Here is a 72,089-nt window from a genome sequence, read left to right as displayed (position 1 = left end):
TCTGGGAAGACAACACAAGTATTTCTTAAGAGTTGATGGAATGGGGGCGCCTGGGTGGCTCAGTCGGTTAAACATCTGCCTTCGGCTCAGGTCATGATCCCAGAGTCCTGGGATTGAGTCCCGCATCAGGTTCTCCGCTCAGCAGCAAGTCTGCTTCTCCCTCTCCCTCTGCGATCTCTCTCGCTTTCACTCTCTCTCAAATAAATAAATAAAATCTTAAAAAAAAAAAAAAAAAGAGTGGATGGAATGAAAAAAGAGTGGGGCAAGGAGACCTCATTAGCAATGACAGGTATTAATGGAGCTGATTCTTTGACAGAGCGAAGAACTTGATGACTATTTAAGCCAACAGTCTTTACTGGGATCAAGAGACACTTTCAGGAAGGAGAGGAATCACATGCATTTGGCTGATGACAGCCTAGGGAAGGAAGAGCTGACTGGTTGATCTGAGACAGATGCTGCCCCTTCCCTTTTTATTGTCATGACCCCAGGAGAAGCTCAATGGAAAAAGAGCTCAGGGATTGGGTCCTCAGGCTTGGAGGCAACTAAGGGGTAATGATATTCCAGGACCACTTTTTCCTTAATAAGGAAAAGTTTACACTGGAAGACTAAACGGCCTGAGAAAGTAGATACACAGCTTCTGAAATTGGATAGGACTTGTATCAACCCAATTAAGAAATGACACAAAGGACTTGAGTGAAGGGATGCCACATATAAAGGTGTATATTGTGCCTGCATAGGGCCAGAGAGAGACATTCATACCATAGACTATGTGAACAGTGATCTTTGATGTTGTGCAGTTTACAAGCTACACAGCTGTACATGGTCACCCATGTACTTGTAAATTACTAAGCTAATGTGGAAATTATCAGACATCCTTTGTTCTTAGTCTTTGTCTTTGAAATATTGGCAACTTTCTCTTGACTATGCTTAACACAAACTTGATGCAACATTTGGGATAGTTTTTCGATCAAACTAATTTTTCCTCCTGAGAATTAGGGCCAATCTGAGTCTCTGTATGATTTACCATGCTCTTTGAGAGTATTTCCATCCATGTTTGATTTCCCATCACAGTGGAATGAAATGACACCCTGCACCTTCCAAGTTGGATCACAGGATTCCACGCTTCTGTGGATATTAATGCCATACTCTAAACTTCTTGCATCTTGAGTTCAAGTCAATCAAATATGCTCCTTCTTATTCTTCACTTGAACTTGCTGAAGTCTGTATATGACCTGTAGATGAAGGTGAGGAGTTCTTCTGATTTAATCAACAAGGGATCTGTCCTAGGAAGTCCTTATGTGACTTGCCTAAGGCTTTACGGACATTCAGGAACACAACTGGGTCTAGAAGCTCTATCCCTGGGCTTCTTCTCAGGGTTCTTTCCCCTGAAACTTAAAATTATTAATACATCATCTAGCCAGTGGTGACTACACTAAGCTTTATACATACACTTACTGTTTAAATGAATGGTAAATAGAGTAGACATTCAACATTTGGGCAAGCTATGTCCCAAGGCCCTTCATGAATCTACCAATTTTCAAATGCTATTAAAGCTATAATTCTCAAACTGGCTAAGGAGGATGTGAGTTCAATGCCCTTTAAAAATTTTTGTTGGAATCATGAAGGATTGTGTTTAGTTTAAGAAAAGCATATTCAACATACCAATAGTATTTTTAACATAAGCCATAGAACACAAAGGTCAATAAAACTGTGGCAGAAATTGAAAATAAACTGAGAGAGCATTTCAAAAGACATAATTTTAAAAAAAGAAAAAAACAGCCCAAGTAACTGTCTACTAAAACATGTAATTTTTTCCATAAGAGACAGTAAATTATAACTGAAAATTTTAAGTGACCCATTCAGACTCCTGAATATTCCATAAATATAGGATTAAAGTTACAGATGTGAACTTCTGTTGAGTAAGATATTTTACTCTTTAATTTATAGTTAACTTTGACTTTCTGACTAAGAACTGTCTCCTACATATCTATGCATTCTTTTCATAGAAGCACTAGCAGCTGAATTTTGGGGAGGAGGTACAATTTTAAAGGAGAAGCAAAGTATTGTCCTGTTGAATTGCAGTTGAATTTCCCCAAAGAGAAAATTCCAATCACACAGGCTGGAATGACATCAGCATTTACTGGCTTATGCCTCTCTAAAGTCCAGGGGTGGTGGCTTGATCCAGGTGTCCACAGGATCATGAGACCTGTGACACATCTCTTCTGCAATTCTTTTGGTTCTGTCTTCCCTTGTATGCTGTCTTTGTCCTTGTGGTGGCTTCCCTCATGAGAGCAAGAAGGCTGCAAGCAGCTCTAGGGGCTTCCATCCACTTCCTTGTTCATATCCAGAAGTGGACAAAGAGAGTCTTGGTCTTGACATTTCACTCTGACCCTGGTAGATGGATGGTAAAAATGGCCCCAGTTCTCCACCTCCACCTCCTCCCAGAAACCATGCCTTTGGCAACTGTGAGCTTGTAAGTTCCCCTCATCATGAAGTGGAATCTATGTCTCCACCCCCTGAATGTGGGCTGGCCTCATGGCTCTTTTGCCAATAGAATAAGGTGGAAGTAACAAGGTGCCAGTTCAGGGCCTGGGCCTCAAAAGAATAGCACATTTTCACTCTCACTTGGAATCCTGCCTCCACTCTAAAAACAAACTTTGGATACCCTGATGGGCAATGAAAGACCAAATGAGGCAGAAACAAGCTATCTTGGTTGAGCCCAACCTAGACTAATCTCCAGTCGAACTAACTCCATATACATGAGAGAGCCCAACCTGGAGCAGCCGAGGCACGTGCTGACCGGAAGCTGACTACAGACACATAGATAAGCCCAACTGAGATCAGAAAAACCACACAGCTGACTTGTAGAGCTATGGCAAATGCTTATTGTTTAAAGCATCTCTGAGTTTGGTGGGGGGGCAGGTGTTACATAGCAATGGCTAAATGGTACCCAGATTTTCTAAGGTTGCCTTGATTACATATTTTAAGCCACATGGTCACTCCTAAACCAATGACAATGGTTGGATAATCCAATCCAGGCCCACACTGAGCTGTAATGGAGAAGGAGAAGGGGAAACTTGAAAGAACATACGAATTATTAGGAAGTAGAGAGGAGAAAGGTGGGGATGAATGCATTATGAGCAAACAACGTATCTGCTACCATCAGTACAAAAGAATTCCCAGGTGGGTGATGATGGAATAAGATGAGCATGATGAGGTGGCCCCACTGGGTTGAGCCTCTTACCCTTCACAGGCAGATTAAATGTCCTGCCTCAGCAAAATTACAAATTACTAACTTCCTTGAAATTTCCTTAAAATTCTTAAAACCACAATGTCAAATCCACAAAAGTCAATGTTTTAAGTACTAATGGTCTCTTGCACTCCATATAAAATATATTAATAGATCAAATCCCATGCTTTTAAGCTCAGAAAGCCTTCAAAGAAGATTGCTGACAGCACTAAGTAGGGCACATATTCCCACGAGTCTCCACTGTAGGCCTATAACTCATCCAGCTTTTTCTCCAGGTGCGTTCTGCCACAAGGGATTCCTCCTGCAATACATATAGTGTAATGAAATCACTTTGTAACTCTGTTTGGAGGTAAGTTAGTACACCAAGTTTTGCTTAAAAATGTTTTTAAAATTTCATGTTCTAAAGTCTTTTTGAAATGCAACTGGAAAGGGATGAAAACCATCCTTTAAAAAAAAAAGGAATAAGAAAAACCATATGCAATAGAAGCATACTAACCAACAGGTAGAAATATTGCAAAAGAACCATCAAATATAAAATCAGTAATGGCAGTTAGACTTCAAAGAGCAAAGAGCTACTACTAAGGGAAAGGGAGTAGTGTTTCCTTTCAATCAGGTAAAGATAATCATGGGTTTCTGCTAACAAACATCCCACGCTCTGCATTTTCTTTCTTTTTTTTAAGATTTTATTTATTTATTTGAGAGAACACGAGCAGGGGGGTGTGGAGCAGAGGGAGAGGGAGAAGCAGGCTCTCGTTGAGCAGAGAGCCAGATGGGGAGCTCAATCCCAGGGTCCTGGGATCATGACCTGAGCGCTGAAGGCAGACACTTAACCCACTAAGCCATCCAGGTGCCCCCCATGCTCTGCCTTTTTTTTAATTATTATTTATTTGAGAGAGAGAAAGAGAGAGCACAAGCGGGGGTGGGGGAAGGGAGAGGGAGAAGCAGACTCCCCGCCGAGCAGGGAGCCCGACTTGGGGCTCGATCCCAGGACCCTGGGGTCATGACCAGAGCTGAAGGCAGACACTTAACCAACTGAGCCACCCAGGTGTCCCTGCATTTTTTTTTTTTAATCTCCCTTCTGCTTTTGTAAGAAAAAGAGCCAAGGAATGTATGTGCCAGGCGAAGTGATCTACAGTTCTTAAAAACTCCAATTTTAACGACACTTAAAAAATAGTATCTATAAGCAGTCAGGTTTTTATTACTAGATAGCATATCAAAGCTTAGGGGAAGCCTCTGGCAACCCATGAAAAAAGGTAACTCCAAGAGATTTTGTTGTGAAAACTGGCCGGATACACTGGGGAGGCTTTAACACTGAAAATTTTGGGCACATTTAAGAAACCATTCGTTAAAACTTAAGGAAAATTGGGTTAGATTAAAGAGCTGTGGAAAACAGGGACATGTGAATAAGGGGGTTGTCATCTTGAAAGTATTCCTATAGCTTGACATATTTAAAGCAACCTTAGCGGATTGTTGTGGTACATTAACTGTATTAATAGCCCCAGTTAATCACAACTGCCTCATCCATGCCCTTGAGTATCAGCCTCCCAGGTGACTCTGTGCTTAGACATGTGATTCTCTTTGGCCAACAGGACCGTAGCAAATTTGACTCAAGTCCAGGCTTGAAAAATGCTTGTGTGTTTTCTCTTTCTCTCTTGGATTCCTGTCACCCTCCTGTTTACAAGCCCAGGCCAGCCTGCTACAGCCATGTGAAGTTGGCTGAGTCAATGCAGTCTAGAGGGGTTTGAACGCATGAGAATACTATATCCATAGAAACTATAAGAAGACACATTCTTAAAATCTTTAAGGGATCTGTTGTCTGACTTCGTTTCTGGTGCCAAATCTGTATTAGCTATCTCTTGGGGCATAAAAAATTACCCTAAAATGTAAAGGCTTAAGGAACAATAAGCATTTATTATCCTGTGCAGTTTTTGTGAGTCAGAAATCTCAGTGCAGCTTAACAGGGTAGCTCTGGTTTGGGGTCTCTAAATTGGTTGAAGTCAAGATGTGGACTGAGGCTGCGGTCAGCTAAAAGTTTGATTGAGGCTGGAGGATCTGCTTCCAACATGGCACACTCACAAGGCTATTGTCAAGACACGTCAATTCCACACCACTTGGAACTCTCCACAGGATGGCTTGAGTGTCCCTACCACATGACCACTGGCTGCGCATAGCGTGAATGATCCAAAAAAGTATCCCAGAAGCTATGATGTATTTTATGACCCAGCAGTTAAGATCACACACCATTATTTGTGTGACAGTCTATTGGTTTCACAGGCAGCCTAGTCAATGTGTGCAGAACCCCACAGTTGTACGAATACCAGGACATGGGGATCAATCCAATCCATCAATCCATCTTGGAGGCTGACTGCCACAAATAATTTTGCAGATTTAGATCTACAAGTTAGTGCTCAGAGAACTGTATATTTTTTTCCAGATCCTTCTCTTATTAACTGAATTTCCTCTTGCCCCCCAGCTTGCCATTCCCAGGGAATGCTACTTCAATTATTTCTCCTAACGTCCATAGCTTCATTGACTACCACAGCCAAATGGCAGGATCTCAGCCCACCCCCTTCCTTGTATCTCTCTAGCAGTCACCAGAGTTGGCAGAGGCTGGTTTTATTTGTCTCATGTTTAACTCGTTGTAACATCCACTTCCATTACCTATAATTTTGCCTCTCCTACTTCGCTAGTCCACAAAGCTATTTCTGCAGGAACCTCTCCTGGGCACTTTTCTCTCTCATACTACTGCTGTTGCTGTCACCGCATCTGAAACTCTTCCCCCAGATGCCCTGGTGTTGAAGAGCCTTCCAGAGGGTCATATTCACAGAGGCACCAGGCACTCCATGAACTTGGGTGTTCACCTCTCCGGCTGATTGGAAGTAACTCTCCTTCTGTTCACACGTGTGCACGCATGCATGTGTGAGTCTGTGCTTGCGTGTGGAAGATGTTCAGTCCCTCAGTGAAATGTATTTTCCCATTTTAGGCTACATCTCCCTCCCTACCATGGTGTAGAGGAGCCCTCACCAGTTGGAGCTTTCCTACTAACCTAACACTTCTGGTCCCCTGTCCCAACCTATTCCCATTACTGAGCATGAACAGCAACCTTCCTTACTTACGGTGATTTTGTTTTCCCTCTTGACCCCAATGCCACTTCCTGCAATCTGACTTCAAGTGGTCCATCCTTCAGGCCTATCAAATGTATCTCTATATGTTTGAAACTTGATTGTGGTTCATAAACTCTTATTCTCTTTCTAGTGCAAGTAGATCTGTCTATTTGATAGATAGATCTTGATACTGAAAGTTTTTGTTGGAATATTTTATAAAATTGTTTAAAGCAACTGAGTTTTGGGGTGATTTTTTTACATAGCAATAACTAAACTGACACACAGATCTCTTAAGAGAGAATTTATATTCCAATGTCTTATTTTATTGTCCTTCTTAGCGCTGGATTATTTCATGTATATGGGACTTTTAGTTTACAGGCTTATTTCAAATGGGAGATCCTCCCTCAATACACACCTCTATCCTTTTGTGTGTATCTCTCACTGTCTAATACTGTTACAGTTGCCTCCATCTGGACCTCCACTCCCACGGGTCAGAACTAGATTGCAGATGGTGGTGCAGAGCCAGTGGTAGCTTAGCTCAGCTCTTGATCTCAGGGATGTGTCTGTGTCATCCACTTCCCCATGCTTTACTTGCCAGGAGCTATAATCAGAGGCAGTAGTGGGGTGGTCTTTTTCCACCTCATTTTAGGACTTTGGAAGACCACGCCCAGCCTATACTTCAAGCAGGGGTCTCCTCAGAAGAAATATCTCATGGAGCACATGTGTCTTTCCAGGACCTCCTGCTTGCTTTGAGACCTGAAGACTACAAGGCTGGAGCTGCCATCCCATTCAATGTGTGTGTGTGTGCACGTGTGCATGTGGGTGAGTGTGTGTGTCATTCCATTTCCTTTTCCTGGACTTGTTTATTCTGTGTTTAATCCCAGTTTTGTTGTTTCCATTTTTCACTTGTAATATATAACGTCATTATTATCTGTTTAGAGAATTGGGTGGTGGGGATGAGGGGCGGTGGTTAGGAAGCCCTGAAGTCTTCACTCACTGCACCATCCTGGCCTGGAAATCCTGATTTATGTTTTTGAAAGATCCCCCTGGCCGCTGTTTGGAATACAGACTAGAGTGGCTAGGTTTGGACGCTGGGAATGTGGTAGGAGGCTGTTTCCGGTGAGAGACAATGGTGATTATGGCTAGCGTATAGGCAGGAGTTGAGGGGAAATAGACAGATGAGAGATCTATTTTCAATGTCAAAGCAGCAGGATTTGCTAACGGATTAGAATTGGGAAATGATGGGAAAAGAATCCAGGATGACTGTATCTTAAGCATTTGGATTGGAGGTCGTGACTTTTACTAAGATTGGGAAGATTAATGAGTTGTTTTTGTTTGTTTGCTGTTGGGAGGCGGTGGTGGTAATCAAGACTTTCATTTTGGAAGTGGACATTTTTCAGATGCCCACTTAGAAACCCAAGTGGAGTTGTGAGAAGGCAGCTGAACATACAAACCTGGAACTCAGGTCTGGGCTGGAGACATACATTTAGAAGTCACTGTGCATCTTGACCCAAAGCTTAGTGGAGTGAACAATAACCACTTTATTCTGTTCACAGATATCGTGGATCAGTATTGGAAAATGCACAGTGAGGACAGAACCTTCCTGTTCTCTAACGTCTGGGGCCTCAGTTGGGAGTGACGTAAATGGCTGAGACTGGAACAGCTGGGCCAGGAGGATTCACTTCCAAGTGCTTCCCACTCCCATCTCATGCCTGGGCTGAAGGACTGACTCAGCTGGGAATGTCAACCAGAATACCAACATGTGTCCTCTCCAGCATGGTGGTCTCAGGGTGTTTTTCCTTATGTGACCATGCAGAGCTCCAGAAGTGAGCATTTCCAGGGACCAAGGTCATGGCCTTTGATGACCTAGCCTTAGAAGTCACACAGCATCACTTTCACCAGGCTCTATGGACCACCCAAGTTCAAGAGAGTAGACTTTGACTCCACCTTGCATTAGCTGGAATACCAAGGAATTTAGGATCACGATTAAAACTGCCCTATTTTCCTTATGGAAGGAAGGGCTCTGTGACACAGATTTTTTGTCTTCTGTTTTGTATACTACTGTATCACTAGTACCTAGAAATATGCATATTTCTTGGATGAATGAATGAGGGATATAAAGCCATGGAACCAATGAGATCACTCAGGAAGAAAGTATGAGAGGAGATTACTGAGCCCTGGGTGTAAGAGGAAAGATTACCGAGCCAACATTTAGGGCCTGATGGAGGAGAAACAAAGTTCTTTCCCATGGATTTCATTAACCTTTGCAAATCAGGCAAGGGGACATGCTTATCTAGAACCAATGCCTCAATCTCTGCATCATGCAGTATCTGGGATCCTGGAATTCTCTGTCCTCATGGCAGACATACCACCAGTGTGTGTACCTGTAGGCCCCAAGGGTGGCCAAGGTGTAGCTCTTTGCTGTTGGACTGGGATGAACAAAGTTGAATGTATGGGCTGAGGAGACATTAAGTCAAGGAAAGGGTATGAACTATAGGTAGGGGCCCACAAGCTAGAGTCCTCTCAATCACCAACATTCCCCAGTACAGAACTCTGAGGAGCCAAGAGTTTGAAACCTGAATCTGGCCTTCCAGGTCTCTATGGAGTCATATTTGTCAAGATACAATGCTAGAGGGGCGCCTGGGTGGCTCAGTTGTTTAAATGTCTGACTCTTGATTTCAGCTCAGGTCACAATCTTAGGGTTCTGAGACTGACCCTATGTCAGGCTTCATGCTGGGCGTTGAGCCTACTTAAGATTCTCTCTCTCCTTCTCCCTCTACCCCACCACCCCCACTCTCTCTCTCTTAAAAAAAAAAAGAATGCTAGAACACATTTTATTTAGCATTTGTTAGCTTGATACATAACTTCTAAAATTTAGGCATATAATATATAGGTCACCATTTGTACCATTGCCCTGGGCCCTAAACTGTTAGGGTGAGGCATGGCTAAATGGAGGGTCTGAGGTGGAGGGGATGGTGTTGCTACTTCCAGAAGCTAGAATATCTCAGACTCAGCTCCAATCCACATAAACCCTTTTTGCACTTGCAATTAAAATTTGCTAAAATTAGATTATGTTGCCACCAGGGGAACTATAAGAATGCCCTAATTAAATCATGATCTAAACTTCCAAGTTCTCCCAGATATGATTAACAAAGATCAAAAATTTAGAATGCCTTTCCCATTTAATTAGGAATCTTATGAAGTAGGAGTCTTCGTTTAAGCAACTAAGCATACCTGTCAATCCCTGCATTTAAGAAGACGCATAATTTAAGCTCTAAAATTCAGACGTCCAGCATGTGTGAAAACCTTAGTTTTCTATGTTCATATGTTCTTAGTTTTCTGTGTTCATACAAATCCAGAGGTGGGTCGATCACAGAGAACCTTTGTCCATGTGTATGTCTAATACAAAGTCTACTTTCAAACATGCTTTCAGCTATAAGTTATTGGAATGGGCCCCACTAGCTTTGCAAATGTAAAGATAGGGCGGAAATGGCCTCTGCCTAGGACCTGCCTGACATGTATGAGCTCATTTATCCAATTCCTACCACAATTAAAATAATTTTTTATTGTGGGAATTTTCAAACATACACAAACATAGATTGTACAATGAAAGCCATGTATTCCTCACCCAGCTCAATGATTATCAACATTCTCTTCAATTTTTTGTTTGGTGGTAATTCTACAAGAGCCTCAAATCGAATCCTTTTCTTGAGTGAAGGCAATGGGTTTCTTCTGGGTTTGGACTTGCTTTTATTTTACTTCTTTATTTTTCTTTACTTATCTTACTACCTGAATGAGAGTCATCCTTCTTTCTGTCATCCAGAACGATGGGATGCGCAGATAAATAAATGCATTCATCCCATTTAGGAGTTTTCACAGCATTCGTGTTTGGCCACTTTTCTCCCTTGATTATTGCGCAAATGTTTCCATTGTTAACCAGAAAGGAAAATGCTTCTGGGAAGAAATTGGAAAGATGACATCAATTTAACACTGCCTTTTGGGGTTAGCACAAAATGACAGGACAGCAGGAAGCAGTTAAAAAGCTTCCCCTGACAAGAGAAACTAAATGATTCTGAGAGCTGCTCCCAATCAGGCATGGTATTGACAAGAGACCCACTCTGATAATGACCTATGAAAGACTGCATTCTGGACGCATGCAGTAATTTGTTTTTCTAACCAGGACGTCTTAGTGGGAGTTTGGGAAGACTGCACAGCCCTTGTGTAAATGGCAGTCACATGGCAAAGCCCGACAACTGGCACATTTTATTTAGGCTGTAAGAAGCCACTTGTCTTGTCCATGCATCGGGGGTCAGGTGTCTGGTGACGTTCACTTCTTTGTTCCCACCCATCATCATTACTGACAACATGGCGCCTCTGGGCTCTTCCACCTGCTTTGTCCCTACTTATTCTCCCACCTCTTGTGAAGTGGTCTTTTAGCTGTGAAAGGTGAACACAGTTCTGGAAGAGAAAAGCTCCCCTACCTTTTAACATCTTCACCAATGAATGTGGGGATGGTGGGCAGGAAATGGGATGGATTGTTCACGTTCAAAAGCTATAGCTAGAATCCAGTGAGCAGCAGAGGAATGAGGCCATTGAGGCAAGAAGGGTAGAAAAGGAAGGAGGAATGCATGCAAGCCAAGAGAACCTCTGCCTCCCCACATGGGGCTGACTTCACCCAACCTGTGGGGTGGGCATAGCAGAGCAGTAAGGAAATTTCAATGCAATCCTCTGGACTCCAGATACGTCTGAAGCTGCCATGAGCCAAACTTGGTTCTTCCTGGTGAAGGAAAAAGTTTGTACATCTTTGCAGCTGTGGCACGGCCCAAGGGTAGTACTTGATGGAGAGGAGTTAGGGATGGCCTGGTTTCTGGCCTTACTCCTCAACTCTGAATGGCTGGTGGGTCTGGCCTGCACTCTAGGCTCTATTTGGAGGCCTAGAAGCTAAAAAGCCCCTAAGAAAGTCATTCATGGGTCTCCCACAGAAAGCTTGGCAAACCTACAAAGGCTCCTTACAGAGTGTGGGTAGCAGACCAGGGAGGTCTAACAGAGCTATGTCCTCTTCCCCTGGCCACCTGTCACTACTGGACATCACTCACTCACTCCACCCAAAGGACTCCTTTCCTACTTCATCTAAAGACTTTGCATCTCAGAGGAAATGGGGAGGCACCAGGCTCCTTTCTCTTACCCTCACCCCCTACTCCAGCCCCTGCACTATCCTGTTTCTAGTCACATCCATGCTCATTTCTGAAGCTTTCTTGGAGGCCAAGGTGACTTAATATACAGAGGATTTGGTGTTATCAATCCAATAGCTGTTTACCTGAAAAGGTAGGTAGGTATTTCTTTGCAGTTACAGGGAAGAGCTTAGCTCATTTCCCACTTGTCTTCTGAACTCTGAATAAATGAAACATTAAAGAACTGCAATAATACCCACCACGAACATCCACAAAACACCCCTAAACAGAGTGTTCTTGCACATCAATTCAGTCTGAACACTGGAATCTTACTAGAAATGGATGTCGTTCACTCTGCTGGATTGTACTCTCTTGGGAGGTACATTCCTCCTGAATGTAGTCGAGGAGGGAGGAAAGGGAGTTGAGAAGTTTTAACATGAAGAGGTTTGTCCCAAGAGGTGGTCAAATTCAGCCACAGTTCTGTGATTGGGGTGGATGACAGAGTTAATCTCTGGGAAGCCACCATGTGACGTGACTCCCATTCATACTGAATGTTACCTCTAGCCCAAATTATGCCTACAGTCATGGAATTTTTATTAGGGGTAACAACACCCTTTATGGATGAATATGAAAATATTTAAAGTCTATCACAATTGTTCTATTTCAGCAATTCTTTATTTAAGGTAAGTAAATGTTGGAAGCCTAAACAAATGGAATTTGTTTGGAATTCTGATAAACCTATTTGGCAAGTAAATCTGAAATTTGGGGAAGGAGTGGGCAGATTTAGCAAATCTTTCAGCAATCAAGATTCTGACTGGTTACTAGTAACCAAGTACGCTGCCTCAGTATGGAAGGATCTGGGACACTCCAGTAGTTAAAACTTTTTGTACTGTGGAACAGAAACAGAGACAAAGTGTCCAAGGCTTTCCTCCAGGAGCACTAGTGAGGGAGGGGTTCTTCAGAGAAGAAAGGAACAGAAGCAGGATCAGGGCATTGGTCATATTCCAAGGCCAGTAGCAACAAACAGCTGACTTACAAATGTGCATGTGAGGTGACAAAGCATTGCTGGAAAGGTCATATAAGCAACCTGTTCCATTGATGAGGTCTTGGTGATACGGTCACAATGTGCACAGCAGATTAAGCAAGCCCTTGGCAAACAGACCTTAGAGGAGTATAAGTGATATACCCAACCTTCTGGCTGGTGGACTCGCCCTAAACTGTCCTACCTGCTGAACTTCCCCAGATCAAACACTGTGGGTAGGTCCCAGGTCAGGAATTCCCAAAGTAATGAGAAATGGGAGAGAGGCTCGAGGTAGAAAAGCTGTGTGAGACTTCTTGCTTACCTGGGACCTCATCCTTTCTCCCTGTTCCAGCCAACCTTCTTTCTTCAGTCCCTCCTGGCCCCAAGGGATGGCTGAGCTGTTCTATCAACCTACAACTTCCTCTTTCCTTCCTGACCTTCCGAGGGCCGACAGTCTCTCCCCATCTTCCTGTACTTGGAAGAAGCCCATGGACCAGGTAAAATTTCCTAGGGGTGTTGCTGTTAATAATGAAGAAACACACAAGGGAAATGCTCCTTCCTATCCACCTCCACCATCTTTTCTTGCTTTACTAGGGGCCTGGTTTTCTGAGTTAAGTTGTACAGCAATGCTAATGGGGAAGTGTATGAGAATGGAAGTGATTTAAGTGACAATATCACATCTAACGAGGTGTCTACTACTCCAAGTGAAGGCTCCAGTTTGAGGAGCTAAAGCTAGGGGGTGAGATGTGATCTGATGAGAAGATATAGTTGTGCCTGGGGGATTGGGACCAAGAAGCGACTCGTTAGCAGAACCAACTACGTGGTGAGGACATTTGCCAAATGGATATTTGGGAAGTTTATGTGTGAGTAAGAGAAAGATTCCTCCTCCTCTCCCCTATAAAACCTTCATGTTAACTAATGCTTTTGGGGCTTGTGGATTCTCTGTGGGCAACTTCGAGTGGCATTGACTCTGGGGTCCAGGTTAGAAAGGAGCACGGGGTCTACACGTAGGCACCTTCAACACTGATGGCATAAATGGCCCAATACGATATTTTTCTTTTTATCCACAGCCCTTCCTACATGACTTTGTAGTTCTTCTCAGTAAAGAGGTAGAATCTAATTCACCACCCCTTGCTTCTGGGTGGCCTTGGGACTGCTTCTGGCCAACAGAATGCAGAAGTGATGGTGCACAGGTTCTGAACCCAAGCCTCAAGAGGCCAGGCATGGTTCTTCCCATTGTGGGTGATTTTCCTGTACCCTGGCCACTGCCACAAAACCATGCCCAGACTAGCTTGCTGGAGGATGAGAGACCATCAGAGCCAAGTTGCCATAGTCAAAGGCCAACACCCACACGTGAGTGAGCCCAATCAAGTATGTAGAACTGCCAAGACAACCCACGGCTGTTCTTAGGCACCACAGCATAAATGTATTGCTGTGTGCTCCTGAGTTTTTGTGTTTGTTAGGCATTACCTGAGCAATGGGAAGCTACCACAAATGTTAAGAAAAGAACGGAGAGTGGGGGCAATCGGAGAGGCTGGGCAGGGGGGCTCTGTCAGGACCAGTGGCCAGGAGTATCTGCCTGGGAGAGGAGACCCTGCAGGTTGAATGCATAGGCCAGCACATGTCTGAAGGAAGTGGAATAGTTACCAAGATGGGGCTCAGAACTGGGGTCCCAAACATGGGCAGGCACCAAGACCAGTTAATAATGGTGATCAGAACTTCGGCAGGTGACATAGTCAACTAGATTAGAGCTGGGACCAGGGCACCACTGAACACACTGGATCTCTGGGCTTTTGAGGTTCAGATGGAGGACTGGGGGGTACAGGAAGACTGGCCAGAGCAAGAATAACAAGCAGAGGTCAGGGTCAAGAAGTTAAAGTCAGAAGCTAGGTCTTCTGATTCCCTTGGTTTATTTCATCCACTAATGCTGACTGTGGTTTTGCTTGGGGCCAGTTCCAAGCTTCATGGGTTCAGGGCATAAGCACAAGACTGATTTCTGAGAGTGTATGTTGCCAGGATCGCCGGCAAGGAGCAAGGTGCTAAAGCTAGATGTCCATGCGGATGTGAGGAAAGGTTCCAGGAGGCTTGTCTATACCAGGGGTTCCCAACCTTTCATGTGCATCAGGATCCCTACACACCTGCCCTGAGCTTCAGATAAAAGTGACTGGCCCCAGAATGAGAATCTCTGGGGAGTGAGGCTCCTAAAGGCTTATTGTGCAAAACAGAGAATCCAGGCCTGAACAAGGGACCAGAAATTAGCTGACGTCAGGGCCCTTGTCACATAAAGCCCTAGCACTGGCTCAGGAGGTGAGTCTGCAGATGGGGGGACGTCCGCGGGGAAGGCAGTAGAAGGGAGACGAAAAGCCCGCAAGAGCAGGCAAACTCAGAGTTGCCAGTACTTGGGGCACACCTTTGTTTACTTGAATAGACAATTAGCCATTCAATTGCCCCCTGTGATGTTCACATCACTCAAAATAAAGGTCAAACCTGCTTTCAACATACAACAAATGATTTCAATACTAAAACGGATTTTAATCCCCAAATATCTGGAGAAGGGGTGATATCCAAAATTGTCTAAGATTGTAAGCCAAGAATAAAGAGCTTATTTTTGATTCTAACAGAACCTGTACAGGATTTTTTTTTTTTTTCCTGCAAATAGACTCCTCTTGGAAAATGTCTTCAAAGGGTCTCTCATACACTTGTTATGTACCCATAGTCAGCTTTTACAGAGTAGTTTTCTGAAGAATCCTACCTAAGGTGCTAGAATCCACCCACATCATTTATCTCTCGTTAACATGACCAAATTGAAATACTTATAAGAAATTTGGTTAAACTAGGAGAGAATTCCTCAACAGTAGAGAACAATACAACTCTGTAAGCTCTATATACTCCTTAGCTATTGACCCGTGCCTTAAAAGAACAGCAACAAAATGATGCTTTTGGCTTTTGAATTGTCTGCACTGACAACTTGTTAAGTGTGTGTAAACTCTAAGTAAACTGGTTCTCATAAGGGCATATATGAGGAAGATGCATACGTTTAATTTGTGGCCTTTCGCATTTTGTTTTACTTAACACTTATATGGCACTTCCTGTTTGCCAGGTACTGTTGTAAGTGCTTTCGAAATTTTAATTTCTCTCATCATCGTAATAACCCTCTGAGGAAGGCCCTATTATTATTGCCATCTTTCTTGAGCAAACTGAGGTTCAGAGAGGTTAAGTGACTTGCCTGGAGTCACGTGCAGCCAGAGCCCTGTAGCCTAGCTCTGGAGTGTTATTAACCAGTACACTATGTTGACTGTTTTTCCCTTCTTCCTAAAAGAATCTTAGAATCAAGGGTGGGTATCTATAGACCGATTCTCTACAGAGGATGGTAGAGCAAAACAAAGCAAACTTTTCTCCTTTAGGATAAATGTAAGGCAAGGCATTCCTTCTTCACCAAGCCCTCTTTTAACTGGATGCTACAACCACTGCACGCTGGGGATCACCCTTCCATGTTTCTAGAATCTTCATCATTCTCTCCAGTCCCTGGCGCCCTTCGGTCTTCATTTGCATTACTCCCAGCCCAGCCCTAAGTACTTCTGTCTTTGATCTGACCCAGTTCATTATTCCCAAAGTTCAGAAAGATGTTTCTAAAACGCAAAGCTGTTTTCTGGTCTATCTCTAATGTCTTCAATGCCACTGTTTCATTCTGTGATAAAAGCCAGGTAATTTAGCCTAGCAGATGATGTGCTTCGTGTTCAGGTCCAGTTCGTTAGCTGGCTCCACACCTGGCACACAGTAGGTGGCCTTGTTCCTCCACATGTCCCTTTGCTTAAGCCACGCTGAGCTGTTGCCTTTCTGCTCTCTCCTAGAATTCCCTTAACTCCTCCCTGCCCCCTCCAACTGGCATCACCAGCCTTCACTAGGTAATTCTAATGCATCCTTCAAAACCCAGCTCAAGCATTCTCTTCTCCCACTGACCTGGATGCCCTTTGCAGTGCTCCAGGAGGAGCCAAGGTACTTCTCTCCTACCCTGTAGGGGTCCCTCAAAATGTGAATGACAGACAGCAGCGGCAGCATATGGAAGCTTGCTGATGTGGTTTCTCAGGCCTCAACTTAGACCTACCCAATCAGAATTTCTGGGGATAGAACCTGGCAATTCATGATTCTTCTGCATGCTGAGGGCGAAGCAGCCCTGCCCTGGACCTTTTGAGAGCACATACCACATCTTATTGGGTCTCTGACTCCCCAGGATCTCTCTTACTGACTGGGATAAAGCAAAGGATCAATAAATGGTCAGGTCAATGGGTGAACGAACATTGGGTTAATCCTTTGATTCATTAAACCTTATGTCTTTTACCTAGGAAACATGGAGTATTCATCAATGCCTCCAAACATTCTTAGAATTGGAATTTGTCTTTAATTTTGAATTGGCTAGGGTGTTTTGGCACTATTCTTAGGGGCACTGAAATAATTTAAAGTTTAGGGCTGATCAAGAAAAGCACAAAAATGCACAGAGTTGTCTCTCAAAAGTACGTTTTTATGTATTCTACTGTACAGAAGGTGGTACCCTCTGCTTCAAGCTCTGAAAGATTATTTGCAGCTTTCCTTAAATTGTCCTCTTTCTTTTGACTATTTTTTGAATATAGTTTAGGAAGGAAAATGCAAATTGTACAGCCACAGTAAAGACTGCTCCATATCAAAATATCTCAGATTCTCTGGTTTCTCACAACAATCTTTATGCTATCTGCTGCTTGGAAAGCTTTCTTGCAGCACTTTACGCTAAAATTAAGAAAGCTACTAGTAGGACTTGTTTTTCAACTTTTTTCAGGTATAATTTCACTCCTCTCAAACAAACTGATAAAGACATAGTCTGTTAAATATAAACTGCTCACCAACATTGTAAACAACAACAACAACAAATAAAGTGCCTGAATTTTGAAATAATTTTTGGTACTGTTGTTCCACAAAGGGAAAAAGGACACCATTCTTGAGGTCTGACACAAAGCCCCTCCTGCCTTCGTAGCAGTTAGACTGGTTACTACCAAAACCAGCTTAAAGAGAAATCAGTTGGGGCAAACTAACACCAAAGTGCTGATAGTTGAATAGATCACTTGAATCACATCCAGTACACAGAATTAAAGTACACGTTAGACAAAGTAAAGAGCAGGTGTTTTGGTTATTTATCTTGAGGTTAAGGACTTTATAGATGGCAGAGTATAAAATTGCATCTGCTAGTAAAACTGCTGTCCAATGGACACCAATATGAACGGGCAAATAGAAAACAAGGGTCATAAGGATAGTTAGGGTTGGCATTGATGGGAATTACTGCCCCTGCCACGCTCCCTCTAAAAAGGCTTAAAAGAGGCAGCAGAGAGGGGAGATGCCCAAGTGAGAAACGCACCCAAAGGTTCTTCAGCAACTGATCTATGCTGCTAGTGGCCTATGCTGCTTGGTGTGGGACCGGGTCAACCACGTCTTCAACTCTGCCTCACCAATACTTCCATCTCACCCACAGGGCAGTATCCTGATTGAGGTCTTTTCACCAGTGCTTAGGGTGGTTATATTATGAAATAACTGAGGGAATTCTATTTTTGAAAAATTTCCCCAGTTTTTTGTTTTGCTAGATGATGTATTTTAAAAAGTGGAGGATAACATGAAATGTTGAGCAAAGGGAGTAGTTGGTCAATAAATGTAAATGGCTCAGAAAAAGATGTTGAAATGTACTAATTTGAAATCGAAAGTGTAGTCAACTTCCATCGACACATCTCAAAGGCACCCAGAGTCCTACTCTAATGAACACTTAGGGTAACCACAGGTTTTCAGGCCACTTGCTTGTTTCGGCCTCTACGTTTCATATGATTTAGTTCCTCAAGAGTACTTTCCTCCTTTCTATTTTCTCCCAAGTTTAAGTTCATGGCTTTTGTAGGCAAGCCATCGGGTCCACAGGGAGAAGAGATAATTTCCGTGACATGTTGATCCTGGGTGCCAACAAAGAAGGATCATTTCCAATTGTTTTGGGATATTGAAAACAACCATATGTGGACTAAGTTTAAACAGCAACTGAGAAAACAGCTGACTTTCCTGAATTAAAGACCTTTGCAATTTAGGTTGTATCTGTAATTAAGCTGATTAGAATGAATATTTCCAGTTTCTTTATTCTCTGGAATAATTCCAAAATTCTTCTGAGCAGGTACGCTACAGAGGCTGAGCAGATGAAGTGATTAAACAAATACATGCCCGTGTATATGTAATTATGTATGAATGTGTGTGCGTGTGTGTATATGTATTACTTGATATGGGCAAATATAATGGAAAACTAGCTGAGCACATAAAAATTATATTCAAAATTCTCATATGACATTTATTTTTTTCATTCAGAGACTTAAGCTATTATAACAAAGCAGGAACAAGCAGCACTGGTTACATCTAAAGCTAGATGTGATTCAGTATCCAAACCCCCTTAGTACAGCCAGATCCACAGATATGTGAGCGACTATAGCATCAGAATAACAGCAAAGCATGAGTTCCATATAGGGAATATAAATGCACCCATTCACTTCCTCTCATTAACTTCACAGTCAGGCTTTAAACAATGCGATTGATTAACATATTCATTGTTCTCGATGCTTTTGCCTCAAATTTTTACATCTTTAGGGATCAAAGATATCTGAATAACTTAAGCAAACAAATGCTCCTGCAAAACCATCTCTGTAAAATGCAGTGGCACCAAAAGTGCCAGAATGGATTTTTTATTGTTTCAAGGGACCTACAAAAATGCTAAGGAAAACAAATCTATGAACCAATTTTACTTTTATTTGCATTTAACATGATTATACACATTCATGTGTCTAACAAGATCTGCACTGTTACATTAAAAATACAGTACAATAACATTCAACATGAGGTACTTCATATTTATATATTTTTCCTTCATAAATAATGCTGTAAGCTACTAAATTCAAGCACTCTGATGCACAAGTGCTAGTGTCTTGAATTAGCTGAGCTTATTTAAACACCTTAAAAAATAAAAAGACAGTTCAGTGCAATAATTATGTAGAAATTAGACCATTTACTTAAATACTATATTAAGATATGCTTAAAGAATGTTACATTAGAACCGCTAGCCTAGTTCCCCTTTATCCCCAGTATGAACAACGACAAAGACTGCCAGATATATTGGGAAAAGCATCTACAGAGTATTGTTTAATAAAGTTGTGTTTATACACTAGAGTTGCCTGCCTTGAGAACAATGGTTTCTAGTTTTAAAAGCTACAAAATTCGAGATTACCAAAGAAAATAAAGCAAGCACGTTAGCTTTCATTCCATGTTGTTGAAAATGCAAAAGGGAGAATAGGATTTAAAATACAAAATTTCTTATTCTAAATACAATTTTCAAATTTAACCCACGGCTCTCGACACCAGCCAATCGGGTGGTGGACGTGTCTTCTCTTTTTTAGCTAACGGTGATTGGCATAAAACCAAGCTCTCATACCCCCAGTGTACAGGATCTCCCTCGGCTTTCCCCCAGCAGTTCCCTACCCATGTGGAGGGCATCCTGCTAACAGGAGCACTGACAGTGAGCGTTACTGAATGAACAATCTTCACTCTAAGGTTATCACACCCACCTCAACAATCTGAGATGATGACATTAGTGCTAAATCGAGTTTCTTCTCCTCTGGCTTAAAACTGAGTGCCTTCTAATCAGGTATACAGCCTACCAATTTGCATGGTAGCTATGAGTTACCGAAATGTTTCATCATAATTTAAAAGCAAAATCCTTTATAGAAGTATTTTTTAAGTTGAAAACATACCTTTATTTCATAGATACTTTGCCAAAACTACTGTCATCTTCCTAATAAGAAATAATTGTTAGATAATTTTGGAAAGTTGTCCTGGGAGTACTCATCTATAATCACCAGTAACAGCTTTTGATTATCTATGCTAACAGACATAGGTAATGGCAAACATGATTAAAACATTTCCCATAATCCAGTGTTCTCCTCCACCAGGGAAGCCGGCCAAAAGCAACAAGCCCACATCTACGGGGGGAAAAGGTGGCCCAGAAGCACAGTGAATAAGGTAAGGGTAGTCACTTCCTGGGGCCTTGCTGGGGCCAGCAGGGGGACCATTTCTGTCCCACCTCTTACTGGCCAGGCAGGGAGGAGACGATTCCTGAGTCGGCAAACACACTTGCATGCACATGGACGTGCACGGACGCCCACAACGCGCACGCACCCGCCCACCCCAGGACTAACCCCTGGCTCCAAACAAGCCAGCTTGGGACTCGCAGAGCAGGAGAAGGAGGCGGCCAGGGACCACACTCTGGGTGGTGGGGGAAGCCATCTCAGGATCATGCTGAGCAGAAAAGCTGCCCAGAAACACATGGATACTTCAAATGGAAGTGAACACACTGGACACTACCAGGGTCACAGGCACAAAACCATCACAAGCCATCACTGAAGGAGAATTTTGGGATGAGCTTTTCCCTCCTTTGTTTACATTAACCATGTACAAATAAGAGGGCTGGATGTGATGCTGATGCAGTGAATATTAGGTACAATCAAGTGTATCGCTCCAGACCTTTTTTTTTTTAAAACCCTGCAGGCGTTTATTGGCACTTTAAGGATGGCCAAAGGCCAAATTCTAGCAGTCTAGGAACAGGACATAATTATAATTAACAAAGAAGATAGTATGTGGTCAAAGTAGATCAGGTAAAGTGTATTTTGGATTAAAAAAAAAGAAAAATCAATGAATAAAAGTATCTTATTACATTAACATGTAGTGCTACAAAACTAATTGTTACTCCATATATCTGAAGAACTGTTTGGTCCTCTTTTCATGGGAAAAAGGGAGTAAGAATTCTATACAGTATAACTTACAAACACAAGCAAACAGTGGGGATCAGAAGCAAGTGAGGAGAAGACTGGCTTTTTCAAATGGTATATTCTATTATGCCATGAAATAAACTATTTGTAGAATGGGACTTTTTAAGGTCTCCTTTATAAGCTGTTTTAAATTAATAGGCCTGTGATTTTTCCCTATTGACAATAAAAATGTGTAATTTAGTTAGTTCTAAAAGAAGCATCTGTACTGCAATAGTTTGTCTTCTAAACTAAAAGAATAAAAACCTGCTTGTAGTAGGTCATGGCCTAAGCAAACATCCCATTTCCTGTTTTCCTATTTTACACGGACACTTTGCAGTGTTTAACATTTAACAATCTTATGAATTTAGGATTTAAGAAAAAATAATGCCCAGAGTAAAATATTTAAAATGAAATAGGAGCTAAACATAACTACTGCCTACTTTCTAAATTATTACTTATGAAGCAAAACTTCTTTCAAAATTGTACACTGAGGTTTACCTGTAATTTGGGGTGGGGTTCTCTTTAAAAATAACTCTTATCATTATTATTTTAGAGTATTTATTTCTATTTGTCAAAATAAAGCCCTAAAGGAAATTCAGGGTGATCCTGAAAATTTTAAGAGGGACAAAACTGGGAGGTCAGTGGGGCAGTTGGAAAAGAGCACAAATTCTCCCCAGGTGTATAGACGCAACTCTAAAAACCACAAAGCCTTAATAAGAACTTGGCTCTTTTAAGCATATAGTTAAAAGCTGAATGCTGCATTTTTGCCTGTACATAATTAAAAGGTTGAAAGAAATCAGAAACTGCCTACAGCTTCGTTCATTACAAATTACCTGCGCTGATCATGTATCTGCAGATGAGCTAAGCATCAAGCGAGTGGGAACCACATGTGCACCTCAGAGCTCACACCGCTTTGGGAGGGGTTTTCAAGCATAGAATATGAGTTCCGGGATCTGCCCACCCTGCACCCCAGTGCCATTGGTGCTATCCGAGGAGCACTGGAACTGCACAGTCACCTTGCCACACTGAACTTCCGTCATGCCTTCCTGTCCGAAGTAGCTGAGTTCATTGCCATCCAGTACCACGCTGGCTGTGTAGAAGGTGTCTGGCTCAATCTGCACCGGGTACTCAAACCACACGGGGAAGGTATTGCTGGAGCCGTCTGAGAAGTACTTGCTCAAGTTCTGCCCTAGGACAACGCCCTGCCGCTTGAGTTCGATCTTGGCGCTGTACTCTGCAGAGCCACAGCTGGAGCCGTACAGCCCAAAGCCAGCGATGAACACTCTCTTGTCAACCGCAAACTGGATGCTGTCACAGCGGCCCCGGTAGCGCCACTGGTTGCTCCGGTAGGCACATGACTGGAAGCGGTGACAGCGCTGGGGGACGAGGCCCTTGCGGGCTTTACTCACAAACTGCAACTCGGGTTTCTTGGCTGCCGTGTACCAGAGGAAAATGTCATTGGTCTCATTGAGAGTTAAAACTCCAGACTGGGCAGCACCGTTTGCAAAATCATCCAGGGCCATCGTGGGGATGCGGATCAGGTAAAGTGCCTTTCCGAGGACCTTGCGTTTATTTTCAATGCTCAAAGCTAGATCCTGCCGCTGGCATTCCACTTCGGCCCAGTTGAGAGCTGCCTCAAAAACCACAATTTCTTTGGCATTCAGAGTTTCCCTGCGGAGGATACTTTCTAGAGTCTGGAAGTCGATATCGCAGAATCCCTCAGACTTGAGAGCTAACTCAGCCTGGGCATCGATCACCTCCCAGCAACGCTGGGTCAGGTCCGGCTCCTCAAACAGGCAGCTCTGGGAGAGAAGCACACAGGCATTCTTGGCGCTCAGGCTGGTCTCCAGGAAATTAACGCAGGCGCGGGCGAGGTGAGGGACGATGTACTTTTTGGCAGCATAAAGAGTGGCCAGCACTGTGTCAGCAGCCAAGTCAATTTCATCACAATAGATATATCTGAAAGACAGCACACAGCATATAAATGGAATTTTCACAAAACGAGCGTGTCCAGCAAGAAAAGATGCAACTACTTTCAAGTTAGTTCCAAGAAAATCATCTTATGTGACAGTTATTACAAAAATGATTAGGGAGTAAAGAAACATCTGAAATATGTTCATAAATTATTAATATTTCAACTCAGCAGTAAGTCTGTATTAATTAAAGACATTAACTTTGTGTTACCATTCTAGCCTCTATTTTATAACCTGCATTCAATGTCTTCTCAAAAAAACAGAAGATACTAGAACTGTTTGAAAAAAAAACTGTATATCATAGTATTAACCAAAAAAAAAGGGGAAAAATTGCTGTTAAATACACCATATTATATTTAATCAAATAATCATCTCTGGAGTGCCTGCGTGGCTCAGTCGGTTAACATCTGCCTTTGGCTCAGGTCATGATCCAGGGGTTCTGGAATCGAGTCCAGAGAGCCCCGTGTCCTGTTGGGCTCCCTGCTCTGTGGGGATCCTGTCCCTCTCCACATCCCTTGTGTGCTCTCTCTCTCATTCAAATAAATAAATAAATTCTTAAAAAAAAGGAATAATCTCCTTATGTTTCAGAAGTGCTCTCTCTCTATATATATATACATAGTTTTATTTTAAAATTTTCTGTACATTCAGATAGAAACAAATGCCTTTAATACTATGTTGGCAATGATTACACCTTAATTCTTTTAACTAAGTATGACTTGAATTTTCCCTAAACACAAAATAAAACCTGAGATTAAGAAAGACATTTTTCAAGTAGTTCTAAATTCAATAGATTATAATCTATGGATTTCAAAATTATCTTCCAGTTGCCTTTACATAGAATCCAACACAGGCTTTGTAACTGGCTTTTTTTTCTTTTTAAACTCTAAATTCGTTCTTCTCTCCTCCCCACATTTCTTCTACCTTCAGAATTAAAGAATGTATTATTTCTGGATGTATTTAATTAAAAGACAAAAGCAAGAAAGCCAAAATATGCACCATTTTTATGATTCTATAAAGTATCCCTATGTCAGGAGATAAAACACTTCTTGGTGATTTGGGGGGATGGTGGCAGTCTCCCAATACAGTATGTAAAAGCAAAAATCATCTGCTTCTTTTAGATTGCCATGGATGAGTACAAGAAAGAGTCAGTGAGAACTACATATGGGTGAAAAGTACATTCTGATAACACTTAACTTTTAATTTTTTCCAGTTAAAGCTAAGGTGTTTAGCTACTTGCTGTGAAGTTTTCCTTTAGTTACTGTATTTTAACTCAGTGAAACACATATAAGAAAAGATCAGTAATGGCTTCTGCAAAAAAGGAAAAAACCCCACAGTGATGATGATAAGAAAAATGTCTACAATCACAAATGAACCTCCATTTTTACTCCCAGGAAGCTTTCTCTTCTGATAGGCTAAGCCATATACCACTGGCCAAGACTGACTCACATAATACCAGCAGCTCGGTGATGCTCTGACCTGAGAACCAGGACGATGGCGAAGAATCTGGAACAAGGTCAGCACTTTGTGGCTCTTACCCTGGAACTGTCAAGTGAGCAGTCTTCCCTTTTTCTTGATGGTTCCCTTTCTAGGAATACTGGCTACTCAGCCATACAACGAAGTTGTCTGGAAAAACTGGCCTCCACTATCTGTGGCGACAGTGCAGTCCTGATCAACTATGGCCCAACAGCAAACAGCACCTTACTACATTTCTGATTCTTACCACTTTTGGTGGACTGCATGTATAATTTTAAAAAGCTGTATTGAGATATATTCTAGGTAATACATTTGTAAGAAAAGATGCAAATGGAATGACTTGGGTGAAATGTAGTTCTGTAATTCTTACTCGTGTTCCCTAATTATGTCTCTCTCTGGCTGAAACAACACAACACTATGCTGGACTGCAGTGCAGTCAAAATGCTGAACCAGTGTTAGCGTTCTCCTCTGCGAAAGACAATGTCAAACATACAAAGCTCACTTGACTGGAAAACAAAACAAAACAAAAACCTTCCCAGGTAAAACTGGTTTCTGTACATGTATCTCTAAAAGATTAGAAAGGTCACTAAGTGTTGGTTGTTTCAAAGTGGTGAATTAGTTTACCTTTTGGTACTTCACATGCTCACTTATCTTTAATTTCCCTATTTCCCACTGTGAAAGTTTCAGTCAGATGCAATTAGATTACAAAACTACAACATAAATAAAGAATACTTTTAAGTTCTACAATTAACTGCAGTACTTATTTTTCAGTAGGAGCAGTCAATAAATATCTCGCAACCTTTTAACCATTTGTGGGATTATCATCCAACTTGTTGACACACAGTAATTTTTTTAACAAACATATTTATTCTAGGGAACCAAAATCCCTACAGCAGTAGATAACCTTGGACACTGGATATACTTGGTGTGCTAGAAGAAGGATTGAACAAAAACCATAAAACATTATTTGAAATAATCACTGCATGTTAATCACAGGGTAGACTATGACACTGTCCGGCAGCAGTGCACATCAGAGAAGCGGATTCTATTTAGCTGGTCAACACATACTGGATTCTGAAAAAGACCTATGAGACAAAAAACTATTTTTTAAATAAGTATATGTCTTACAGCTTTGCATTTTTATACTGCCAATTAAAGTTTTCCTATAAAAATACATATAAAACTATAGAAAACTATTCATCCCTCTCAAAAATGTCTCCTCTACTATCAAATGCAAATGCTTCTTTATCTTTGAGAAATGGTATCTGATTTTATGTAAGAGTATGCACATGTACTTATGGGCAAAGATCAGATTATTTTAACACAGCAAGTTTTATATTTGCTGACAGGAAACAGTAACTCCTAGAAAACTGAGAAATCTCTTAACTAGTGGTACTTAAACAAGGTATATTATTTCTGGAATTGTGAAACAAAAATATAATTTATGTCTTTAGAGACTTCTTCATACACAATGCTGTCAGAGAGAACATGCGCTATTAAATAATCCTGCACGAGAAAGTTGTTTTTCTTTGATTGTGAGTCGTTAAAAATCAAATCACTATCCATGCCACTTGCTCCCAAATCCCATGCCAAGGTGTATGATAAATGCCTGCCCCATTCCACATGCTTTCCCCCGAAAGATGCACAGTAGTTTTCTCCAAAAACCATTTACAAGGTAAGCAGCACCCTCTTTCTTCATCAGTCTCCCTTTCTTATATTTAACTGAGAAACCAGCAGAGTACAAACACAGCATAAACAAACTCTTTCTAAACAAACGAACGATGCTTACTTCAGCATAGCGAGAAAAGCAGCAGGTTCGACATCTGGTATACGGATTTCATCTTTGTCCTCAGCAAGTTCTCCGTAAAACATTGCATGGAACACAGAGCTCCCAACAGCTAAAACATACTGTGGAGAAAGGGAAATCTTATTTCATGCACTAAACTGAAAGCATTTTCAGTAAATCAGTCCAGAAAAACAACTCTAAGCAATCAGGGTTTAGTGGACAGGGAGCACCTACACCTGCGCTTTCTTCAAAGTCAAGGGACAGTGTTTATCTTGCCGTGAAAGCAGAAGATAGATGTTCATGCAAGCCAGTCTTTATGCTGCTAACTACCTCAAGGCTTTAAGAGATTAATGTCTTAAGTTCTCTCATTACAAAATAAATAAATAAAATAAAAGCTTATCTAACCAATTTCTAGGGGAAGGGTAAACATGACTTTCCTAACCTGTCACAACAACTTCCCATGACTGGAGAGTTAGGAGGGCATGTTTTTGTGTGGGATGTAAAGCAGGATAGAAAGAAACAAAGGAAAAAAAAATAAGCGTGGCCAAGACTCTTTGGAGAGGCTGTGCCTTCTCTGTGATGGGTGAAATGCGCACTGCCTGCCATCGGCAAGCTGCCCACCCCAACCAACTTTCAGGCTTATGGAGAGGGTCCTTCTTTGTAAATCTCAGCACTAAACCGGTAATGCAGCTGTTGCTTACTTTGTGTCCTGGCAACCGCTGAGTCCCACCTGGTGGCCCAACCACAAAATGTACATCTGCCATCAAATCATTATTGAACATCACTGCATTTCTATAAACAGAGGCAATTCATTAATGCACAGCAGCCAGCAGTTTTAACACCCCCTCCCCAACATACAAAACCCACAAAAGATTCACAAGCTAAGCAACAGTTTAGTAACTTCAGGGTAAAACTACAAATCAAGATTCCAACTAAACAACTGTTTGTGATCATTGCAAACACATGGGAAGTAACTAAGTCAAAAAAAAACCAACCAAAAATTATCCAAACTTTTCACTAGATTAAAGGACAAATAGAAAGTTTCTATCTCCAAACCTTCCATGGTCAGTAGACACAAGCCTGCCACTTAAATGTCACAGCTTGCAAAAACATTTTTATCTAAGAGGAAAACAGCTGTACTATTTTGGAAAAGATACAAGGCAGTTTTCCATTACCGATAAAGCTTCTGGGAAAAGAGGAAACACAGACTTATGTTAAAATACATTATAGGTTGTGCAAAAGCAGAAACTTCAACCCAGGAAAACTTTTAAAGTAAATATGCCGGCCAGGCACTTACCTTTCTCGAATGGTGGGGTAGAGACCCTGCCAGTTTGGGGCCGGAATAAGGTTGTTGTTACTGAGATTCTGCTGGTGGTACTGCTGGACAGTGGTGCTGCTGGAGTTGGCTGGTTTTTTACGCGGGAATATATCAGCAGCCATCTTCTTCTTCTTTTTAGTCTTCAAGGTGATTATTTCATAACAAACTGGGGGCAACTTGCTGCCGCCGCTGCTGCTGCTGGTATTTGTCTTCTTCGAGCTTTTCTTGGACCTATTCTTTACCGTCTCTGGAAGCATCAAGAAGAAGGTGAGACATTTCATGTTCTTTTCCTTGTCATCTACCATGAGTACAGTATGTCTCTCTTTATAGCTAGATAGCCCAAATTGGTGCAAACATCAAGGAAAAGAGGCTGGCACGAGCCAAGATGTTAACAGAAACCAACAAGCTGCTATTTTGCTTCTTTTCTCGGCCGGACAAGGTGACCTTTTCACTATGTTGAATAGAAACTGGCTTTAAGTTTTATCCAGTACTGGGTCTGCTAAATACATCTCCATCATGATTCCTATTTCTCTTATTTGCTCATAAAAATAACCCAGTTTCCTAGATCACCTGAAAATGCTACACTGAGCGAAGATGACAGGCAGCGAGCTGTAGCACTTGTTTTCAGAATTAGGTTAGCAAGATGTGCTGGAGCCGTGCGAGTCTGTTCAGCCGGCTGAAGTTGTGTGGTGAATGGATGGGAGGAGAGTAGGTATTACAGCCCTGCAGATGGAGTCAGACAGCCAGTGCTCGGAGCCAATAGCTGAAGTCACCAATCATGATTGGACCAAGCAAAACAGTGACACCTATTGTAACATGCAGAGCTCTGATATTAAAGGAACAGCAGTGGCATTCTGTTGTCTCCTGTATTACTGCATATTAAAATAAGATAAACAACCTATGAAATAGATCTGCAAACAGGAAAGGAACAGTTTGTGCTCACAAATTTCTCTTCAGTAGATGTACATTTTTATTTCCCCAGTTAAACAAGCAGGATCAATTAACAAAGGGTAGGGACTGATATCTACTCTGTATTTCTAGTAAAATCTTTATCCCGGCAGCATTTAGTTTCAAATACTTCAAACAAAATCCTCCTTTCTTCCCGCTAAAAGGGATTATTAATAGCAAAACCATACTAAACAACACACTTATTACAGCTTAATGGAAAGGAATGCTGTTTTTCTTTTTCCAGTCTCTTTGAATGCACGTTATAGTCTAGTGCAAAAGAAGAGAGATGAGGTCATGTGTTCATTTTACCTCCCAACATTTTCTAGTTCCTATGATCATCTTTGACAGGAGTCCCAGATCAGAAAATACTTTCAATCAGACTAAGATTATACCAGTAGGTTTAGCTGCACTGAAGCAAATTTTAGATATAAAAAGTAAGACTCAAATTAGACAAATCTGTATTTAAAAGTTATAATTCACTAAAAATATGTCAGATGGGCCCTGCTCAGGATCTCAAAATCCAGCCTAAATGTTATGGCTACATTTAACTTGTCATAATTTTAAAGAATATAATCCACAACTTCTAACACAAAACCAGTAATAAGGCTATTCAAAATGATAAACGTTCTGATGCTGCTTAGTTAAAATGCAAACAGGTTCTCTCTGCTTTGAATCAGAAGACTATCCACTACTATGTATGTGGTTTTCATGGATGTGAATCTCCCAACAATTTCTAGCTTTGTTGAGCAAGAAAAAACAAAACACCTGCTACAGGCTCCACACATGCTTGCTTATTTCTAAAGAGGGACTAATGAGATTTAATCTTACCCCTATCTGTCTATCTGGATTCCTCTCATTGGTTCCAAGTGCAGCAGCCATTTGCTCCCCCCCGTCCCCCAGACCTAACGCAGCCTTCACGGCCACAGCCTGCTTGTGGCACAGCATTCATCTGAATAATGAGCGCCCGACAGAGCGAGGACTCAACAAATGCACTATGCTGGTTATTGTAAACTGATAATCTGCTGAGGAGAACACACTGAAATCAAACTTTGAATCCCTGGGACCCTAAATCACAAGACAGCCAAGGAATATCCTCTTTATTGTCATCATTATTACTCTTAAAACTGCAAAGCCAGTACAAGACAGGCTATATACATAGAAGAGAACCAACGGTCTTTACCACAAGGCTATTCATGCCCGTTTTAGATGGACCCTGAAGTGCTGCTTATTGGTTACAATTATTGTGTGTTCCCAATCACAGGGCTACCACACACACACACACACACACACACCCTTTCGAATCACACGTTAGAGAGAGAGAGATCTAGAATAGTTTTTAAGAGTATGTGGTGAAAACTATGAAGGAGGAACACATGTGTGCTACTGAACTTCCTGACACCAACCTCCTAGGAAAACCCCCATGACAGGGAGGTCCTTCTGACCAGGATTAGTCCCATACATTTCAGGTCAGACAGCGATCAATTACACTGGAAAGGGAAATGACTGCTTTGAGACAGACATACTAATAATTGTCAACCGGACAGACAAAATACTAAAAGCACAAAAGTAGATACAAGAACTTAGAAGGCTTTGTGGCTTTTATTCATTTCACATGCAGTTCAACACCTTTTACCAAGAAAGCCTCGAACAAACACTACTCCTATACCACTAAAATAACAAATGCACGCAACAGCTTAAGAAAGAAAATTATATAATGTTTTAGAACATGTTCTTTCTGAAATTAAAGGTTTTAGGTATTTGGAAAATTAAGTTCTGTGGAAAAGCTTGAATATACTAGTTACACGAAGCACTGCTCATTCTGAATCCCCTAGAACAACGCTGCAAAGAGGGGCACTGTCACTCAGGAAATGTGGGGACTGAGGAGTATGGCTGTTTTAAAGATACGTTCTAAAATACAAAAAGTAATCCAATTAAAAAAATTTAAATGACATTTGAATTTCAATTTTTGTAGCCAATCTGAAAAGCATGAAAATGTTAATAAAACTAAGACATGGAAAACTTCCCAGCTTCGTTTTCCTACCATGGTTTAAAAGACAGGTAACATAAAGCCCCTGCAGCTGAGAGTGTGGCCCATGGCCCAGCAGCAGCAGCGGCGGCACCGCCCGGGAGCCTGCTAGAAGTCCAGAAATTCACCCAGAGTCTGGATCAGAAGTGCATCTTAACAAGACCCTCTAGGCAATCTGTATGACATTCAAGTTTGAGAAAGCCTCATGTAAGATTAAAATAAAGAAGGTTACCCGGTCTCCCAGTTATCCAGTATCAACATCTGGAGCCACGTTTTGCATTCAGTTATCAAGTGAGTGAAGAAATAATTCAAAATGATTAATTTGGTTTGGTCATAAAACTTAACCTTGATGTGTTACTCTGAAATTCTTCTGATTAGGCCCTAAATGTCAAAATTCTAGGATTCAGGTGTATGGACAGCCAACCAAGAGGCCTCAAAATATTTTTTGAAAAAGCTCAAGCTCAGATTTTTTTTTTTTTTTTAAAGATTTTTTTATTTATTCATTCGAGACACAGAGATACAGAGAGAGAGAGAATATGAGCAGGGGGAGAAGCAGAGGGAGAGGGAGAAGCAGGCTTCCCCCAGAGCAGGGAGCCCGACACGGGGCTCAATCCCAGGACCCTGGGATCATGACCTGAGCAGAAGGCAGAGGCTTAATGACTGAGCCACCCAGGCACCCCAAGCTCAGATTACTTCATAGGAAAACAACAGAGATCATTTTAGTGGGAAAAATAAAGGATTAAAGAATGCCAAGTGTGAAACAGATGAACCACTTAATATTTTGAAATAATCTACTTCACAATTCTATTTAAAAAAAATTATTGTGGCACAGCAAAACTAGCAATCAAGTAATGTGGTTCAGTCCTGGCTCAGCCACAAAAAATTGATTGTGTGTGTGTGTGTGTTGAAGGGGAGGGGAGTCTGACAAATCATTTAGCCTTTAAGGGCATCAAGTTCCTCAGCTACAATATGAAGAGGTTCTCTAGAATAGAGGAGTGTTTCTCAGTCTTTACCTTCAATCCTCAGTAAGAAATGCATTTTGTATTCGGACTCAGTACTAGCACGCACGCACACACGCACCCACAAATACAAAGATGGTTCACAAAACAAAAACTCTTAGCATGTTATGACAGTACAGATATTTTCTATCTTATTTTTCTCTTTTCTTTTTAATGTTGGTCTTGATCAATTCCGCTGATTTCATAAGCACAGTTTAAGTAATACTGGTTAGATGGTTTCTAATAGCTTCCACGGTTTAACGTCCAGGGTAGTTTTCTATCAAGAACTTGGACTAAGGGCAGGAAGGCAACGGCCGCACCAACAAAGGGCTTACACAACCGGAGTGTGCATTTACTTCCCTGGGAAGAGGGGCCACAGTTATCATCTGTCTTTCAGGGTAATCCATGACCCAGAGCACAATAAATATTATGAAAATTTAAGATTGATTTGAATATACAAAATATTTCTATCACTTTTCCCCTCTGCTTTCTTATCTATAGTCTATTTCATTCCCCCCCTGAAATTAAACATAAAGAGTTGAAACTCCATCTATTGAATCTGCAACCCCAAAACATTCCCCACTAGGCTGAAGGGTGGATAAATAAAGGATACCAGCCCAAAATGTATTTTCACATTTCCCTCTAAAACTTCTTTTCAACTGGCACTGTATCATTTGTTCTTACACCTCCTGAACTTTAAAGCTGTTATGAGACATGTTAATCTGCCCTAATAAAGTAAATCGGTCAAGAAGCCCATTAATCTTTTATGAAAGCACATATGTATCCCTCACTTTTTGAAAGTTCATGTTATGCACTTTGCTTTTATGAAAGACCTACATTAATACTGTTTTCACCAGCTAAAGGAAATCCAAAGAATTTTTGCTTTTTTCAAAGGAAAAGCAAAAACAGCATTCAGCCTATTTTGCAGTGAGTAGTTAGAGGCCACACACATCCCGAGAAAAGTGGCGCCACCGAGCTCCTTCCCCAGGAACTACACTCAGCATCAGGCTGCCATAGCTTTGCCACAGCATCTATGCTTTATCTTGATTTATTTTGTGCATCCATTAGCAAGATGTGTCCTAGAATATCAGAAAAGCCAAAAAGAGGTTATTTTTTGGGTCTGGGAACACTCAAAACTTTTTCTGAATAAAGTAATGGTAATTGCTTCTTTATGCCATTTTGGCTTACAAAAGATTTCACAGGTACACTATACTTTTGGATAGTAGGGGAAACCTGTACTTAAAATTCAACATGCTGATCTTGCAGCGTGTTAGGTGATTGGCATACAATAGTGAGCAAGATTAGGAACCAACCTTAAGAGGTTAGCTAGTCACAGTGGGTTTCAGATGATTTTTACAATTGTCAGAAATTTCAACCATCTTTATCTCTTTTCATTCAATTTCCAATAATAACAAGATTATCAGCAGAATTTAAGCTCACTTCAATCATCTTCTTCACCACTGGAAGGTCTGCCAGACATCCCTATTTAGCAGAATCCTGTACATTCAGTGTGGGGACCTGAATGAGGTTTGGAACTGAAAGGGACTCTAGAAATTATTTAATACAACTCTGTCCACAGATAAGGTGACTAGGTGTCCAGAAAGGCTTTGTGAATGGTTAAGCAGTGGGGCAGTGTCTGGACTAGAATGCAGATTTCCAGACTGGTTGCCTAATTTTGGCTGTTCCACTCATTCTAATTTCCATCCACAGTTAATTACCCCACATTTTTACACAATGCTTTATCTTCATACTTCTGATCTACTTTAAAAGAAAAAAAGATATATGCAAAACTTACAGATATGAAAACCATGAACATATATGCTCCTCACCCTGCAGGAAGAACTCTAGGACACTTTCTGGAGAGACATGGAGAGGAACTGTAACAGGAAGGAACATAGATGCCTAGCAGCCATGAGGAAGCTGCTCAAAAACAGAAGAGGCTTGCCAGGTAAAATGAAAGTTGGAAAAACCAGGCACTCATGATTTATACCAACAAATCCTATGTCTAACGATGCTGGCAAGTCTTGTTTAACTTGCTCTAATTCTGAACTTCTTGTCTGGACTTGTATATGGTTTACCACAAGATACCTAAACAGTTGCAGAGCGAGGTTAACTGAGGTTTAAACAAGGTAGGGTAGACTGTGGAAATGAGTATCACTTCCAAAAATTACTGACAGACCATCACAGAGGAGAGCATTTTAATTTAACCTGATAAGTCACGATGGAATAGTGTTTTGTTTTTGCTTACTTTTCAGTATTGAACAAAAGTTACACTTGTGATTTAGGAGGTAAAAAAGATAAGCAACAAAATGTTGGCAGTCCTTAAGATAGCAAGAGCTGCTGGAAAACAGGCTATATGCTTTCTAAATTTAGAAATAAACATGGAGTCAAGCATTGACAGCACGGTATAGTGAAAAAAAGCAAGAGCCAACAAAAAGTGACCTTAAGGTTATTTAATATCCATGAGCCTTGTTTTTTTCATCTGCCAAATGGGATAATTATACCCATTCAACCCTCTCAGGTTCACTGTGAAGGCAAGATAACATGTTTGTGAAAGCATTTTGATAAAAGTTGAAAACACTTTGCAAAGATAAGCTTTCACTATTAGTAACAATTGTACCCAAAGCAGGAAACATTTGTGATGTAATCTTCCAAAACAACAAAAACCCAAAGATTAATCTGGCACTCCCTGCCTTTATAATCTTCCAGGCTTCACAACTACTGACATTTCACCCCATCTGCAGGCTTGCTCTGGCCTCACTCACGGGCCAAGAAGGGCCTAGGTTGCTGAGGATCTTGCTGGTATTTTGCAGGTGAGGTTCAGTCATTAAGATGTGTGTTATACACTGTGATCAGGTCCCCACCTGATGGACAAATCTGCACCTGAAACCCCTACTCTAGGCTGGCTGTCCGCTTGACTTCGAACCTGTGAGAGCACCTCCCGGCAGATGCTCTGCTGTACCCACTTTCGGAGAGCCCAAAGCTGCAAGCCGTCCATCTGTGGAGCACATAGTAATGTCTAGACTAGCAACTCAAATTGGCTTCTCTCAACAATGACCTAGTTTTAACTGTGGCACCAAGGGTGATAACTAAGACAAGTATTTGGGCCTGGCATACCTAACTGCTGGCTGGAAGGATGAGGCTCATGGACAGTTTCACTAAGTCATTTCCTTTTCATCACACAGAGCTCCCGTTAACCTTAAATTGTACTTTAAAATGGGAAAATATGCCCAAAGGTAGAATGTGACTATTCCTTGAAGGCAGGAGCAAGGAGTCTTTTAAATATTCTGTATGGTATTTAACATGATATTTGATGCTTATAAGCTGTGTCGGAGGCACTTGTTTGGGATACTAAACACCTCATCTAAATCCCAAGTCATTCTCTATCATATGTTAAATGAGGTGATCTTGAGAAGGAACAGTATATAAAATTTACCATGAGATACTCTAAAGATAGCTATTTAAAGGACTACTATGAATTCTTTTGTAAAGTTTAAGATACTTTGGTAAACAAGGTAATCAATTGCTAATTTTTGTATACTCTAGATGATCTCCCTAGTAAATTTCCTCTTGTGTAAAAGTGATTACATAATCTCTTATTTTTTTCCAATTCTATAGTTTTCTAGGATTAAGAAATCTGTATGTTTGACAGGAATACTGACTTATTTAATATGGTTTTCTTTATATTTTAATATTAGGATTATAACCAATACCCAACAAAAACTATGTACATACATATGTGCCATATTTTATTTATTACTAACCTCTCCCCCATTTTAACATCTCTGAAATTAGGTTTATCTTATAATTGATGGCATCTCATGAGTACAAGTACTAGGACTTTTTCTTCCCTTTCTTCTTGGTACATAAAATAATAGCATATCTTACAACTGATGGCACCTTACAGTCAGTGAAATAAGGTAAAAGATATATAATTCAACAGAAAGGTCTCTCTTCTTTAGGTTAATTATTCCCCTAACCAGGCAAGATGGCAGCTCAGAATTCTGGCTCAACTACATCAGAATAACTGAGTTTTCATTAAATACTCATTTGATAAAGTATATAATCACAATTCTCAACTGAGACTGCTACTACGACAACCGATGATATGGCAGAAAGTCTAGATGGAAATTCCAAAATGAGAATCTCCATTGGTAAGTGTCCAGCATTAATACAATGCATTTCTTCTTTTTTTTTTTTAATACAACGCATTTCTAACATTTTCTCATGATGCACAACTAACAGAAGCCTATTAATTCTCTGGGTACTATTTTATACTGATATTTTATCAGTCAATCAAAGATTAACTAATAACAACACTATATACAGATTAAACCTGGAGCTAAAGGATTCCTTAGAAATTATTTTCAAACAAATAGAATCTATATTAAAATGTTAGTTTAAAAGGTAGAAATATCATTACCATAATACAATGATCCCATTTATATGTATGACTTTCACCTAGGTACTTAAAAACAATTTATCCAAAGAAAAGTAAAATCAGGCTTCAGAAAGTCTCTTCTGAGCAGGCCAGAAGGCAGACTGTACTGATCCAACAGGGGACATTAATCCTACTGGAAATGCCAGAACGGAATTAACTTTGCTGTTGCCTTCTCCAGGTTGGTTGTTGGCTTCAGCTGACAGAAGAAAACTATGTGCTAGTCAAAGAAAAACATTTTTTCACAGATTTTTTTTTTTTTACTTTAGCGGGTGCTATTTTTTCCCAATATTAGGAATAACCAAAAACATTTCCACAATCAGATCATTAAGAAAAAACCCAAAGCTCTTCTTCATTAAGGGTTAACTAAACTTAACTAAAGAATTCCTTGCTCTATTGGGAAAGTCATACTTTTCCAATAAGCACATGGAATGGGACAATGCTCAAACCACGAGATACTGTATATCAATACTGGTCATTAGCGACATAAATGTCACAGACCAATTTTCCCAACATCCACAACTCTTAGTCAAAAAAGCTCTACAAGATTAAAAAAATAATAAGATAACCAAATACAAGTCATCTAAATATGTGTTGTGCCCTTCGTCACTATAGAGTGCTTAGAAATGAATACTGCTTTCCTATCAATGCACCAACTACCTCCTGAAACACTTGAAGTAATGATATGCATTATCTTAGATTTAAAATTTTTATCACTGTAAAGTGAACAGGATAGGTTTGGTAAAGGCAAGGCTGGGGAAGGTGGGAGGGGCTTTTATTTATTTTAACAAAATCACATAGAAAAAAAACCAGTTACCAATTGTACGATTTGGTCATCATAATAAACACATCCACAAGGGCTCAAATAATGAAATGCCTTCTTTCACTTTTACAATGTATGTGACTAGAATAAAATAGTTGTATTAAGCAAACAGTACAAGATCTAAAAATAAGAAATCTGCTCCACTGAGAGAAACTGTGCTACGGGAAAATACAAATTCATGTGAAATTATATAAGGCATCTGCACACCCAATTTCTAACCTATCTTTTCTGGAGTAGAGACCACCAAATGAAAATGAAAAAGGCACCTGTATTTCTAAACTAAGTCACAAAATGTTTCCTAACAAAAAAATGCAAGTAGAATTAGAAGCCTGTGTGACAGAGGATTATTACAGAAACCAACTTCTGGCAAAAACTCAAAGTAAAATCTGTTCTAAATCCAAATTTAAAAAATTAGGTTTTATGCTACTTTTAACTAACTTTAAAGTATACAATTCCCCATGACTGTTGTGAAGGACACAATATAAAGGCACATTGTCTTATAAAGGTTGGCAAAACCTTAACTATATCAACACCAAGTAACATTCAAAGACAGCTTCCATTTGCTGCAGAAAATAATTATTTGGCACTGATGAAGTACTCCCTTGTTGTTTCCATCCCTCATGCTGTTGTCATTGGAATAAAAGTTGAGAAGGTTCTGTTACTTAGTTTCACTGCATGTGCCAGAACTAAGAAAATAAGGTATTTCAAACAAAAATTCATTTCTAATATATATTCAGCAAGCATTTCTCTTTTTAATTAAGAGCTACTATATAAGTAGGTCAGTACTTGAACTGCCCAGAGGTATAGAATAAAATAATTTAATTGCTCATAAAATAATGCTCAAATGAGTCTCACTTATAAAGTCAAAAGTATTCATAAAGTTTTTAAATTCGGGTTTCCCTACTCTGCATCACAAAACAACATGCAGACAGTATTTACATGTGTATCTTAACTATAAAGAGCAGATTAAAGATTAATGAACATTCAAATCCAAATACATCCTCAACGTGTGGCAATTCAACTGTTACTTTTTTTTTTTTTTTTTTTAAATAACAGAACAGCATTTCACCACAGTTCAGAGCTACATGGACCCATACAAGGTCTATGGTAATGATGATGACGAACCAGACAAAGGAAAAGCAGACAGTCTCTGAAGATGGTGATCAAAATTTACAGGAGTTAGATCTCTGCATAAGCATTTTACTAGACAGCTATAGGGATGCCATGATCCACTAAGAGTTCAGTAAAGGAGACTTGATGTCAGTATTTAAGGTAACACTCTCTCATAAAATTTAAAATAAAGCACCGATAAGGAAACAAACAGGAATATTTATTAGGTGGTGTGTGGCCAAGTTTTAACCAACTACTCTGTGCTGCTCTTCCTAATGAGGTACCATATGAAACAAGGATGGGTCAGTCTCTCCTGCTCCACCAGTATTTCAGGACTGCAAACCAAGGGTCTATCCAGGGAGAAATGAAGAAATTCTGTCTCACCTTTCTCAGAGAGAGGAGTCACATGGTTTGCAATGCATTTTGAATTGCCATGACCTGGCTGTGAGCTCTCTATCTTGGCCTCTTCATGTGCTCACCTAGCAAACAAGACTCTTCCCATACTGCAAATGAGCCTGTTGCCCCTTGCCATCCTCACTGCTCTTTATTCCCTACAAATCTACCTACCAGAAGCCTATCCATCCTTCATAATGCAGACCAAAGACACCTCTCAACAAGGGAAGATGTCCTGTGCTTAGAAGACTCTCCATGCAGCACCTTCTCACATTTCCTCCTGCCTTACATGGTCTGATGAGACTGAGTTCTCTGAGGGCTGCATCTTCACATCTCCCAGTAAGAGCTAACAGCACCACACCCACACCTGGCTTTCAATCCTTGTGTAACAGGAAGGATCGAGTCCAACACGTCCAAGTCCATCTAGAACCCTAGAGTGCATTTATGGAGTGCAACTGTTCCTGGGTTTAAAATGGTCTGAAACTGAGGTCTATGATGTTTCTAGCTGCCTGAGCTGCAGGTTTATGTGAGGTACAGTGGTAAAGAACCTACACATCTATTAAATGTGTCCCGAGGCTCTCCTGAACATGTCTAAGCACAAATGTGGTTTTGTAATATTGCATTCATCTTGCAGCTAGGCCAACTGACAATGCTAAAGCTCCACTTAAAACAAGTCCCCACATGTGTTTAAAGCAAGGCTTTGCTTCACCAGAAGTCTAAAACTTACTGTAGTACAGACATTCACATATTCGAAGTGTGGGTTAACCACAAGCAAGACCCAGTTACTAGGACAAAGCTGCCTTTATCAACTAGTCTCAATTCATGGTCTGGCATATTATAGCACCAGCAGAGAATTTTAGTGATTTAATGAACTGGAAAGGATAATAAATTCTCAGCAATTCACATGAAAGTAAGAAAGCAGTCATATGAATAATCTAAAAAAATAGATAATTAAAGAGACTTTTGCTTTGAAATGCGTTTTGTCTGTACTTAACACTGAAAGGATAAATTTCCACTACATTAGACACACCCAATCTTCAAACAAAGTAATAAAACAGGCTTGTGTGTACAGGGCACAGTATATGAACAGTCTGGAAACTCACGCCTACATGGCAAACAAACCACAGTGCCAGGGATGGGCAATGTCACTACAGAGCATGAGCACAAGTGGAAAAGTGCACTTTTTACATGTGTCCATTTCCATGTTATCCCTTACTAAGAACCAAAAACGTGTTTGATTTTTTCCCAAAAATAAAGAATTCTCAACTTCTGTCTATATATTCTCTTGCAACATTGGAGTAAGAATAAATGAAGATGGTAATATCAATAGTGCAATAGCTGAATATCTTCTCCAAGGCTTGCAAAGTCTCTTGCATGTTAATAAAGGAAACTTTTACCACCAGCAATGATTTTAAAAATCATTAGTAGGGTTGATAATGTTAACAAACTTATAAAGCAATGGTTTGAATTGTGTGTTGGCAAAAAAATAATAACTTGGATTTCCAAATAAAATGTATTTTATTTGGAATGCATGACTTTAAGGTATGAAGCATTTAAGCAGTTTTAAAATGCACCAGTTAAAAAGTATCTGAAGTAGGTAGAAGTAACTGCAGCCTTCAGAAACCTCCTAGTAATATCTGGTAGTGGTGATGCATAACCAAAGCCCTCATGAGAGGAGCCATCTCCTCAAATAGAAAAGGGAGGGTTCGCTCCAGAAGCTCCAAAAGAACTGGTCCATAGCCTGGCTCTGTGACTCTTTTCACTATTGATGCTGCTGGTTCCCAAGCCACCTGAAGTGAAGATCACTCCACTGGACCCTCAACAGCCGAAGGGAACACGCACTGAAAGACCAGTCAAATCGCCTTTCTTTCCCCATTCCTCCCCGCCCACACCTGGGGAATGGGAGGATTTAGGAACAGTGGTAAAACAGCTTCCATGAATGTAGATTAGCTACTGTGCCTTCCTTTGCCATAATCAATGTACTGTTTCATGGGGGAATCTCTGGGAGATGCAGCAGTAAAAACTGTTGATTTCATTAAACCCTGACCCTTGACCACATATCTTTTTAATACTCTGTGATGAAATGGGAAGTACCCCTAACAGAATGGTTGCCTTGAAAAAAAAATCCTCATGCAATTGTGTTAGAGCTGAACGAGCCACTTTTTTCACGGAATACCACTGTACTTGACAAAATTTGCCAAATATGCTTTATAACACTTAAATAGCTGACATATCTTCTCCAAATGAATGAAGTGAGAGTGTCACTTCAAACAAAACAAAAAACAAAAGTATTACCAATGATAAAATTCAAACGTTCAAGCAAAAATTAAAATTTCAGAAATCTTGATTTATACCACCATGAGTTTGAGTTTGATAGCTCCCAACACTTTACTTAAAGACTGTTTCTGATGAGATTGGTGATGATATTAAATGAATGTAATTTTAAAATACTGTATAATGAAACATAACATTTGAAAGATTTGCGTAACTCAACTAATGTTTTCTAATAACAATGCAATTACATTACAAAATCACGCACAGGGGAAAAAATAGTCCATTTGAAGTACAAGACAGACCAATGGAGTTCAGTGTAACAGGAGTACAACAAGTTCACTGATGGTTTTAGATTTCACATGGCAATTAACCTTTAAAAAAACTACCATTCAAATTTTGACAAGGTATCAAAGAATATTCACAATAATCTGAAAAGGCTATTAAAATCTCCTTCCTTTCCCAGCTACCTATCTGGGAGAAGAGATTTTTGTCATATGATTCAACCCAAAACATACATACATACATACATATACTCATTCATTTATTTATTTTTTAAAGATTTAATTTATTTGTCAGAGAGAGAGAGAGCACAAGCCAGGGTAAAAACAGGCTCCCCGCTGAGCAAAGAGCCCAATGTGGGACTCGATCCCAGGACCCTAGGATCATGACCTGAGCTGAAGGCAGATGCTTAATTGATTGAGCCACCCAGGTGCCCCACATTTATTTATTTTTAAACACGTAAGTAAATACATAACATTTTTCTTTGCTTCCATTTCTACTCCAATAAATAACACGAGATATAACCCCTATAAACAAAATTTCTCTGGGTTTCTCTAAATAAGAGTATAAAAATCCTGAGACCAAAGAGTATGAGAACCACTGGCACCCGCCTAGCATCATAAGGAGTTTGGATTTTATTGTAAGCATGACTGGTGGTCAGCCCTTAGAAGTTTTTAACAAAGGTTCTTTTAACATAGCAGCCTTTTGGTTTTATTCTTCTAGAAAACAATAATTCTCAGAGCATAATTCTCAACTACTCATTCCAAAAATTTCTTTTTGCACATTAGGTAGATAGAATAGAGAACACAAGAGAAACAAAGCAGTATCTGCCACAAAAATTAACAGCAAAAAACTAATATTCTATTTGTTCTATGACCCTGTTTGGCATCCTATTAGCTTTGCCCCAACCTCACAAAATTCACAGAGCATGAGGTAAAGATTTATCAATCGATACCTTCTTGGAAGACTTTATTTATTTATTTTTAAGATTTTTATTTATTTATTTGACAGAGAGAGACACAGCGAGAGAGGGAACACAAGCAGGGGGAGTGGGAGAGGGAGAAGCAGGCTTCCCGCGGAGCAGGGAGCCCGATGTGGGGCTCGATCCCAGGACCCTGGGATCATGACCTGAGCTGAAGGCAGACGCCCAACGACTGAGCCACCCAGGCGCCCCTGGAAGACTTCAAATAAGAGAAAAATTTAAATGGATTTTGAGTAGACAACTGTCCTTAGAAGCTTCACATAAATTTTAGCAGTAAAAAAGATGCAGATGTGTCTCCCTGATCATCTTTCTCCTATACCACATTTCCTTAGGAGAATTAGAAGTAGCAACCTCTGCTGTCCTCTGCAAGGTAAGCATGGCTGCCAACGTGAAGAGAATTTCTCTGTTCACGTTCTCCCTTCATTTAAAGACAGACACATTTGGTTAAAACCTGCCTCTCTCACACTAATTTAATACCCATGTATTATGTATATATAGTACAGTATTTGGTTTTATAGAATACCAAAATCTTTGTAACACATTAAGTAGTAAGAAATAGTTTGTTGGAAATAAAGTTCAGGTTAGGACTTTGCTCAAGTCCAAAGGAAATACTCATCTACCAGCAGTAATTTTTCATTTAAAAATAGCCTTTACTGGGGCACCTGGCTGGCTCAGTTGGTGGAGCATGCAACTCCTAATGTCAGGGTTGTGAGTTTGAGCCCTTACGTTGGGTGTGGAGATTACTTAAAAATAAAATCTTAAAAAAAAAAAAAAAAAAAAGCCTTTTACTAAAGACCTGGTGTTCAAACACTTTCTTAGCTTCACTCATAAAAGGATTTTAGGAGTCGTGTTATGTTGGTAGAACTGTAATCCTCATAACTACTTTATACCCAATAATGATATATTACAGAAAGACAGTAAAATCAAAATACAGGTTGTCCCAAACCTGAGCATCTGATTTTCCTCTAACTCCAGCCAGACACCATTATATACTGACATCCCCAACCAACACCCACTTCGTAGAGTGTATCACTGCCTCGTGATGATTTTGATTACTTGTCAGCAGCTGTATGCTAGCAAGAGTTCAGGATCAAATTTGGCAATTTTAAGGAGACTTTCATGACACTGACAGAGAAAGTAGATAATAAAGTAACGCAGAATTTCAGGTAAGCATGGGCTGACCCTGGAGGTCCCACAGAAATACTGTTGAGTAGTATTAAATTAACTAGAAAATCCACTAATTCACAAAAGAAAATTCTACAACATTTACTGAAAGGTGTGCTGAAACCATCTTGGGGAGGGGTGGGAGTCTGCTGAGAGAATGACCAGCAGGGACCAGAAGTGACTGCACCGCACACTTACCTACACTGACCACCCACTCTCCAAGAAACGGTGCCAGCTTCTAGCACTTACTTATCGTATCTCCAAAGGCCCCAGAAAAGGGAGAGACAAGAAACCATGGGAAGGGAGGGGGCGCTCTGGGATGCACCCTTGCCAGAATGGGTGTCCGACATGGGGGGAGAGGGGACGGGGCCTGAGGGACGGGCTATACAAGAGAAAGCAACAGCTAGCAACAGCTGTTTGGAGCCTGAACTTACATCTTGAGCAGGAAATGCTTCTGGGTAGCTTCCCACCATTTTTAATGGTGACAATGATATTACTTTAGGAAGAGAAGCCTGCTGTAACACTAATTAAAAATTTTGCCATTTTCTCAACTTTCTAGGAATGTAGATCATTCTCCAATAAGCCCCCTAGTAACACATCTAAATGTAGTTTGACTACTACACTTGACTTTTTACTACATTTTTCATGAACAGAGATATGAAAATAGGTGGGACCTTGGTAATCCCTTGTCTGTCCAGAGACCTAAAGTATAATAATGCCTGAAGGCCAAAATTAGTGCCTCACTATAGTGTAGGTATGTTTGCTGGTGCTGGGTAGGCAAGATCACCACTTCCAAAAACACTGGATGAATATAAAATGAGGTGGCAATAAAAAAAAAAAAAAAATCTTTACAAAGAAAAATACTACATATGTCCCTAAACCAAGTATAGAACTATAGAAACAAGGTATATTTTCCAACTGGGCTATCAATTAATAAATAGCCTAAACTAGCCTTATTTTGTGATTTAGCAGCAGAAAGACAGGTCAATGCTTTCCATTCAGACTTGGCCAATTAGACTGTGTGGGGTTCAAAATAAAATAAATTATAACAGTGGTATTTGCAAAAGAATGAATCTTCGTAATAACAAAACCCAGATATAATGCTAACCTGAGTTTCAAAGGCAAAGCAACTTTATCAGGCAGGTGCATTCAGAACAGTGGTGCTTCAGAAATTCTACTTCTGATGTGTACGGTAATCACATCTAAAATATTAACACCCTCTAACTATATGGGGATCACTCTTGCTCATATACTACTACAGAAAAATTCAGGAGGTAAAAAATAAGGAACTAGACATGCTTAGAGGAAAGGAAAGTAGAAACTGAAGAAAAATTTCACAGATTTTGTGTTTAGGTAACAGCTATTGGGTTTATGCATTTCTAGAATTACATACATTTTGGTTTATTGTCTATTCTGTTGCTTGTATGATCTCTAACAAATCATCTTTTTCTTGCACATGGCATCACTTACTTGCACAGCAACTACAACAGGACAAACCATACAAATAGCTCTTACTCTACCAAAAGAGAAGGGAAGGGAGTCTGATGTTTTTGAGATACTCTGGATTTGAAGGACACAAGAGGAGACTCTAGAAACACTGTAAGCAAAACTCTAAAATGACTGCTGTAATGATTGCTGTAGGAATGACTGCAGCAGACTGCAGTCTGGGAAGCTGAAGGTAAAGGACTGAGATGCTTGGATTTTGTGGATTTTGTACCATGTTCAATTATGTGCTTCTCTGTGGCTCTGAGTGGTTTCTAAATCACTTTATAAAAGAACTTATTTCAACCTCAGAGGAAAAAAGTTTAAAGGGGACATAAGAGATGGAGAGATATCCTTAACAGCAAGAAAGCACAAAAGGAGAAAACAAATGGTTACATTCCACTTTAAGGGAGTGGTTAAAAAACAAATATAGTAACAGTGTGTCACTGATATTTACCAGGGAGCTCAGACATGTATTTTGAAAAGTTCCCAAAGTAAGGCCACTGTCCCCCCTTGGTTAAAAGCTGAAATCCAGAGAGCAGGTTCTAGAACATAATTCACATCATTCAAATGTGAATCAAGGCAGTTGGCTAGGCTTTTCTTTTTCTTTTTTTCTTTTTTTTTAGGCTTTTCTGACAGTTAAGCAACTTGTCCCTACACAACGGCACAATTCAGCACTTTACAGTCTCTGACTTAATCCTCATAACCAGTCTATGTATTATTATATCCACTGTAAATCATACATGTTCTGGAACTTCTCCCTTGATGGTGGGATGTTAAATCATTAATGTTGGACCCACTGATGCCAAGGTCTATGCTACTTTGTAAGAAATTCATTGAAAAAGAACAAAAAGAACAATAGAGAGAAGGCAGACTGCATTCATTCATTCAAAAAATATTTACTGAACACCTTCTACGTGCCAGACACGTGGGACACATTAATGAACAGGCATAAAATATTTGCCCACACAGAACTTACAGCCTAGCAGGAGACAATTCACCATCAATCAATTAACCAATCAGTCAGGTAGCACTTTAGAAGGTAATAGATGCTACAGAAAATGCAGAGCTCTGCAAGAGGGATACAGAGTTTAACCTGCAGTTACAAATAGAGCAGACCTCCCTGACAAGGTAGGTATTTTAATGAAGTCTGGAAGGAGGTGAGGAAACTGGCCATGAATACACCTAGGGAGAAAATATTACAGGCAGAGGGAAAACCCAACACAAAGACCTGAAAGTGGGAATGTGCCTAATGTATTTCTGGATCAACAAGGAGATAAAGATGATTGGAATGGAGGGCAGGAGAGGGAGAGAAGTGGGGAAAGGGCAGTTAGTGTAGGCAGATTTGTATTGGGCTTTGTGAATCACCATGAGGAATCGGACTTTTATCTAAGTAAGATGGAAAGCCATGGGACAGTTTTAATGTAACCTGACTTCTGTTTTAAAAAGATCACTCCGGTTGTTATGCTGATAACATATTAAAAGGAAGCCAAGGAAGGAGAAAAGAGGGGCCCCACTGTAATAATCTAGTCAAGAGGTGCTGGAAACTTGGACAAAGGTGTGAGGAGTAGACAGAGGTGGGGAAAGGGGCTGAGCTCCTGGACTTATGTGGGTAACAGGATTCTGGGATACATTCTGAAGGTACAGGAGCAGGATGTGCTGACAGCCTTGATGGGGAGAGAAAAGAGTAAGGATGATTCCAAAGGTTTAGCTTGAAAAACCTGAGAAATGGACCTACCACCCACCAAAATGTGCAGGCTGCAGGGAGAGCAGGTTTGTAGAGAAAAATAAAAAATTTGGTTTTAATCCTGTTAAAATTAAGGTATCTTTTACGTATTCAAGTTCAGAAGTCAAAAAAGTAGTTGACATGTGCTTCAGAAGTTTCAGTGCACCACCCCAGCTGGAAATCTACATTTGGGAGTCTTATGCAGCTACATGGTATTTTATTAAAATCTTTTAACTGTTTGTGATAAGAGTCCTACAGGAACTGAGCCCTGAAGCATTCCAAATTAATAGGTTGGTGAGGAAAAAACCAGTGCAAATTTTTAAAAATGACTGAAAAAGTGAAACCAGTGGTCTAGTAGCATAGGAGGAAAAGCAGCAGCATGTGGTGTCCTAGAAATCAAGTGACATATGTCAAAAAAGGGAATGACCAATTATATCAATGCTGCCAATAGGTAAAGATGAGAAATGACTTGGATTTAGCACTTGGAATATCTTCTTTAGAAAAAGTCCTAGTGACTATAGCCCACCTCACCCCAGAACACAATTATGGATCGAATTGGAGGTTATCATTCAATTTGCATATGAATTGAATGTTTTTCTAAAGAATTATCCAAAAGGAAGGATTTACTCCAATTTAGTATTTGGGACTCAAATCAGTTGATCTGTTAAGAAATACCGTTAAGAAAGTGATAAACTATAAATGCTAACAGTAATTTGTTAATATTCAATTCCTATCCCTTAACAAAACAAAACAACCTCTAGGTAAATTGGAAATAAAATATAGATTTTGTCCTAATGAGGAATTATGACAAACCAAAAGCCAATATCGCACTGTTTTTCCTAGTAAAATAAAGAACACAAGTTTGCACATTACCACCATTTACTATATGATAATGTTCCAGAATCATTTTATTATGTTCTAGAATGTTAACATTAGTGCAGCATGCCATAAAACCAAAATAAAAGGTGTAATTATTAGAAAGAGGTAGAAATAAGTGTCATTATCCGGCAACTGATTATATAACTAGGAAACCCAAGAGAATAAACTGCTCTTAGAGTAAAAGCAGAGTAAAAGCCAGCTATAAAATAAATATACAAAAATCAAGGACTGTCTTATACTAGCAGTAGCCAATTTGAAGAACCCATCACAACAGCAACAAAAACATAAATGAAGAAGAAGAAGAAAGAAGAAAGAGAAGAAGAAAAGAAAGAAGAAGGAAAGAAAGAAGAAGAAGGAAGGAGGAGGAAGAAGGAAGAAGAAGGAAGAACTACTCTAACAAGACATATTAGGATGTAAATGAAACAAAACAAAACAAACAAAACCTCTTCTAGGAGAGCAAAAGGTCTGGATAACCTTTCATGTTCTTTAAGACAGACAGTGACTACATGTAGATGACAGTCTTTGCCAAAGAACAAGAATGCACATAACTAGTGCAAAACTGCAACAAAATCAGGAAAGGGGAAAGCAGATAGACAAGTAGCAACTGAGTCCACCTAAAAGAGTGAAATGCTACACCTTGAGTGAGGAAGATTGAGAAATACTCCAGTTTACTCACAAACTGGAGAAAGGATGGCAGGCTAAAATAAGGTAAGTAAAGGCTGTTTACGAAGTCCTACATCCCAGGATGCCCTTCCAACTTGCTGCAAAGGTCTGGCCTACAGCCCCAGAGCTCAGCAAGACTGGAGACTGATTCATAAGACAGTAGATAAAACAGTTAAGTCTCTGGGCTGTGAGAGCACAGGAACCTTCCCCAAAGTGACTCTATACAAAGAGGATGCTGAGACTCCTGCCAGATGCCTCCGGGAACACTGGCAGCTAGATCCTTTCCACAGCTCAGGATGCTGGAAGACCACACTCTCTGACCAGCCCAAGAGGACAGACTATCTACAAAAGGCCCTAGTGAACAACTCGGAAGAAACTGTAAACAGCCAAAAGGCTGCCACTGGGGAGGGGAGACTCAGGGGAATGGGAGTGGTAGGGGAAAGAGGGGCAAGGGACCACTTATTTTACAATAACCCTTTTAGTCCTCTTCGACTTAAACTATGTGCGTGTATTAGTTTAAAGATAGTAAGATAATCTTTACCTGAAAGGACAGATGAATGTAATTCTGATTTTCTAAGGAATATCGTGACTTGCTCTACCAGGTATTTCTACATATTCTAAATCTACAATTTAAAAGACTTGGCATTAAGTTTAGAGATCAACACACAGATGAGTAAGACCTAAAACAGAAGCAAACCCACAGCTAGTCAAGATCTTAACATGTAATAAAAGGAAAGACCACAACCAATGAGGAAAGGATGGACTATTTAACAAATGGTATTAGTAGAACTGACTAGCTGGTGAGGAGATGGTATAAGACAATTCATATCCATAAATTAATACAGAATTTAATGTAAAAATCTAATATATTTCCAAAACTTCTGTTACATTTACCTCTACACTTTTCAAACAAATGTTTACAAGGAAAAATCATAAAGGACAAGATAGAGCTTGACTGCATAAAACTATTTTGCTCTTTGGAAAACACCGTAAGTTAAAAGACAAATAATGAGCTGTGGGGGAAAAAATTCACTGCAAATATGATAAAGGCATAATACTCTTTATATGAAAGAGGTATTTAAAATCATTTTTTAAAAATCATCAATTAAGAGAAAAGGGGGCAAAGTACCTGAACAAACACCTTTCATAAGGTAAAACAAGAAGCAAATCACTAATTTCACTAGTTACCAAAGAATATAACTTTTAACAAGATTACATTTTTATAGAAAATTAGGAAAGATTAAACACGAATGCTGACAGAGTGGGGAAACCATTAGGTGCATAAGGGAATCAATGTGTCTTCGCATACGCAGTTTGGCAATGGGCCTCAAGAGTCATAAAGAGTTCACCTCTGCCCCAGGAATTCTGCTATAAATCTAGCCCAAGCAAGTCTAAGATACCAAGACTTTTAGGCATAGGTATTTATCCCAGCTCTGCCTGTGAGTCTGCTCTTACTTTGTGAGCCTACTACCTCCTTTGCCAGATTCTGTTGAAGGCCTTCATCTATTTGGTTCATTCCATCTCTCCAAAACTCTATGTTGCAGGCACCCTTATTACTCTGATTCCACGGATAAAGAAATGCAATCAAAGAATTGGGTAATTAATAAAGGCCACTTAGATCTGAAGTGGCCAAGGGAGGATTTGCAACCAGCATTTAATACTAATTTTTCAACCACTAAAAAATGGAAATATGTCAGACAACAGAAAACTACTTAAATAAACTTTGACATACCCATCATTAAATATCTTACGTTAGAAATTTGAAGGCATGGAAAATGTGTACGGTAAATTAGGTAAAAGGGCAGTATGTGAAACTGCAGATGAAATTAAAATTGCCAATTTTAAAATATTCAGACAAAATAACAAGGGACAAGTGGAAGCATACCATCTCATGAACAGTTGTTTATTTCTGATGATGTGATTGTGGTTTTAGTTTTAATTTTGGGGGGGGTAATTCCCTAAATGTCCACAACAGGGACAATTTCTTTTTATTTTAAAATGTTTAGAAGCCATAGAAACAACAGGGGCGCCTGGGTGGCTCAGTCGTTAAGCGTCTGCCTTCGGCTCAGGTCATGATCCCGGGGTCCTGGGATCGAGCCCCACGTCGGGCTCCTGCTCAGCGGGGAGCCTGCTTCTCCCTCTCCCACTCCCCCTGTTTGTATTCCCTCTATTGCTGTCTCTCTCTGTCAAATAAATAAATTAAAAAAAAATTTTTTAAAAAAAAAGAAGCCATAGAAACAACAGATCCGCTCAAATGTAGGGGCTTTGAAGACCTCTATTTTGAAACGTGATGAAAAAGGGAAGGATTAGGTGTGAAGTTACTATATCAGCGACAGAGCATTACTGTTGAACTACAAGGTACGTCAAATGAGAGGGATTTCCATCATCATTTTCTCTGAGTAAAATGGGAAAAAAATCATCCTTTCAGAATTTGCTTGACAGTCCAGTTAATGGATATTTAATTAGCACATAAGACAGGAGATAGTTGCAAGAGAAAACCGCTTCAACTCCCAATGCATGCTCAGAATCACTGGCCTACTAAAAACATTTTGGAATTGATGAATTGAATCTGATTTACATAGTAATGTTTGAAAGGTTTCAAAAAGCAAAAAGCCTAAGACATGTAAATGACATATTTCTCTACTACTTTGTTCAGTTTGCAAGGCAAACTGGAATTAGATGGCTATAGAATACCTGTTTTGAACATAACAGAGTGAAAATTTTCAAAAATTATCTTTGGATGTATGTTGGGGAAGGGAAGGAGTGGGCGAATTTGTAGACAAACTATGTCTTTCCTTTGTTAAAGTATACTACAAGTGGTTTGGCTTTTTGTAAAGAATCAAGGTAAAGCACTTTCTAGGAACAAAAGTTAAAGGCTGATAAGGATTTTTTCTTTTTGGGGGGGGCACAAATTACCAGAAGATTTTTGCATGGTTGTAGGATTATATTTCACTTTTAAAATTTCTGAAATACAAGAGGTATTAGGACCTTAGAAAAATGATATATACAATTCTTAGGCTTCTGTGTCCCCAAAGGAAAACTACTTAAAAAAACATCGTTTCCACCACATTTTGGAACTTTATTAAACAAGTTCTCAGTGCAAAGACTGGGAAGAATGAATATTCCTCATAGCTGCGAGCAGTAGCACCTCATACAACAACATTAATAATTCTGTAATTACTTAGAAAACCTGGAACTGTATGAGCTCACCCTTACCTGAGCTGAGGCCAAGAACTGAAAAGGGTGATTCAAATTATTCGGAAAAGGAAGAGTCCTATTCTGAAACGCAAAGGTAGGAGGACCCGCCCACTTCCCCTGGAGGACTCGTTGCTATAGGAACCCGCAGTAACCCTTCAGAGCCAGCACAGTCTGGGGGAGGGAGATTCTCCCAGAGGTTGGGGGATGGTTAAAAGAAGGGAAGGCGGAGAGGGTAAAGAAAGGGGGGGTTGAGAGGTTAAAAGACAATGAAACTCCTTGGCTGTGGCAGGGGTCAGAGAAGGAGGGCTGAGTAACCCCAAAGGAAACTCAGAACATCAGTGAAAACAATGACCTGGACGCTAGAGTCACATTATAGTTAGGTTGAAGTTTGAACCATTAGACACTTCCCTCCCTCCCGGGTGGGAAACAAACTACCCTTTGTCAGTTCCTGTCTATGGAAAATAAAGCTAGACTTTTATCCCAATTACAAACTGAAATGTTATTTCGTAAAATTGAAATCCTGACTTTCTTTTATTAAATCAGCGGTTCCCAAACTTTGTTGCAAATTGGAAACGCCTAGGGATCTTTAAAATATACATTGTTTTAATTGGTCTGGGGTGTTGTTTAAGCTTAAGAGTTTTAAAACTCTCCAGTGGTTCTCTTCTGCGGCCAATTTTGGGTACTACTGTAGTCCGTGATTTGGCGAAGTGGTAAAGTGTTTAAAAAAGAAAAAGAAAAGAAGGCACAAATATCTCCCTTTGTCTTTTTAAGGCTAGTAATAGAATTAGCTGGCTTTCTCCAAGCACACACAGGACAATAGGTTTCTTGACAAATAGGAATCCCCAGCATGCTGTAACAGTACTTTCCTTGAGATAAAAAGACTAGGCAGTATAACCTTTTTCTTCCCAAGATAGCAAACGTCCTTCCTACCCAAACACCAAACTTATACACCTATTTTAAGAGCGAATGCGCCACGAATGCCTCTCAGAACTTAGAAGGACGAGCTCCAAGACCAGAGGGAAATAGAACCCCGGTAGACCCACCATCATTCGACGGGGCTGTGAAGCGACCAGGACTGGGAAAGCCCGGGGTGTAGGTTCCTGGAGCCCCCAATGCGGGCCCCGTGGGCAGCGCCTCAATAAAGTTACTCAGGGAAGTTTGCTCTCGCTTCCAACCATGCGCCTCCTTGGCCCAGGGGCGCGGCCCCCGCCACCTGCTCGGCGCCAACGCTCCCCGGCCGCGCCCCCTCCCTGGACCTCCGCCACCTCCTATAGTCGCGCACTCTGCGGGCAGCCGTGTGGCCGGCTAGACCCCGGGTGGGCTCGCTTCGCCCCTCCCCGGCACCCCTTGGCTGCAGCTGGCCCTGCCCCTCGGGCCACGGCGCCGGGACCCCCGCGCGCTGGCCCGGCACCGTCCCGCCTGGAACCCCTCGGGAAGCCCGCCGGTGCAGCCAAGCGTCTCTCCAGCCAAGGCGGGGGATCCGGGCGCCCCCGCATCCCCCGGCCCGGGCGCCTGCCCGCGGCCCCCTCCCGGCCCAACAGCGCTCGGCACCTTCGGCCCGGGGTCGGGAGCGCGCCCCTGGCCGGGCGGTCCGGTGCTGCGCACGCGCGGAGGCGCCCGCCAGCTCGCCCACGGCGCCCTCACTCACCGTCCGCGCTCTTCGTCACCTCCGGCGTAGCCGCCGCCTGCGTTGCTCGCCGCTGGACGCCCCGGCCCGGTGCCCACTCCTCAGGACCCGGCCCGGGCACTCGGGGATCCGGCGCCCGGCGGGCTTGGCGGGCACCCGCACGCAGGGCACGCTCCGCGGGACAGGGCGCGCGCTCCCGGGCGCCGGGAGGGGGCGGGGCCAAGCAGGCCGCGCGCCCGGAGGCAGCCTTGGATAAGGGGCATGCGCACTGCCTGTCCCTTCCTAGGGTCCGGTTGCGGGGAGGGCGGTGACCCTGGACCAGTGAATGGGAGCAAAGTGGAAGAGGGCTAGGATTCCTCCTCCCTGAGAGGCAAGTTCACCCTTGTCCCACAAACTGCAGGTTTTTTTCTCTGGTTCCTTCAACTTATGTGTTCAACATTTATTGAGCACCTACTTTGGCAGAACTTTTGTTCAGGATACAGGGAGTTCTCCAATAATGGGAACCATTGGCTTGAGATTCGTTTTCCCGCACTGATTGCGTCCTTCTCTTTGAACAGATAAGGGGATTGCACTACGCTCTTAAGCGGTTTGGGGAAGGAGAGTTGCTGCTGGATTAGGGTGATGCCGGAAACTTCATTGAGAAGCCTGGAAGAATAAGAACTGGCGTCAGAAGTTCACCTGGAGAGAAAGGTGAACACAAAGGAATAAGTTGCCAAAAAAAAAAAAAGTACACACACACACACGCACGAACCCTACTGGGGCAAGTTTAACCTGAGTGTATTGTTCATAGTGAAGGACAAAAACGGTGGCTGAAAGGGTAGTTGAAGCTCATCTGGAAATTATTTTTAATGCTTAACCTCAAAGTTTTACCTTTTTTCAGTGGGTAATTGAAAAATGTTAAAGATGGGGGGAGACGGGAGGTAAGGTCTGATTAAATGCAAAATTTAGGAATATAAAGGCTAGAGACATACAATGTATATATCCTGGTAAGAAGTGGTAGGGTCCTAAATTCCAGTGTTGGCACCAGGAATCGAAAGCATGGAATAGTTTTCAAAGATTGTGAAGGACAGGAGAATTCCTTAGCTTTTGTCACTGCCTTTTGGGGTGCACAGAGTTGTTTATAATGACAGATACCAACTTAATTAGATTAGATCATCATCTTTAGGAAGTATTTATTAGTGGATAAATTAGACCTCTAAAATATATAGCTAGAGTCACTAAATGTTTCATCTAACTAGAATCGGACCCTGGTAGAAGTCACTTCTACTCAATTGAAAAACTTAAATTTGAGAGACTGTGTGTGTGTGTGTGTGTGTGTGTGTGTATAGACACATGGGTTTTGGGAAACAAAAAAACCCTTTTATAAAGCCCAAGTGTTCCATCACAAACTGTCCAATATTGTGCAAATGACTAATATCTCTGAGTCTTCCTGTGCTCATCTGTAAAATGGAATCATGATGGTTAATTTTAATGTGTCAATTTGGCTATGCTATAGCACTAAGATATTTCATCAAACATATCCTAGATATTTCCATGAAGGTATTTTCTCAAGGTAAGATTAACTTATAAATCAGTGGACTTTGATTGAAGCAGATTGCCCTCCATAATGTGGGTAGGCCTCATACAATCAGTTGAAGGCTCTAATAGAAAAATACTGACATCTGCTGAGTAAGAAGGAATTCTGCCAGCAGACTGCAATTCTTCCTTTGGGTCTCCAGCGAGCCGGCCTACTCTCCAGATTTTGGACTTGCCAGCGTCCACAATAATGTGAGTCAATTCCTTAAATAAGTCTCTCACTTTCTCTCTCTTTTGATAGGTAGGTAGGTAGATAGACAGACATTGGTTCTGTTTTTCTGGAGGACCCTGACTAATATACCTTGCAAGGTTATGAAAATTACATAAGTTAATTACCATCTGAATCTGAAAAACGGAGATTCTAATCTTTAACTTGTGAGGTTATGAAAAATTAAGTGAAAGTACGTAAACAGGCAGCATGTATTAGGGTCTGAATAAGTGGCAACTACTATTACTTGTGAATGAATAGCAGCGGCAAAAGCAAAAGAGGAGAAAAGGTGGATATTGGCACTGAAAAGCATTTTCTCAGTTCACTGGGTAATAATATTAAATTTAATAAACAAATTTAAGAGGTAACAGAAAATTCTGGTCTTCCTAACTCAGACATGCTAAAAGGTGATACATATGAACATTTTAATTATTTGCAAATAAATGCCAAATGAGCTATTGAGTAAAGATAGACTTTAGGTGTACTTTTACTTTATTTGAGAGAGGGAGAGCGCCCGCACATCTGCATGCACATGCACACACACATGTGCAAGTAGGAAGGGGAGGGGAAGCGGAAAAGAGAAAATCTTAAGCAGGCTCCATGCCCAGCTCAGAGCCCAACCCAGGCTCAATCTCGGGACCCTGAGATAATGACCTGAGCCGAAATCAAGAGTCAGATGCTTCACTGACTGAGCCACCCAGGTACCCCTTAGCTGTACTTCTAAAACACCAAACATGCAAAGCAGAGATACGAATTCACATCTGAACATCTTATTCCAATTTAAGAATCAGTTCAATTCTCTCTGCTTGCTACTTGGAAGGAGAAACTTAAGAAGAGGTTACTTTTGAAATAATTCCCAGCCTCAGAGTAGGTACATGATACAGAATTCAGTGTGTTTATTGAATTCCTTCTGGGGCAGGCCCATAGCTATTGGGAGCATGCAAAAATGGATAAAATATTCCATTAAATCTACAAATATTGCCACTTACTATGTACTAGGCAATATCCATACCCTCAGGGAATTTATCAAAGAGCCTAGAAAAAAAATGAATAATCATACCTATAATTTAAGGTAGGGTGTGGCAAGTTCCTTTGGAGGGATGTGAATGATTGGGCCAATTACATTTTGTTCAGGAACTTGATGCTGGGGGCTCACTCTCCTAAACCTGTCTGCATTGTGGCCCCCAGCTTTGCACAGTTTGGTATGGTGTGAACCAAAGGGGTAGAGCCGCAAGCATCTTTTAAAACTGTTTTGAGCAAAGTTGATAAATATTAAATAAAATAACATTCCATTGACTCACTTCTCAGCTTATAGGATGAAGTCAGAGATGGCAGGGTAGGAGAGACATTTACTATTCATTCAGATGTAAAAGCTCCTGTTTTCTCTTTATTGTCATGGCTGTTGTTTTGTGTAAAGGTGAATGTAACTTTAGAGTTAGAAAAAAAAAAAAAAAACGAGATAAATTTTCCCTGACCTAATGGAGATTTATGAGGAAAATACATAAAAACTAAAATGAAAATAACAAAAGGTGGGGGTTTGCGTTTATAAAAAGACAAGGAATGATTGAGTTGGAAACCATTACACAGGTGGACAAAGATGACCATTATGTTTGTCCTGTAACCAGTGCTGTCATAATGTGACCTCCTTTTTCGTTTTGGCTGAGAACAAAATATTCCACCATAGATGACAGTGAACCAACTCCAGGATTTACAGAAGCAAGTGATTTGGGGAAAATACCTAGCATTTTAGTAACTGTTAAATACTCAGGATATTTTATTTTGAGAATTTGTGAATATATTCATTTCAGAAGCTTTGCCATGGTGAATGGGAAATAAATTAATCTGGGATTAAAGAAAACCCTATACTAGAAAAGGAAGAGTTTTAATAAAAATCAAAAGGAATGGCCTCCAGCCATGGATGTTAATTATCATCTGATGAATAATAATGATGATAATAGGAGATGTGAAATAAGTTAAAATACATCCTGGGCCAGATTTTTTTTTTTAAATTACAAACCCTGGAATGTTGCCTTCAAAATTTAACCAGTGTGCTAGCATTAAATGGTTTAAAATTAGACTTAAAACACAATTAGCTCTACACTATTCATACGTAGCACTCTCCATGATTTTTTTTAGTAATGCTATTCAAATGAATTCAGTTTGCTCAGTATCAAAAGTAGAATGTTGATCACCCAGTAGAGAGAATGGCAATATAAATGTTTCTTCCTGTAAGTATATTTGATCATGAAAAATCAAAATTTAATAACATGACACAATATTGGTTATTCTTTGCAGGCTTTACCTCCTTCTAATATTTTATTCCACTGACAAAATGTGATTGACACAACTTTCCAATTAGCTGACTTTTGCACATTTTAATTATACCTTTATTTTTGAATATTAAACTTTACATCAGGATGACATTTAAAATATTAAATTAAGTATAATCGTAAAAATTAAATGCATATAAATTGTTTTGTATAAGCAATGGTAAAAACAGTACAACAAATCCAGTATTGGGTTACAGAGGGTTTTTTCCTTTAAAAATGAACCTCCTACAGAGCATTATATCCAGTTTTGTAGAATGGAAACACATACATCAAGCAAGGTTTTGTAAAGTCATGTGAATATTAAAATAATTATTTCTATACCTTATTTTCTACTTTAGTGGGACAGCCTAGGTCTCAGTGGCACTGCTGTATATGTTCTCTGGATTTTTTACTTTGTGTTTATTTAGCAAATGTCCTAATAGAGCAGTCATCTCTGACAATGGGATCATAAAACCTTTCTATGATGCCTACATTTATTTGATATGTTTTAACTCTTGTGTCCAATATCCTATTGCAAGTAGAAGAGCTAACCTACATTCATGACAAATATTTCCCATCTTGTTTTCTTTTCTGGCAATTATTGACCATCTGTACCTATGTATTGGGTATAGCTAATATTTCTCAGTGGCAAAACACTCTAAGACTTAGTGGCTTTAAAACAACAACCTTGGGCGCCTGGGTGGCTCAGATGGTTAAGCATCTGCCTTCGGCTCAGGTCATGATCCCAGGGTCCTGGGATCGAGTTCCGCATCGGGCTCCCTGCTCTGTGGGAAGTCTGCTTCAACCTCTGCCTCTCTCTCTCTCTCTCTCTCTGTCTCTCGTGAATAAATAAATAAAATCTTTAAAAAAAATAAAAATAAAAATAAAACAACAACCTTTGTTTCTTTCATCAAGTCTACGGGTCTGCTATGCTGTTCTGTGTCTGGGCCAGGCTTGGCTTATCTTGTCCGAGCTCTCTCAAGCATCCACATTTAGCTGATGGGGTGCCTGAAGGCTGGTTGGTCTAGGATGGTCTCAACTAGAACAACTCAGCTCTGCTTTGTGTGGTCCCTTATCTTAGCTAGCAGGCTAGTGCAGGTTTGTTCTCAGAGCAGCCGTGGCCCTGCAGAGATGGTGTAAAAATACACGAACAGATTTTCAAGCCCCTGATTGTATCAAGTTGACACTGTTTTACTGGCCAGAGCAAGCCACGTGGGCAAGCCCAGAGTCCGGGCAGGAGGGCACTCCCAAAGGTGTGGATACGGACATTCGGGCATTCAATCTGCCATGTTTAGTGTTTTATTTGATTAGTCCTATCATGTTCTATTCTGTTCATTTCCAGTTGTTCTTACTCTGCAGTGATTTTTTAATTTATCTTAGCTGCAGGGTTGAATATTTCTACCTGTTGTAAATGAAATCTTTCTCTAAGTTTTATTAGTATCTGTCTTTTCGAACTTCTTTGTGGTTTAGTCATTTTTACACTTTTTTTTTTAAAATTTCTTTATTTGACAGAGAGATAGCACAAGTAGGCAGAGCAGCGGGCAGAGGGAAAGGGAGAAGTAGGCTCTCTGCTGAGCAGGGAGCCTGATGCAGGGCTCGATTCTGGGATCATGACCTGAGCCGAAGGCAGTCGCTTAACCAACTGAGCCACCCAGGCGCCCCTCATTTTTATACTTTTAAAGCCTCTTTTTAAATTTGATTGTATGGATAAATGAAAATAAATATGATTTTTGATCAGCTAAATAGTAAACAGATACAATGTGTTTAAAAGACTTTATATATTATCTTGAGTTCAAAAAAGGTATTAAATGCTATATATTTTGTCAAAATTCTAAACCAGATTTTGGAAAGATTAAATAAGTAAATAAATGTTCATATGCATATAATATTGATAAATACTTCCTGCTTGTCCAATGTCTACTTAACATTTGTAGTTCACACGTGCATTTTTCACTGCATTTCTTTACAATGGATGGCTCGATTTATGTAAAACCATTCCCCAGTTCATCATATAAAGCCATTTCTGGTTGAATTTTGAGGAAAATATGCTGAAGGGTTATATATGGAGAGATTCATAAGCCCAGACATTAAATAAAAGCCATCGTATTTCATTAGTTGGGTATATGACTAAGCTATGTTTTAAGAACTAGAACAAGTACATTTCCATCTCTGGGGTTACTTATTTGGTGGAGATTCAAAGTCCTATGGAAACCTTTTTTCTTTTTCCCTGTAAACAGGCATTATAAATTGTTTGTTACTAGATTATAACCTTATAAGAGTAAATTACAGTTCACAGAGCTTTGAATTACTACGCAACATTTTGTGCCTACATGAGTAAATGACATAAAATAGACTAAGAAAACACCCCATACTTATGTTATGCTGTTTGCCCTTTTAAAAACGGTTATTACTGTGTAACTCCTCATAAAGCTGGAGAACATATTCTTTCTGATAAAGTAACTTGGACCAGGGGAAGCCCTATAGATTCTAATTCTCCCAAGGTTAGCTTTGTCGATTTGGAATATTCTGGAACCTAATATGACACCAGCCCCCCCCCCCCCCCCCGCTCTGATTTTCCTTAGAACCAGACCTCCAAACAGGATTCAAGTGCAAGTAGTTTATTTGGAGGTGATCCAAGGAAACACTGGTGGTAAAGTGAGAAAGTAAAACAATAAAGGGGAAGCAGCCAAGTTACAGGCTGGAGTTCAGTCATGCAAGGAAAACTCTGGGAGCCAGTACAGAGCACATGCCTCAGGGATATTCCAGTCAAGGGCCCAGGGAGCTGGGATCATTATCCACTAACTACCATTCATCAAGGGACAAGAGAGATGGAATCATTACCCACCCATCTAGTCTATCAGAGATGAAGGGCTGCTCCAAGGGAAACTATTCCCTGCACTTTGATTTAGCCCTTGCTCATAAACTGAAGGTGTTTCTGTGGCCAGAAAAAAAGTCAAAGAATATCAATTGCTGGCCAATTGTAAGCCAGGCATCTTGCACCAGTAGGTGTAAGGAAATAAGAGCAGTGTAGCACCAGTATGCAGCAGGTACAGAGGGACACAAAGTGGCATCATTGCAGTCCCTTCCCAGGCTGACCTGGATATTATCTTTATTTCCTTTAATGCCTCTTTTCCCATGTTTTCTATTGTCCTCTCTGATGCTCTCAGAATTCAACACTCTGAATAAAGGTATGCTCTAAAGATACACATACTAGGGGCGCCTGGGTGGCTCAGTTGGTTGAGCATCTGACTCTTGGTTTCGGCTCAGGTCATGATCTCAAGGTCGTGAGCCACCCGGCTCTGCACTCAGCAGGGAGTCTGCTGGAGAATCTCTCCCTCTTCCTCTTAAGTAAATAAATAAATCTTAAAAAAAAAATATCTACATACCAGACAGTAACCCACTATGCCCACAGGACAATTTGGGCTTGCCAAACCACCAGGCTACTTACACACCCTGGTGCGGCCACTTTACATCCGGATTGTTTCTAGAAAGTTTGGAAGAACTCGTACAAAGATGTAGGCATCTTGGAGAAGACCTAAAAACTAAAGTGTTAGCAGATATCCATCAGAAGCACATTGGAGGAAAATTTACCCCCCCTCTTCCCTCCTTGGAGGTATTTGGCAGTGGCTGGAGACATTTTTGTCACCAATGTGGGGGAGGGAGGGAACTGTTGGCATCACGTGTTAGAGGTCAGGGATGCTGCTGAACATCTTACAACGTACAGAACAATACCCTTCCACCCCACAAAGAATTAGCCATCCTAAAAATTCAGCTGTGACCCTGTACAGACACTCTGATCTAGAGAAACATCAGTGGGGGTAAGAAAGAAGCTATAGATCATGCCTTCCAATTGCCTCTTCTAATCTTTACTCCCAAGTTTTACTCTGACAAAGTTTCCAGTGATTTCTAAAGGTGTTGCTAAGCATGTTGGGAGGCACAGAAAGGAAGCTCATTTTGTTTTGTGAAACTTACACTAAATTGAATAAGGGAGTAGCAATCTGACCTTTTAAAATGTTTCCAGATGCTGAGTGCAGGATTGAAATGCTAAATCCAGAGAACCAACTATTACTGATTAGTAGTGCTATGGCAAAAAGGGCAGTTTTCTTTTGACAAACCAAGTCATGAAGGACAGAAAGATACTGACACTCAGTGATTAATTTCTGGAAATGTGGTTGAACGAATCAAATTATGTATCATTTGATGTCATTAAATTTGAGTTCCTGCATTATATGTGGACCTTTCCCTTTTCAAACATTCTCAAGTGTGTGAAATTGAATGTGCCATTTACAAGCTATCATGTAATTTTCTGTTTTCTGAAACAAAAGCAACAATCTGGGTACATTAAAGACCATTATATAATTGACAAACCTGCTTTTTAAAACTTGATCCAAAACACTTAAAATTACTATCATTTGTCAAAGGGAGTTATTCTTTAACAGTGTAAAATCATTTAAAAATTAGAATTAAAACCCCCTTTTGCCTTGTTCCAACAAGAATGTCTTCCATGTGTACACATTTTCACAGTTTACAAAGTTTCTTTTCATGCCTGCTAACTCACTTGATTTTCAAATCAACCTTCTGAACAGAACAGATACCATTTTCCCCATTTTTAAAATGAGGAAGCTAAAACTCAGAGATGGTAATTTACTGATTCAGCTATGGAGACAGAGTATCCACTATTTGTAAAAAAAAAACAAAACAAAAAACAAAACCACTAAATTTTTATCACATCATATTACTTTGACTTGATGTTTAATATCAAGATTTAAAATTTTTTATCAAACTAATACATGTAAAAAAGCATACAAATCATTAGTATGAAACTCAGTGAATTTTCCCAACTTAAAAATATCCATGTAACCATCACTCAAACCTCATCCCAAAAGCTTACTTCATACATCTTACGGACAGTACTGCCCATTTCCCCCAGGATAACACTGTCTTTTGTTCTGATAGCATTCATTTATTTGTTTTGAACTTTATATAAACAGAATCATATGGTGTGTATCTTTTGTGTCTCTTTTTGCTCAATATCAAGTTTTTGAGCTCCATCCAGATTATGAAGTATGGTTGTAGGTTGTTCATCCTCATCATTGTATCGTATCCTGTGTGTGAATATTTCAAAGTTTAATCATTCATATGATCATTGATGGTCATTTGGTCATTTCTGGTTTTTTCCTATTATAAGTTGTGGTGCTATGAATTTCTTATGCATGTCTTTTGATGAACATAGGTACATGTTTCTGTTGAACTTACACCTACATATAGGATTGCTGGGTCAGAGGACTTGCATATACTCAGCTCTAGGACATATCACCCAACAGTGGTTCTACAAATTTATACTCCCACCAGCATCATTTGAGAGTTCTTGTTATTTCTTAATCTTGCCAAAACATCACATTATCTCTTTTTCATGATAGTCATTCTTTTAGGTGCTGGTTCATATCATGGAGATACTAATAGTTGGAACTAAACCTCTTGGTATCACTAGCCTGTAGGTTAAACACTGGTTTTAACACTGAAATTTGCTTTGTTGTCCCTTGTCTCCAACTACATAAATGCGGGGCCTTAATACCCTCTTCAGAGCCATGTAATTATTTCCAATTGTCCATTTAGCTCAGAGGGACTTTCTTCTAGATTTTGTCTCTGACCATTCATTAGTGTTTGGTGCCCACGAGGTGTGTGGCAGGTGGTTTAATCAGTACCATGTCCTTTAAGTAAGTACTGTGTCTCTACCAAGAGGGATTTTGCCCAGTACTTCAGATGCTACCAAAATCCAGGGCAACTGAAGAGCATATGGTATGTTGCATTCTGTTTTCCCTACACGAGAGTCCTATTCTGTGTTCCACTATAAAAGTCTTTGTTACCTGGGCTTCAAAGCATTGTCTCTGCCTCTACTTCCATCCCTTTGCCTTGATCCAACTGGCCAAATCCCATCCAAATCCCACATTCCTGCTCATGTCTCATGACCTTCCTCTCTCTCTCTCTGGGGTCATTATACTTGATTGCCAGAGAGAGCTTGGAAAAAACATCCCCCACTGACCTCTAGTGATCCCTTCATCCCTCCCATTTCTGACCCAGAAACTTACATATACCATTTCTATCTAACATACCCCTGCCTCCCATGAGTGGGTGCCCTCACGTAACAGTTCACCAGTCACAACTGGTCTTCATAGTTTAGCTTAGCTTGAGATAATATGCTATAAAAATATTTTCTCTCAGGGCACCTGGGTGGCATGGTTGGTTAAGTGTCCTACTCTTGGTTTCAACTCAGGTCGTGATGTCAGGGTTGTGAGATTGAACCCCGCATCGGGCTCCACATTCAGTGCAGAGTCTGCTTGAGATTCTCTCTCCCTCTGCCCCTCCCACTCGTGTTCTTTCTCCCTCTCTAAAATAAATAAATCTTACAAAAATATTTTTCTCATTAAAAAATAATTTTTTCTCCTAAGAAGGATACTTTGGAAGTCAGAAAATCATGAGCCATTCATGACATAAAGAAGTATCTCTAAATTCTCACCGATAAGTCACAGAATTACTCAGGGTGGATAACACCTAGGAAATGAAGAGAATTCTGGACTCTTTAAGTTGGATATGTTCAACCTTCAATACCTAGGCCCCTAATATCTTATAGGGTTGCCAATATCTGTAAAGAGTGACTACAATAACAATATTTTGTTTATTATCTTATCTAGTGCTAGTTTTTATTTTATTAACTGGGTGAATTATCACAATAATGCTTTATACAAAACCACTTCCAAATACAGTGGCTTAAAACAATAAGCATATAGTTAGTTCATGAGTCTGAGGGTTGTAATTTGGTGTGGGCTGAGCTGGGCAGTTTAGCCTTGACTGGGTTCACTCATGTGCCTAAATTGTTAGCTGAATATGTAGCCATGTTTTAGATGACTGAAGTGACTGTTCTCTGCTCCAAGTGTTTTTCCTCCTTCCTCTGGGACCAACAGGCTAGCCTGGGCAGGTGCTTTCCATGGAGCAGAGAGCAAGAGCAAGAAAGCCCAATTGTGCATGGACTTTTCAAGCCCAAGTTATGCTTGCTGATATCCCATTGGCCAAAGCAAGTCACGTGGCTAGAGCCAGAGTCCACGTGGAAGGTACTGCAAAGTTTGGTAGCTGAACACGTGGGTACAGGAAAGAGTGAGGAACTGAGCTGTGTTTGCAGTCTATCACACAAAGTATACTTAGACAAGTCACTTAATCTTTCCAAGCCTCAGTTCTGCTGTCAATTGGAGATGATCATAATCCAGAGCCCAACCCTCCTCTTAAATATTTCTAATGATTTAAAATGTGATAAATAGCTTGCAAACACCTGAGTGCTTCATAAACTATTCAGTGATGTATACGTGTGAGATGCCATAATTATTGTGTACATTATTCTCTTTATTATATTTACATAGTGGCCCTAATAATTGGCATATGTTGGCTCTAAGCAGAATTCTGAAGTGGGTTAACTTGGCTTTCGGTGCCTCTGGCCCTGACATATGAAGTGGCCTCATTTTTATTAAGTCTCCCAGGGGCTTCCATTACAATAGTCTACTCATTTTTAGGAAGCACCCAATGAATGGATAAATATATGAATGAACGAATGAAGTTTTCAAGGAAATGACTAGTCAGCCTTGTCTGTTCTTCCATTCAGTCAAAATGAATTGAGTGCCTTCCCTGTGCACACCTCCCTTAACTTGTCAGTAACAAGTGCCAGGGATGCAAAGAATAGAGACAGCTGCCTCCCTTGGAGGAATTCACAGTCTAGGAGTGAGAAACACTTCCAAACAAGTTTTATTACAATGTGAGGAATACTCTATTGGAGGTATGCGTGGCGAAGTGAAGTCCTTTTAGAGAAGTGAGGGTCGGTTTCAGAGAAGGCTCTTTGGAGCTGAGAGGAATGAGTGGGAGTTACTCAGGCCCACAGGCAGAAGTACACATTCCAGGCCAAAGAAACAGCTTATGTCAAAAAAGGATCTGAAGAGATAGCATGTTTGGACATTGTCCAGTAATACTGGAATTTACAATCGGATCATAGGTGGAATGGGAAATGAAGTTAGACAGGTAGGCAAGTGTTAGAGCATTCCTGAAGGGCCTTTTATATTATCCCAAGGATTATCATTTTGTAGGGAGGGAAGGGCACTGAAGAATTTAAAGGGGGGTAGTATGTTCAGAATTTAATATTAGAAAGACCACAGTGGCAGGGAGGACTATCGGGGTCCAAGTGAGAGATGACCATTTCCTGATCCTGGGCCATAGAGGGAAGGATAAAGAGAGAAGGATCGTTATGACAGAAGGTCACTAATGCTAATGGGATATTGTGATTGACTTGATGGATGAAAGGGATATACCCACCCACAGTAGGAGCATGAAGAGTATTCAGTCAGGCTCTGTGTGAGTAAGTCAGTAGATTGACATTTACTGAGCACTAACTTTGGACAGATGAAGGAACTAGTCACTGTGGTACATCTATAAAGATGAGGAAGATACAGACCTCTGACAGTTAGTGAGCAAGTAGCTGTAGTAAGTCACAGAATAAAAAAAAAAAAAAAAGCTTTTATCAAGGATCAGTCAATGTACTATGATACCCTCAAGATAGGGATGAATGACCCTGATTAGTCAGCTTTTCTTTTAAGGAGCTGGTAAGTATCATTCTAAGCTTGAATTGTTCATGTCTCTATTCTTTGCCATAATAGATTCTATTGCTTTAATGGAAAACCAGCTAAATGCCTTTCATTCTCTCTTTCTAATGTTTGAAAATGAATTAGACTCAAAAGTACAGTTCTTCTAGAATCTTGACAGAAGCAGCTGAGCCAGCATAGTGCCCATCTTTGCTAGGGGATGGTTGTTTTGAAGGAGATGTAAGTAAGTTTACTTACTTACCTAAAACACATATTTTGAGAATTTTATTGTTAGCTAAGTCAATTATGAAGCAAATCATTTATAGTTAGAGTAGAAGAATATAACCCTTCTCAGAGGACATTGAAATTTGCCCACAAAATATTGAGAGTGACTTCAGACAGATTATACACTTTTCTTAGAGAAGAGTGGACTGGAATTAGTGGAGATGATAAATGAAAGGACTGGGTTTCTCAGCTACAAAGCAGATCACACCAGCACCAAGTCTGATAAGTGCTTCCATTAGGAACGTGGAAAATTCAGTGGAAATCTGTGTAACCCCTAAATGGTGCATTAACTCACAGTGTTTCAGCATTAGGTTATCTATATGGCCAGGTAGTCCAAAAGAACTTAACGGAACAATATTAAAGAAAAAAATCATTCCCTGAAATAAAATGTCTGAAAAGAGTGATGAAGTTATTTGCTGTCCCTTTCAAGTATAATGGATATGCTAATCAGAATCCATAATAAGTTTTCATTTCTTTCCTCTAGTAATGTAAATTTATAAGGAAATTCAAGATTGATTTACTTTCTTGATCAAAAGGTAGGCAGGCAATATAAATGAATAAAGAAGGTGAGCTAGAGACTTATGAAATTTGCCCCTTTGTAAAGGAACCTGCTACTTTTCAGCCCTTTCTATAGTTGCTGTGTGGGAATGAGAGGTCTCATGTTATCAGGCCTTCTGAGGATTCAGAAAAAAATCGGAAATTTGAATACTTCCAGTATTAAAGTTTTGTCAATTATTAAAAATTACTATGCTCATACCAAGCCTCATGGATAGCAAGGACATCCTTTCACAACAGAATAAACTATGAACTTACTGCTTAACTTTGCAGTTGTTATTATATTAAAGTTTATAATTTAATGTTTTGATATGGAAATAAGTTTGAGGGGCACCTGACTGGCTCAGTTGGTGGAGCCTGTGACTCTTGATCTTGGGGTTGTGGGTTCAAGGCCCACACTGGGTGTGGAGATTACTTAAAAATAAAATCTTAAAAAAAAAAAAAGTTTGATTTCTTGCTTCGTTTTAACTTATGCTGATTTTTTCTCATGTCTGTTCACTCTCAGTGTTATGTTTATATTCCTGATATAAAACCCATCCTTTAACCAATATTTGTTAATCCCTGCTCTGTTTTCTGGGGGTTCCAATGTTAGAAGCATCTCTAGCATGCAAAGATGTCCATACAAAGACCACTGTAAACATCTAAACACCTGTAGCCAAACACCAGTGAAAAGAGCAATAGACAGACTCTAAAACTTGTATTCTGTCTTGCAATCTGTTTTCTAGTCTTTGAAGACTGAGGTAACATTGATTGTTATGCAACAGTTAAAGTCTTTAAAGAACTATAAAAAAGCTTTTTGAATATGGCTATCTTTAAATTATCTGACCTAAAAAGTTATTTAGCATAAATTAAGTATAAAAATTTATACTCCCTAATGTAAAATAGAAATTTGCCATGATCTCTTATTTTGCTCCAGTACAAATTTAATTTAGTTCAACAATTCAGTAAAAAAAAAAAAAAAAAAGCAAAAGAGTATTTTACTTACTGGATTAGCAAAGATTAGAAAGATTAAAAATACCCACTTGTGATGTGGAGTCTGAGTATGGGTTGTCTGTCACTCTAAGAGGAAGGATAAATTGGTGTAACTTTCAGAAACTCAGTTCAGTAATGTTACCAAATTAAAAAATACAAACACCACCCTTACTTTGATTTAGCAATTCTACTTTCAGAAAGCACATTGTAGACTCCTCATAATCCTAAAGCAAAAGCAACAATTTATATGTTTTTTAATAGGAGAATCATTGTATGAATGGTGAAACAGCCAGGCAGTGGAATATTTTGCATTCACTAAATGCGAAATGGTATATATTTCTATGTGTTGACATGGAAATAATATATGTGACACAAAAAAGTAGGATTCCAAACATTTTCGTTATGGTACCATTTTTGTTACAGTATATGTACTGATATGAAACAGAGAGAAGAAAGAGAGAATGAATAAATGAGGGAGATATAGGCAGCCCTTGCCTTGCATGGTGGTGTGGAACTCTACAACCAACAGTGCAAGCTCTTACTATCTGTTAATGTGTCTACAAAAGTGAAAATAGTAAAATTAATATGTAATACACTAATATAAAACATTAGACGTATTGGATTTAAGCTGTTTTCTTTCTTTTTTTTTTTTTTAATTTTATTATGTTATGTTAGTCGCCATACAATACATCATTGGTTTTTGATGTGGTGATCCACGATCCATTGTTTTCGTGTAACACCCAGTGCTCCATGCAGTACGTTCCCTCCTTAATACCCATCACCGGGCTAACCAATCCCCCCTCCCCCCTCCCCTCTAAAACCCTGTTTGTTTCTCAGAGTCCATAGTCTCTCATGGTTCATCTCTCCCTCCAATTCCTCCTCCCCATTTTTCCCTTCCTTCTCCTAATGTCCTCCATGTTATTCCTAATGTTCCACAAATAAGTGAAACCATATGATAATTGACTTTCTCTGCTTGACTTATTTCACTTACCATAATCTCCTCCAGTCCCACCCATGTTGATGTAAAAGTTGGGTATTCATCTTTTCTGATGGCTGAGTAATATTCCATTGTGTATATGGACCACATCTTCTTTATCCATTCATCTGTTGAAGGGCATCTCTGCTCTTTCCACAGTTTGGCTATTGCGGACATTGCTGCTATGAACATTGGGGTGCATATGGACCTTCTTTTTACTACATCTGTGTCTGGGGTAAATACCCAGCAGTGCATTTGCTGGGTCAGAGGGTAGCTCTATTTTTAAATTTTTGAGGCACCTCCACAGTGTTTTCCAAAGTGGCTGTACCAACTTGCATTCCCACCAACAGTGTAAGAGGGTTCCCCTTTCTCCACAACCTCTCCAACATTTCTTGTTTCTTTCCCTGTCCATTTTTGCCATTCTAACTGGTGTAAGGTGGTATCTCAATGTGGTTTTGATTTGGATTTCCCTGATGGCTAATGATGAACATTTTTTCATGTGTCTGTTAGCCATTTGTATGTCTTCTTCAGAGAAGTGTCTTTTCATATCTTCTGCCCACTTTTTGACTTGATTATTTGTTTTTTGGGTGTTGAGTTTGAGAAGTTCTTTATAGATCTTGGATCCCAGCCCTTTATCTGTAGTGTCATTTGCAAATATCTTCTCCCATTCTGTGGGTTGCCTCTTTGTTTTGTTGACTGTTTCCTTTGCTGTGCAGAAGCTTTTTATCTTGATGAAGTTCCAAAAGTTCATTTTTGCTTTTGTTTCACTAGCTTTTGGAGATGTATCTTGAAAGAAGTTGCTGTGGCCGATGTCAAAGGGGTTACTGCCTATGTTCTCCTCTAGGATTTGGATGGATTCCTGTCTCACATTGAGGTCTTTCATCCACTTTGAGTTTATCTTTGTGAATGGTGTTAGAGAATGGTCGAGTTTCATTCTTCTGCATGTGGCTGTCCAATTTTCCCAGCAGCATTTATTGAAGAGACTGTCTTTTTTCCATTGCATGTTTTTTCCTGCTTTGTCAAAGATTATTTGACCATAGAGTTGAGGGTCCATACCTGGGTTCTCTATTCGGTTCCATTGGTCTATATGTCTGTTTTTGTGCCAGTACCATGCTGTCTTGGTGATCACAGCATTGCAATATAGCTTGACATCGGGCAACGTGATGCCCCCAGCTTTGTTTTTCTTTTTCAACATTTCCTTGGCAATTCGGGGTTTTTTCTGATTCCATACAAATTTTAGGATTGTTTGTTCCAGCACTTTGAAAAATGTCATTGGAATTTTGATTGGGATGGCATTGAAGGTATAGATTGCTCTGGGTAGCATAGACATTTTAACAATGTTTATTCTTCTGATCCATGAGCATGGAATATTTTTCCATCTTTTTGTGTCTTCTTCAATTTCTTTCATGAGTGTTTTGTAGTTCCTAGAGTATAGATCCTTTACCTCTTTGGTTAGGTTTATTCCGAGGTATCTTACGGTTTTTGGTGCTATTGTAAATGGAATCGTTTCTCTAATTTCTCTTTCTACAGTTGCGTTGTTAGTGTATAAGAAAGCAACTGATCTCTGTGCATTGATTTTGTATCCTACCACATTACTGAATTGCTGGATGAGTTCTAGTAATTTGGGGGTGGAGTCTTTTGGGTTTTCCACATAAAGTATCATGTCATCTGGGAAAAGAGAGAGTTTGACTTCTTCTTTGCCAATTTGAATACCTTTTATTTCTTTTTGTTGTCTGATTGCTGTTGCTAGGACTTCTAGTACTATGTTGAACAATAGTGGCGAGAGTGGGCATCCTTGACGTGTTCCTGATCTTAAGGGAAAGGCGCTCAGCTTTTCCCCATTGAGGATGATATTCGCTGTGGGTTTTTCATAGATGGATTTTATGAACTTGAGGAATGTTCCCTCTATCCCTATACTCTGGAGAGTTTTAATCAGGGAAGGACGTTGTATTTTGTCAAATGCTCTTTCTGCATCAATTGAGAGGACCATATGGTTCTTCTCCCTCCTATTAATGTGTTCTATCACACTGACTGATTTGTGAATGTTGAACCACCCTTGCATCCCGGGGATAAATCACACTTGGTCGTGGTGGATGATCCTTTTAATGTATTGTTGGATCCTATTAGCTAGGATTTTGTTGAGGATTTTGGAATCCATATTCATCAGGGATATCGGTCTGAAATTCTCCTTTTAGATGGGGTCTTTGCCTGGTTTGGGGATTAAGGTAATGCTGGCCTCATAGAATGAGTTTGGAAGTTTTCCTTCTGTTTCTATTTTTTGAAACAGCCTCAGTAGAATAGGTATTATTTCTTCTTAGAATGTTTGGTAGAATTCCCCAGGGAATCCATCAGGCCCTGGACTCTTGTTTTTTGGGAAGTTTTGATCACTGCTTCAATATCGTTACTGGTTATTGGCCTATTCAGGTTGCCAATTTCTTCCTGGTTCAGTCTTGGCAGCTTATAGGTTTCCAGGAAGGCCTCCATTTCATCCAGATTGCTCAGTTTATTGGCATATAGTTGTTGATAATAATTTCTAATAATTGTTTCTATTTCCTTGGTGTTAGTCGTGATCTCTCCCCTTTCATTCATAATTTTATTAATTTGGGTCCTTTCTCTTTTTTTTGGATAAGTCTGCCAGTGGTTTATCAATCTAATTAATTCTTTCAAAGAACCAGCTTCTAGTTTCATTGATCTGATCTACTGTGTTTCTGGTTTCTAATTCATTGATTTCTGCTCTAATTTTAATTATTTCTCTTTTAGTGCATGGCTTCGTAGTTTGTTGCTTTTTCTCTAGTTCTTTAAGGTGTAGAGTTAGTTGGTGAATTTGGGATTTTTCTATTTTTTTGAGTGAGTCTTGGATGGCTATGTGTTTCCCCCTTAGGACCGCCTTTGCAGTATCCCATAGGTTTTGGACCGATGTGTTTTCATTCTCATTGATTTCCATGAATTGTTTAAGTTCTTCTTTGATTTCCTGGTTGACCCAAACATTCTTGAGCAGAGTGGTCTTTAGCTTCCAAGTGTTTGAATTTCTGCCCAATTTTTTCTTGTGATTGAGTTCCAGTTTTAGAGCATTGTGGTCTGAGAATATGCAGGGAATAATCTCAATCTTTTCGTATCGGTTGAGACCTGATTTGTGACCCAGTATATGGTCTATTCTGGAGAAAGTTCCATGTGCACTGAAGAAGAATGAGTATTCTGTTGTTTTAGGGTGGAATGTTCTGTAAATATCTATGAGGTCCATCTGGTCCAATGTATCATTCAAAGCTCTTGTTTCCTTGTTGATTTTCTGCTTAGATGATCTGTCCATTGCTGAGAGTGGAGTATTGAGGTCTCCTACAATTAACGTATTGTTATCAATATGACTCTTTATTTTGTTTAACAGTTGGCTTATGTAGATGGCTGCTCCCATGTTGGGGGCATAGATATTTACAATTGTTAGATCTTCTTGTTGGATAGACCCGTTAAGAATGATATAGTGTCCTTCTGTGTCTCTTATTACAGACTTTAGTTTAAAATCTAATTTGTCTAAGAATTGCTACCCCAGCTTTCTTTTGAGGTCTGCTGGCATGGAAGATGGATCTCCATCCCTTCACTTTCAGTCTGGATGTATCTTTAGGTTCAAAATGAGTCTGTTTAGAC

General features: G+C 40.1%; 1 protein-coding gene across 3 annotated transcripts; it reads right to left on the bottom strand.

The window, feature by feature from the left end:
* Window positions 1–19,321: 19,321 nt before the first annotated feature.
* Window positions 19,322–53,124, bottom strand: BTBD3 (BTB domain containing 3). 3 transcript variants are annotated; one of them, XM_032419416.1, is made up of 5 exons: window positions 52,974–53,124; window positions 27,922–28,189; window positions 27,326–27,416; window positions 26,628–26,746; window positions 19,322–23,351 (listed from the first exon to the last, which is right to left on the bottom strand). In XM_032419416.1, exons 2-5 carry the CDS (start codon window positions 28,062–28,064, stop codon window positions 22,319–22,321), a joined length of 1,386 nt encoding a protein of 461 aa, XP_032275307.1. In that variant the 5' UTR covers window positions 28,065–28,189; window positions 52,974–53,124; the 3' UTR covers window positions 19,322–22,318. The 3 variants fall into 3 exon arrangements, with proteins under 3 accessions (XP_032275307.1, XP_032275306.1, XP_032275308.1); XM_032419415.1 differs by lacking the exon at window positions 52,974–53,124 and having other exon boundaries at window positions 27,922–28,778; XM_032419417.1 differs by lacking the exons at window positions 27,326–27,416; window positions 52,974–53,124 and having other exon boundaries at window positions 27,922–28,007.
* Between the last annotated feature and the right edge of the window lie 18,965 nt (window positions 53,125–72,089).

Source organism: Phoca vitulina, unplaced genomic scaffold (genome assembly GCF_004348235.1).
Source record: "Phoca vitulina isolate PV1807 unplaced genomic scaffold, GSC_HSeal_1.0 scaffold22, whole genome shotgun sequence".
In the NCBI taxonomy this organism is placed as follows: domain Eukaryota; kingdom Metazoa; phylum Chordata; class Mammalia; order Carnivora; family Phocidae; genus Phoca; species Phoca vitulina.
This window is presented reverse-complemented; position numbering and strand designations above follow the sequence as displayed.

Coding starts and splice junctions, on each gene's coding strand:
- BTBD3 (XM_032419415.1), bottom strand. CDS start 28,247: ATGGTAGATGACAAGGAAAAGAACATGAAATGTCTCACCTTCTTCTTG. Junction 27,417..27,921: donor TACCCCACCATTCGAGAAAG/GTAAGTGCCTGG, acceptor CTCTGTTTATAG/AAATGCAGTGATGTTCAATA. Junction 26,747..27,325: donor AGCGGTTGCCAGGACACAAA/GTAAGCAACAGC, acceptor CTTTCTCCACAG/TATGTTTTAGCTGTTGGGAG.